The sequence below is a fragment of the Coloeus monedula genome (genome assembly GCF_965178545.1).
Source record: "Coloeus monedula genome assembly, chromosome: 1".
NCBI classification, from domain to species: domain Eukaryota; kingdom Metazoa; phylum Chordata; class Aves; order Passeriformes; family Corvidae; genus Coloeus; species Coloeus monedula.
Window position 1 is genome coordinate 117,491,055 of NC_138781.1, and position 72,089 is coordinate 117,563,143.

The 72,089-nt window shown below is 38.8% G+C and overlaps 1 protein-coding gene across 4 annotated transcripts; it reads left to right on the forward strand.

Annotated features, from left to right (window-relative positions):
- The first annotated feature begins 28,137 nt into the window (after window positions 1-28,137).
- Window positions 28,138-38,398, forward strand: PPDPFL (pancreatic progenitor cell differentiation and proliferation factor like). Of its 4 annotated transcripts, none has more exons than XM_082284112.1 (6): window positions 28,138-28,248; window positions 28,334-28,424; window positions 29,387-29,476; window positions 29,562-29,661; window positions 33,915-33,993; window positions 34,750-38,398. In XM_082284112.1, exons 2-5 carry the CDS (start codon window positions 28,370-28,372, stop codon window positions 33,952-33,954), a joined length of 285 nt encoding a protein of 94 aa, XP_082140238.1. In that variant the 5' UTR covers window positions 28,138-28,248; window positions 28,334-28,369; the 3' UTR covers window positions 33,955-33,993; window positions 34,750-38,398. The 4 variants fall into 4 exon arrangements, with proteins under 4 accessions (XP_082140238.1, XP_082140239.1, XP_082140237.1 ...); XM_082284113.1 differs by having other exon boundaries at window positions 37,972-38,398; XM_082284111.1 differs by having other exon boundaries at window positions 33,915-38,398.
- The last annotated feature ends 33,691 nt before the right edge of the window (window positions 38,399-72,089 follow it).

The following is a 72,089-nucleotide window of genomic DNA, read 5'->3' on the forward strand; positions in this document are numbered from 1 at the left end:
TGTAAACAAAGCAAAGCATTTTCTAGGCATCATCTGTCTTGTTTATTTGACTGAGGAAGTTACAGTTTCCTTTCTACCTTCATTTCAGTAAAGCTGGTTTTGTGTGTTTGTATGACATTTTCTCATGGAAGATAAACACTTTGCTCATAGTTAGAACCACTAGTAGTGACTGATCTGGAGACCTGATGCAAAACAGTGCCATCTCAATGACACACCTTATTTCAGGACAGTTCTTAGGGATGTAGTCTAACCAGATGAGACTTCTTGATGAAGGCTGTGACTCAATAATAATGCACAGAGTTATTTTTGTCTTGACTGGAATGTAATCGTTAACATAAATAATAGTGCATGGCTTGAAATTAATTCTACATTTTATCAGAATTAAAGTACTATTCAAAGGCCCCAAACTGTTCATCTCAAGAGCCAGTTGTCAATAAATCTGACAATAAATCTGCTGTGCAGGGGAACAGCTTATCTAGTTTGTACTTATGAGGGAAGATTTTCATACGCTAAATGACTTGATTTGGTTATATTTAGGATCATGTTATAGAAGAAACTGGAACAGGACATACAGGGTTCCTTACATTCCTCTAACCTTACCCTCAGTGATACATTTTCTCTCTGTTTGAAATTATACTTCTTTCAAGCTTCATCTCTGGTCCCCTGATCATCCACTCTAAATCAATTCTATTTTTTCGTCTGGGAGACTGTGGAAGAACTACGTGTGTTTCAGGAGTATGGATGCATAGTATGTGAAGTTAAAATCTGTCAGCATTTCCTGAGAAGGTCTTTTGTACAGGGCAGCCCCAAATATGCCTTGAACCACTCATGAAAGGAAGCTCAAGTCTCCCTTTTCCCAAAGCAGCTGTTTTAGCACTCGTTCATTCTCTTTATTTTGTGTTTGTCCAGTTCCCTTTAACAACAGAAGAGACTTTTACCTAAGAAAACCCAAAAACAGTCAGAAAAAACCAGCAGAGGGTTCCCTAAAAGTCTGGTGCTAAATGTGTCTGAGGATCTTGCTGTTCCTTGACATAACAGGACCATGTAGGTTCAGCGCCAAAAGAAAGAAGGTGATCCACATGAAAATCCCTGACAAAGGAAAGCAGTTATTTCTTTAACATGGCAAGTTTTGACTACAGTGACACCTTGGTATCACTCACTGTCCTAAGCTTTCTGGGCATGAGGCCAGGTGTGGTGTGGTGATGATGTCTTTATGCCCTATAGCCGTCATACCCGTTTGTGTCAAAGTTTTTTAATAACGGTGTTATAAACTTTTGTACTTTTCTCACAGAGGAGGATTTGATTAGGTTTCCTAGATGATAATGAGTACAATAAATATATGCCCGTGCTATTGCTGTGTGTATTCAAAAGCAGTAAATTGCTCATCATTATTCTATTGCAGGAATGAAATTAAAAGACTCTGCCATTAGCCAAATGATGATGGCTATAACTTTTTAATCAAAACATATAATTTTATGGCTTATAAGTTAGCTAATGCTTGTGGAGCCTGACTTGTGGTTGATATGTGATCATAACACAGGTCTCAGGGAGGATCCTGGTTGATATGAAAAAATAAAAGCAGTTCAAAAGTATGGCAAGTGTCTTGTTTTACATCAGTACTAGTCACCTTTTGCTATTTCTAGAGGCAAACATAAAGACTGTTATGTCTGGACTTGTACTGTGATGGTGATTCTCCTTAATATAACCTCTTCTGTCTGTAGCCTTCTTTGTAACAAACTGGGTGTGAGACCTTCAGCTGTCAGTGTTTTGGGAATCTACAACTCACCTCTGATATGTCTCGGCTGCATAGCCTCAACTCAGGCTCCTGAGAAAGCTGCTAAGTTGAAACAAAGTTGTCATAATGTTTTTCTAGTCTTTAAGAATTTTTGAGACACAGCTAATGAGGGGCCCAACAATTTGATTAGAAGAATACTGGCCCAACAGTGTATAAAATCTTAAAGGGAAGAAGGTGATGAGACTTCATCCAGTTGTCACTGCTATTGGTATGTGAGTATTGATGGAACTGGTGTATGACAGCAGCTCGGCATTAGTCAGCAGCTCTCTTCCAGCTCCCTGACTCTATTCCCCCATTCATTGATCCTCTCCTCACCAGCAAAGTATCTTTGAGTACCTTACTGGGGTGGAGAACATGCTTATGACTAGCCTACTAGCCTTTGAAATCCTAGCCACCTTCTGTGTGAGTTGACCAATAAATCACTGCTTTGTACTTTTAAGCATACTGTTTACAGATCACCTTTGCACAGCCCAGGATACCTAAACAAAATGGCCCTCAAACATTTAAAAATATATAGATTTGTATACCCCTTTTCAGGAACAAAACACACTGCATTTGCCTAGAAGAAAACTTAAGAATAAGTACTCTTTTGGGGACAATTTGATAAACCATGTATTTTTCTAGAGGTGCAGAACTGAGTCAGAAAAACACACCAGCTTGTAAACAGAGGGAAGTTTGCTAGCTTATGCTAAATGCACCATGTCAGCATATATATGGCACTAGAGTCTAAGGTTATCAGCACATCTTAGAATCATAGTATATCCTGAGCTGGGGGGGACCCACAAGGATCACTGAAGTCCAGCTCCTGGCCATACACAGGACAGCCCCAAGAATCACATCATTGGCTTGAGAATCTTATCCAAAATCTTAAAACTCTGGCAAGATTTGTGACATGATCACTTCCCTTGGAAACCTGTTCCAGAGCCCAGCCATGCTCCAGGGGAAGAACTTTTTCCAAATATCCAACCTAAACCTCCCCTGATATAGCTTCAGACCATTCCCTTGAGTCCTGTCTCTGGTCACCACAGAGAAGAGGTCAGTGTCTGCCCCTCCTCTTCCTCTCATGAGGAGGCTGTAGTCTGCAATGAGGTTTTCCCCTCAGTCTCCTATTCTCCAGGCTGAACTGGCCAAGTGGCCTCAACCAATCCCCTCAAGGCCCTTCACCATCTTTGTAGCCCTGCTTTGGATGCTTTCTAATAGCTTTAGATATTTCTTACATTGCGGTGACTAAAGCTTGGGTAAGCAAAAGAGCATGAGAATCCATTTGCTAGCTTGAAGGTCTAGATACGATCTAAATAAGTGAGACCGGACAATTTTAATTTCCTTCACTTGAAAATCAGAGAGAACACAAAGCTGAGAAAGTGGAAGACTGCCCTTAGTTTTCAGAAGTGGAAGTCGGAGTTAATAGGTTGATCTCCACCTTTAAATCCATCTTTTCTTTGTTTCTTCCCAAGCTTGGATTATATTTTCAGATTTGGAATGATTTTTAACTTGTTTGCAAGTTGAGTAGTGGTGTAAAAAGGACAAATTGCCTATAATACAGGATCAATACAGATACTGAATTGAAATAATGGAAAAGATTTTGCACTTTGGCAAATGTCAGATGAGTTCAAAGAGAGCTTGACCGTAAATACTCAGGACAGGATTTTACCATGTTTATAGAGGTGTGTGTGTAGCATAAGCAGTTTAACAGTTCAATGTGGTAAGTAGATAAACGGTTTCTGCTTTTTTCTACTATCTTTGTTCCTGCTTTCCAGAACTGAAAAATTTTGATTCTGTATATGTATTTTCAAGCAAGCTGTACTGTTGCTGAGGTGTATGGTCTCTTCTTGAATTTAAATCTGTTATTAAAATAGTGTTGTAGCAGTGCTCTCTCATGAGATTTCTGCTTGCCTCTCTGCCTTCTTGCTGGAAGGTGAGGGCTCTGGTCACTTGTGCTCCAGGGGACAGCGAGTGGCTGCTGAGCTGGCTGGAACACCAGATGTTACCCTGGGGGTAAATTCTCACATTCTGTAGTGTTTTCATTCTAAAGAATAAAACTTGAAGTTTCTCTCAGGAGATAAATTTGCCAGAGAATTTTGATTTGGAAATACCAAAATCATCATGGTAAAATGCTTTCCTCTCCCAAGTTACATCCAAATACTTAATCTTGGTAGTGCCGGCTGTAGCAACACTAGCTCCAAATTTCCCTCTGTGGCATACAATTTAAGATTCTAGATGGAACTGTAGAGAGGAATCAATACTAAACACTGTGTTTTGAGTTTGAATAAATCTAATAATTTCCTACCAGAAACATGCTCAAAATGAATACTTTATTTTTTGACCAAATAACATTTTGCAATAGGCAGCTGTGCTATAAAAATAAACATTTAAACAGTTATGTTTGTTATTTCTTAATTTCAGCCTCATATTGCTCAAGTCAGCACAATAAAAAGCTCTACTATTTCAGCATGTAGGGGTCAGTACTGGATGCTGGTTTTGCTTGATATTGAGCTAGCTTTTTTTTTACTAGGAAGTTCAACCCCTAATATAATCACAACTCAGTGTCCTTAAAATACTAGAGTGATTACAAATGTCCTATAAGTGATGCACTGAAACAGGATAAAGTAGGTCACACCTGCCATCAAGCATCATGATGCTTTTCTGCTCCCAAGGCTCACTTTTGTTGTAACTTTTTTTTATGTTGAGGCTGGTTCATCATAAATAGAACAGCTGCTCTTTGTCACCCTTAATCTTTCCAAGGTGATTTAGATTGTTGAGGGTTTTCTTTTTAAAAAAACAACATATAAGAGACAACTGTCATATGTACCCAGGGACCTGAGATTATTTCTGTCCCTTCTGTTCCTTTATGGATATTCTCCAAGAAACCATTCAAGTTAAACTCTTCCCTTTCAGAACTGAGCAGGTAGATCAGCCAATTACCAAAGCTCTGATGGTGTTTATAACATAGATTGTAACTGCAGGAAAATTAAATAAAAACAAAGAAGCACAAAAAAGCATAAGCACAAGTTTTATCAGATGAAGATAAGGGAGTTGGTGAAGAACATTTCCTCAATGCTAATAAAAGTGCAAATGCATTGCCATGTTGTGTTGAAAGTCTATGCTTTGGAGGCTAATAACTTTAATTTCAAAACTGATGAGCACACTGCAAGACTCAGATTGAAATAACAAAAAATTATTTAATTTCTTAAATTTTCTTGTCCCAATTATTTTGGGCTTGTTAAAAATTTGGATAGAAATTGAAAGGGAAAACCACTTTGGAGAGCCAAAATGATTAGATGAGAGAGAAGTGTAGGTTTGTTTTTTCCTTAATGAGAAGGGAATGTAGTTCAGTCTTTTTCTTACATGTTGAAATGCAAGAAATCTTAACATTACTGGCATTATGCAAATAATATCAAATGCAAACTCTTGGCGAATTTCAGCTGCAATTTCTCATGTGAAAAGACTGTAAAATCAGAATCAGTAGTACAATACAAAGTGCACAGATTATTATTATTATTATTAAATTATAATAAGCAGTACAAATGACCTTACATTGAATGATGATGGCAGTGAACAACACTTCATGCATCTGCTGGTGATGGCCCTGCCCCTCCAGAGGCAGGACAGGATGATGCCTCTGCCTGAGAGAGAGAAGCCAGTGTTTGGTAAAATTCTTTGTGGGGCACAGTGAGGACAAGACAGGAAAGACTGTGGCAGGTACAGAAGCCTTCATGAGGCATTAAATTTTTAAATAAGCATGGGCTGGTACTTAAGTGAGCAGTAACTTACCTTTGTAAGACCCACAGCCTCAGATTCTCCATGTGGATATAGTAAGGGATCAAAGCCTTTTTCTGTCAAGTTTATATACAAAGTAGATAACATGAAGCCATTGATTAATCTATTAATGAAATGTATTGATTTCCTATTTTAAACCAGTAAATCAATTTCAAAACTTTATTAATCAGTTTATCACCCAAGAGCACTTACATTAATAAAAATAGTCAGCAGTACTTAATTTTGTTAAAACATTATAAAAGAAAAAAGTATCTCTTGAAAGTACCATGCGTTCTGGAAAATGCCCAGTTGGGAAATGCAGTACTTACTTGAAGACCAGACACTCATTCACAACAACATCTAAGTAAATTGCCTGACTAGTGGGTCCTAGGAGTATGCTCGTGTCTTTCTTTGTGTTTGTACATGGACAAGTGAATGGGAAGATACAGATCTTATCAGATCTTGCAGACTGAAAGAGTTTGTGCTCCTGTTAGCCTTGTTTCTGTCCCTTAGGTATACATCCTGACATGATGTTGGTGTGGGTCCAGAGGGAACACTTTCCATGAGGGAAAATAGTAGCAGGAGGGTTGCTTTTTTACTGTGGTCGAGATACAGCCCCTCCTTTACATGCTGTGAGCATATAATTTTTTGTGACTTCTAGGATTTGTGCCTTGTGTAGAAACTGGCTCCATAACTATTAAAGTTAATTACACAAGAATAGGAAACTAGCTCAAGAATCTTCTCATAATTGCAGCATGTTGTTGAAACAAATAATAAAAAATTGTTAGCATGCTTCCTGGCATGGCTTCAGTTCAGGACAAATAATCTTCCCCACACAATTCCTGAGTGCGCGGTTGGGGCTGGCACAGACCAGGGTTTCTGTCCACAGGTCAGTAAGTGAGGCAGCCTGCTCTGGAAAGCAGAAAGTGTATCCACATGCTATGGTTAGAAAGCACACTATGACCTTTCCCAGAAACCAGGCCCTGTTCCATGTGTTTATAGATATGCAGCTGGTGATCTCACTTGCCAGCTCAGCTTAAATGACATGCCCTCTTTAACGGGTCATGCATATGAAACAGGCTCTCTCTTTTCTCCCACTGACATCAAGTATTATGAACCTTTGAGAAGAGGAGCTAAGGGCATGATACAAACTTGGGCAGGAGAAGGAGCAAGAGCAAACAGTAAAGAACATGCTCTGACTCTAATTTTCTTTGGTCTGCAGTGGCAGAAAGGTGGTAGGGGAAGATTATTCCCAGTCTCAGCAGCTCCTCTTGTTTATCAAGGACAAGAAAATGGAAAGGTCTCACTACAATCAGATGAGATAAAGGGGCAAAAGGTAAAGCAAGAGTATTTTGGTATGGACTGAAGTTAATAACTCAGCTAGTGCTGTGAGTCATTACACACCAATCATCCCAACTCTTCCCCTTTCCTGTATTTTCAAGAAAAAAAGCATAATAAAACTATTCCCTAAATTCTAAGCATATATATGCACATGCATATGCACCTATTTTAATAATATAAATACTGGGGAGATTTACACTAGGTATTTCATAAGCAGTTGGTGTTAGTGGATCACAGTTACTCTTAAAATAATATTCCTAGCATATTCTTCTATGAAAAATCTCACAGATCATCTTCATGATTTAAAAAAAACCAGTTTGGACTGGTTTATGATGAAGAATAGTTTACTTGGTTATATCTCAGTAGAAAGTATGTAAAGATAATTTAAGTGCATGGCAGTGATGAGATTTTGAGCAGAACTCACTATATTATGGTGTCATCAATTAATTTGTCATCGTGTTAGAACTCTTGCAATGGCACAGAAGAATCTGGCAGGATCTCCTGTTTACAAAATAGCACCTGCATAGCATGCAAAATCTGATTCTTACAGGTTTTGCAAAAGATGTTCTGTGAGCAACCTGCATAACATAAAGGAGAGTGTATTAAATTTCTAACACAAGCTGATTTGTGAACAACAGAGAAAAGTTGAGACTGGATTATTAATCAGTCAATAGAAAATTATAATTTCTGTTAAAAAATCCTTTGAAGAAGGTAATGAATTGGACATGGTGCCTATGCATTAATACAGTGTTTATTTTTGCTTTCAAGATATCTTTGACAACATTAGACATTACTGGCTTGAAATAGTCGGCCTTTGTCTATCTCACTGTGCAGTTAGGACAAACAATTTAAGATGACCTATTGAATCACTGGGTTCTACATAGTTACGGATGCTAAGAACAGGGTCATGGCCAAAGATGCTGCACTCCATCATGTGACAGTGATCAGCCAGCCATTACAGAAAGCTGCTTGTGCATTGCTTTTTTCTCATTTGCCTGTGCCACAGCTTTTTCTTGTATTTCAGCCCAGCTTTAATTGCCTGCTTCAAATAACAGCATGTATACAATCATCTCTGTAGATGATCAGGTCTATCCCTCACCTTTACAGTTGGACAGATCTGGGCAGAGCCCTAATCCTAGACTCTGGCAGAGCTGTAAACTTCAGATTGAAAGGAAAGCTGAGGATGACTATGTTCCAGTACTGCAGAGTTACAGATGAATTTATATATATATATATATATATATGTATATACACATATATATATATATATATATATATATATATATGAATGCTGTATATATAGGATGAAGAAATGTGCATTAAACTGTAATTACACTTAATGAAATTGAATTAGTTTCAGGAAATAGATAAATTATAAGAGGTTAGGGTTGCTCTCCCTGAGTACTAAAGAAATACAATATGTAAAATCATATCTACAGAAGCATCTTAGCACGGGGAGTAACAGAAAACTGGTCTGGAAGGGATCCAGAAAGGTCAGTTAGACTATGCCCTGCTCCAAGGCAGAATAAGCTCTATATAAATCATCTCTGACAGATGGCTGTGTTATGTCCTGCTCAAAAAAACCCCAGTGAGGCAGACACTACAGCTCCCTGGGCAGTCTTCATTACACAATGAGCTTTCCATTAGAGAGTTTATCTCTGGCTGAAGTGTAGGACCCTGCTTCTTTTCCTGTTGTTGCTCTTTAGAGATTAAAAAAAGAGGTTTATTCTCTTTCTCTTTGTAACAAGCATGTGCTGCAGAAGAGCAGAATACTCTCAGGAGAATGCTCTACATATGGAGACTGTGACAGGGGCCATACTGTTTTCCCAGTTCTAGCAACGTTAGGAGGCCTGTTCAATTAAACTCATGTAATGAGTTACCTATCTTTACAAGTTCCTGAACAGAAAACTAGAGTGTTCATTTAAACCTTGCTGGCATGTCCCCACCACCTTTCCCTGTGGGTATTTTTAGCTAAGATTACCCAACAAGAGCACACAAATACTCTGTACTCCCTCTGCCCTGGCCACAGACTGGGCACTTGCTAGCCGCGTGTGGTGGATCACATTAGCAGGACGTGGTCATTGATCCTGCTAGTCTGTGTGTCAACTCATAAAGCAACCAGAGCAAACTCACACCATTCCAGAGCTGCCTTTTTTGGTGCTAAAGGACTGCCTGTCTGGGGAGGTTAGTGTGAGTCAAGTCAGGACACAGGCATGGCAGCGATGAGCTGCTCCATAAGAAATGTCTGTGCAGGAGGCATGTGCAGAGCATCAGGAATGAAGGAACAGCAGGCTGACTAATTAAAATACTTCTCCCTGTTTTCCTGACCCAGTTACGGAGCTCTGTGTATTGGGTGACAGCATGGAAGTGAGACCACCATGTACCTTGGGTGACCTTGCAGGAGCTCAGTTGCAATGTGACACAGAAGGGACACAGCACCAGCACGAGGCTGTACACGGAGACAGCCTGGTGCCTGGAGGGGCCTGTTCACTGCAGAGCCTTGCACAGAGGTGAGGCTGATAACCCTGGCTCCTGAGAAGTTCTAGATCTTCGATATGAGGTGCTGTTAGTTAGTGAGTCCATGCTCAACTGGGTTCATAAAGGAACAGGGCCTCTGGGAGCAGAATATATGAGAGTCTCAGTGCAGAGAAGGTAATGTCCCCTGATTTCATACCCTCTCTCACTTCTCAAAAATGTAATTTCCTATGGTAGCCCCAGAAATACGCGATGTGCGCTGACAGTGCGATGCAGGTGACTTGAGTCCTTAAGTATGGGACAATTATTTCAGTCTTAATGTACAGTAAGGAGAAAGCAGAACGCAGAACATGACCTAACCTAGCACCCTGGTGTCCCCATGTAAATGTGCCTACATATGTAAAAGTAGAATTTAGTTCAAACATTTATCTTTCACCTGACATTTTATTTTTCTTTTTTTCTGCTGTTTTCACTGTTTCTAACCAATTTCAGTTTCCTCAGTGGAGGGTAGTGGTTAAATATTTTCCACATGTGATTGCAATTTGAGAGTTCACCCTTCCTTAGTATTAAAGGTAAACTAGAAAATTAGAAAAATACACAAATTTAGGTTTAATACCTTCTGTAACCTAACCTTAATCTTCATCCTTTATAGTATATATGAGTCATAAAACTATGTGCTGATACAAGATAATTTTAAGAGAAAGAAATACTGCTGAGTGGTTGAGTCAGCAGGTTTTGTCCCAACAATTAATTTTCCAGCTTTTATGTTTGCATCTGCATTAAAACAGTGAACACATTATTCTCTCAAAGAATCCCCATCCCCACCAACTGAACGAAAGAAAAATCAAATAATGAGCTAGGCAGAGCTGTGAGACATGCACAGGCATACACATTTCTTTCAGAACCCTTACAGTATCTCCTTTACTTCTATGCATACATTAATATTTTGAATACCTGACTTGATAAAGAAAACAAGACTCATGGTTTGCAGAGTATTCTAAAGCTTCTTAAAGAAATTGGAGACAACAATTGTATAGTGTGTTTAGCGTATGGGTTCTGTTCTTTTGTTCTTGAACAAGTATGAAAACAATTCTGTATTGATAGACATTTAACAGATACCAGAAAAACCCCTGCTGTCCACAGAAGCAGTTAATCTCAGTGCTTTAAACATAACCACTCAAACTTTTGCAAATTATCTTCCATCAGTCAGAGTAGATATTTTTTCCCTCAGAACATGCATATTTTATGAATGTAGAAGATTGGCATATCTCTATGCAAGAAAAACATTTCTTATGAAAGCTTGGCTTTAAATACCTCTTTCTTCTCTTTGACATCTGGGCATAAGGCTGAGGAAGAAGAGTGTGGTTTTCTTCTCATTTTCTGTAAAGTACTTTGCTTTCCTCTGGTAACTTGCTGATTTCAGTCTTATGGTAAATTTCTTAAATGTCACTTGTATTTATGAATAATTAAATTATATATATATTGTATATTTTTTACATGTGACTTTTCAGCATTTAGTTTTAAGGTGGAGTGTATGTGTTAGAATGCATAAATACAGAGAGAGTACATTAAGAGGAAAATTTTGTTGCTACAGTATGGTATTTTAAAAAGACTTACACATGCACATAGGGATAATGGAAATGGGAGAAATTTTGTACCACAGAAAATAAGTTGAGGACAGAACTCTCCTAGTGTTTCCAGCAGCAGAGATGTGCTCTTTCTCAGCTTTAAATCCATTATCAACAAACTTGGTTAAGCCGTTAAAATCCACAGAGGTTTGGTATTCTTCACATTGCTAGGAATCCCAGAATGTACATATTCTTAAAACAGTATGTTCTTGAAACATATCCCATTGGTTTCCTGTGAAAAATAGATTAAGAAGCCTAAAATAGAGAAAAAAGCCTGAACTATGGCTTCCAGCCACAAAGAGCCTTGCATGAGGCAGAATGTAATTAGGAATTTGCAATACAATGATGCTTAATGCCTTCCCAATCTGCAGGCTAATCAGGATGGTGCAGATCATTTATTCTGCAGTCTGATACAGCCTGTAATTGTTACCTTTGGGCAACCTTGTCCAGTCTGCAGTGGCTCCTTTTCTTACTGGTCTTTTGGGACATGGTTGTTGAATCAGGGAATAGTCTGAATTCTGAAATTGTGACTGTGACCTTGACTCTCCGTTTGAGGGTAAATACTCATTTTAGTCAAGACTACAATGATGTATTGCATTCTGGGCTTTAATATTTATAAAACCCTTAGACAAAAGGCACTGCATATTGCAAATTACCGTTATAAGACTTTGCCCTGAAGTCTTTTTTTTGCAGTTAACCTGATCAAGGGTATTTTAGTTGAATTAGCATTTGGTCTGTATATTATTATTAATGCATACCAACAGAAATATTCTGTCTTGTTTTGCCTGTTTTCAGGAGGATTTAAAATGTTCTAAGCTGCATTAAATAAGGCAAAATCAGAATAATTCATTTTCCTCATAGTTATGGTGAAGTTCTGAAGCATCTTCGCTTAATACAAATTAAAATTCTTTGCTTATACATTAAATCAGAATATAGAGAGTTAGTAGCAAATAAAAAAAAGAGATTGGATAAGAAATGCTTTAGATGTGACTCATGATCATGAGTGTTCAGTTAGAAATCTGAACTCGGGTTTGCCTAAATGTCAGAGGATGTTTCTTGTACGTAGGATTCAACTTTCAGTGTTTTCCTCTTGCTGTTTTCACTGTATTCCTTTGGGTTACCTTTGCCCTACAAAAGGCTCTTTGTTACTACATGCTGTAGTATACGTGAACAGCAAATTAAAAGCAGAGGAACACATCTACAGCACAACAGTCTATTTTAGTACACAGTGAAACTGGGCTAAAGGTTAGCAAATATTTTGGCAGAACATACAAAGGAGCAAAAGGAAATCCAGAGTGCTGAGCTTTCCATTATCAAAGACTTTTCAATCTGTATTAATTTTTAAACACCATAAATTGCTTGGCTTGAACATACAGGCGTAAAATAGCATTCAATAACATTTTTTAATACAAAGGCTCCTTGAAACAAGGAGCTGCTGACACAGGTCTTTTGAATACAACTCCACCATTACATACCTTAAATGAAGAAAACTTACTTTTGAGCTGTTTCCTATCAAGACAGCTGAATACCTTGGCTGGAAATATAAAATAGGATGAACCAGTTTATCCCTGTTGTTCCTCCTACATGTGGTTCAGCAGAAACAGAATAATATTCTTTTAGGGCTTGACTTTACTGACTGGTAATCTTAAATTACCCTACTTACATAATACCCACAGGGTTTAATTCACAGGAATTTAAATTAAAAAAACAGAGAGAATGGGCAGACATGGTTTGGAGTGCAGAGAATGGTAGTTCTAGCACAGGGACCACATGAGATCCCCTCTCCACACGAGCATCAACAGCATGTGAGCTGAAAAAAGTCCCCTAACCTGAGAAGGCAGGTACAACCTCATGTACAACACAGTCTGAAGTGCAAAGCTCTGCCAGTATCGATGAGTATTCAAATAGGCCTTGAGCTGGCCTTGTACTCTGGGCACTCTCCTGTCAAGGCAGGCCTTTGGCCTGTGTCCCATGGCATGGGAAGGCCATGGTGCTCGCCTTGCAAAGCCAGGCTTGAGGTAGCTCTGAGCCTGGCAGCCCGTCTCATGCTCAGTTTATGTGGTGGAGTATTTCACTGCAAGTGAATTACATAAGAATTTACAATAGCTTATGGAAGGTGTACTCATTATTAGTTTGATATTCACTGGACACTGTGTTTCAGCAAAGTTTTCCTTAAAGACTACTACATAGAGATTACTCACAGAAGGCTGAGCAGATAGTAGAACATTGTTTATGTCTCAAGAACAGGAATTTTCAGGGTAAAGTTAGTGTTGTTTCCTGTTTCTCAGAATTCCAGTGGACTTTGAGCAGCACAGTATGTAACTTGGCATGCTGCGCTTCCAGATGCTCTACTGCATATTTGCTCTGGTTCTTCAGCAACCCTCTGTATCTCACTGGCTTGATGCTGGGAAGAGAGGCAAGAGAGGTTATAGCTGAAAAGTACATGAAGTTGTTTTGAACACATTTTTGAAAGATGGAGCAATATTCTGAACTTCCTCACCAGTTCAGTCTCTCTCCAACTGAATTAACGCCAGGGACTGACGGCAGCAGTCCTTGATGCAACGGAACCAGCATTTGAGGTTTTGCCTGAAATAAAAGTACTTTCCACAAGAAGTTATAAACTATTTAAAATGTAAGTCCTTTCACCTTCCAAACAGATTTTCTCATAATTACATCATGTACTTTCCAGCCACCCCACAAAACATAAAGCAACTGCAGAAGGGATTGGAGTGAGACTCTGAATAAATAGAATCTATAGGTCAAACTACACAGATAAAAAAGATGTATGCTACAACCTGAATTCAGCAGGGATTTTCTTCCACATGTATCTTTGAAAGTTACTTCCCTAAAGAGGCTCAGCACAGAGTCCATACGTAGTTATTATCATCGCCATGTTTTTTACTTTACTTTCCTGACTTTTAAGCATGAGCAGTGAAAAATACTTCTCAACAGCACCCCAGGATAGGTTCAAAGCAAGACATGGCCACAAATGGTTTTCCCTGAAGATCTATCTGCTTGCGGCAGCAGGTCATACAATTGGTTTGGGTTTTTTTTCATCCTTTATATAGTTTTAAATTAATTTAGCAGGAAATTTATGGATTTTGACAAGTGAAACTGTTTCAGGACTTTCGTCAGAGTGGGGTGCACAGACAATAACTAAAGAAACACAAACATTGGTGTAAAAACATATTTCCCCTCAAAAGTGGTAGAAGATGCCAGTCTTTCCCTTGCATTTGTAGCAAAAATAAATATGCTTATCAGAAAAAAATGATGCATAAATAGTTGAACAAAAAATTATCTAAAATTATCTAAAAATTAAAAATTATCTAAAGCATCAGCTACTATAGGGTGGACCTAGCAAGGGATTTCAACTTTTGAGGACTACAACAAAGTCTTTCTTTTTATTTCACAGTAGGAAAACCAGTACCAAGTAGATACAAAGGATCAAATTTCAAAAGATGTAGTTTTGAGGGTTCAAAACCTTTGTGAGGACAGTGTAAGTTTAAAACTTCTGATACAGAGGCTAACTTGGAGTTACAGTGGTACAGATGGGTTGCCACACAGAAGTGCTAAGTTCACACATATCCTTTCTGAGATGAAATCAAGTGGCACAAAAGATGCCTTGCTGTGCTGAGCATTAGAGGTAGAGAAAAAATGTACAACCAAGCTCCTTCCTGTCCCCTTGGAGCCCTACATGTCCCAGCAGAGAAGTCAGTGGTGCAGCCCATGTTCCCCAGACTGTAAAGCCTGCAGTGGTACTGGGCTTACAGTAGAGGGAAGAGCACTCTGGTGGGGGTTCTGCAAAAATAGAAGAGAGATTCTGGCCCTTGGAAAGTTTCTTTCATGAAAGCTGACCATGCTTATTCTTTTGTATTAGAACTCAGCGAGAAAATTTTCCTCTTTTAAAGTAAATAAATTCTGTTAAAATCGTTGACTGCTCTAGTTGATGTGATTGCAATAATAAGGGCTCCTTTCTTGTGTATCAGCTTTACTAGAACTCTACATGTGCTTAACAAGTAACAGTGACCAAAAGTAACAAATGATATCATTCTGGATGCCATTGTCCAGAAATTGGAAAGCTGAGATTACAGGACAATGCAGGCAGGTTGGCAAAGAGTGGCAGAGTCTCCCTCTTTTGCTGCCTTCAAAGTGAGATCAGGTATTTTCTGGAAGATATTATTCAGCCAGAGGGAAGTGGCAGAGGCCAATATCCTGTGGCTGCCATTGTACAGAAGCTTGAATAAGTTTAATTATGAGTCCTTAAGCTCAATAAAACTATGAAACACCAGAGGAAGGGCTCCAGCCCAAAAGGTATGGGCTGTAAAAGCTGAAAAAAAGCAAGGGAAAGCAAAGACAGCAATGAGGAGAGGAAAGAGGTAGAGCATTTCCAGTCTTATAAATCAGAAATGAATCCCTTGTCGGCAGCAGTTTTACATCAGTGTAACAGCAGAACAAGACCTATAAGCAGCTGTGTCAAAAGAGCCTTGCAAATGAAAGTATAGTGCTTCTAAAACCTGAGACTCTCTAGAGGCTTTCAGGGGAAAAAAAAAGGAAAAAAAGTTATAATATGCAGCTATAAAGGACTTTTTAGCTTTCATAGTATGTGAGGCAACTTAGTATTTTTTTGGATGTGCACAGGTAATTGTGTTGCACTTCTATGTTCTTTCCAGTATCACATGCTTTATGAGTAAATTTTTTTCCTGCTGCTGGTAGCTTATAAAACATTGATAGTAAGATACATGAGTAGTGCTGTAAGTACTGCAAAAAGGATTATAGTGCATGTTGCAGAGAACCAATAAACAGCCAACAATGTATGGGTAAATTTGAAATGACTGGCTGCTCTTCAACAGCGCTCTAGGAAAATTGTGATTTTCAGTTATGAACTGTTCAGTCAAATTAAAGTCTGATGATTGCCTCAGGATGTTCATTTATCACCCAAAATAAATCAAACTGAGAGAACAGGCAGCAATACGTGATTGTATTCAAAGGCAACGCATCAGCACCTATGGGTAGAATTTCTAGCAGCAGTCAGATAAAAGTCGCTGGAAATAAGACTACAACAATAGATCACATCAGGACAGGATATTATAGAATCTCAGCTTGGTTCATAAATATAAAATAATGATCTACCACTTTCATAGTCTTACCTGTCAAACTGTATTAAAAAACTTGAAAAAATGTTATTGTCACCTGTTACAGCTGAAGATTTGGTCAAAAAATTTAAATAGATTGTACTGAAATGGGTACATTGGCTTTCTTTTTATGTATGCAGACCTGAAAACAAGAAAAAGAAAGAGAATATGTAACGCTCCTTTTCAGATTTTCTACCTGTAGCTGATATGTGGTGCATGGCTCAGTCTTGCGTGCATGCATTGCCTGTGGGTTCTCTGCCCACAAGAGTGCATTAAGCACTGGCCTTGAGCAGGGAACACTGAGAGGGAAAAATGCCATCATCACATCTACATAGCACAGCTGAGTGTGCTAGCCCCTCTGAATACAGCAAAGACATCCAGGATGGTGTAGACTTTTACCAGACAGGAAAATAGCAGGTGGTGGTGGCCTGCAGACTTTCATTATATCCACAGCCACAGTAGATCTACTAACACCAGACTGCTGTGCTATGGATCTAAGGGAGCCTGGCAGAAACAGCTTTCAAGAAAAAATGCCCATACATTTCTAGAAATGGAAAATGGAAAGAGAAGGAGGTGTGATGTCTGCTCTGAGATAGAACCATGAAAGCAATCTTTTTGTCCAGAAATTAGCACTGTGTGAATGTAAATCACCAGGAGGGGCTCATGATGCATATCCAGAACTATTAAGACTTGGCAAAACTGAGCTTGATGGTGGCATCTGCCATGCTTTTAGTGCATCAGAAAATCACAGAGATTCATTTGGTTCTGGCACAACTTTTGAAGAGCACAGTGAAGGAGATCCAGTAGCAGAATGGCCTCCAGAAACCATCCAGGGAGATGGGTTTTACTCTCCTTGAATCTGGAGATACCTGGAGCTTTTTGCCACCTCTGATGTCCTTTGGCAATGTCACAAGCTGTAGCTTGCTGTAATAGAGTGATCAGAGTGTAGATGCTGTAAGGTAGCAGCAGACAGTGATCTCACAGGCCCTGTAGTTCTGTGCAAGAACAGGAGACATCTTTCAAAGGAGATAGGAAAGCTTGCATGATTGCAGTCATGAGGCCTTGAGGATTTCATCCTTGCCAAAGCAGGAACATGCCTGTGGTAAACTAAGGGAACTGCAGACACAGACAAGGCACTGCAGCCTGGGGCGTCCTTACTGTGGTCCTGGGAACGATGCTGACGGAGGTTAATTCTGCCTGCTTGTCTTGCAGCACTGCAGATCCATGAAAGAAACAGCTGGACAGGCAAATATCTGCCTGTGTCAGATTTCCACGCAGGTCAGATATGTGTATATATAACAGGCCAGGGCAAATGGTGCATTTCTCAACTTTATTGCTTAATTCTTAATTATGTAATTCTTTATTACATAATTCAAATGCTTGCTTTCAGATCTTCCATTCTGGAAAAAATAATAATAAAAAAGTAAAAAATATTTAGGTGAGTATTAAGAATGTGCCTTTTTCCTCTTACAAACCAAAAATGACAAAAATTACTTTAATGATCCTTTGGCAAGATGCAAATTTACAGAAGATGGAATTTGGAGCCATAAGGCAGCCAAGAGATGCTCCTTTCCAAGCTGAGCCTGCTGCCAGTGCAAAGAACAGGGTGAGCCAGATTTCATTTACTACCTGGAATAGTACAGCAGGGAAACCACAGGGATAGGAATTTACTCACGGGGAATGCAGCTGCTTCACAGTCCCTCTTGTGCTTCTCAGGTGCTGCCAGAGCCACCCTGGTGGTTCTTGTGAGCCCTGCTCCTTGGGCAGACACCTGCACCAGTTCAATCTTCTGGGTTTGAGCTTCAGTGTTTGTTGTGAGGGGATGACAGGGCCAAATTACAATATTTACTCCTAATTTCTGAGCTTATTATGACAGAAATCAAAGTGTTGATGTGATTAAGTGCTAGAGTTTAAACAGTTCATTTGAGAAACCCTAAATAAATGAGTCAAGGAAAAGGAGAGAGTGCTTTAAAATTTACCAAACACTGTCCATTTCAGAACTATCACAGTTCCTATCAATTTCAAAACCCTAAAATCACTCACACTTCGATACAAATTTCTATTAGAACAATATTTTGCAACTATATTTTGTGAGAAAATGGAGAAATTCTGCAGTAAGATTTTCTGATCTTCCTTTTGCTCATTTTTTGCACTTCTGGCAAATTAAAGAAGTCATTATGGTGTAACAGAAAAGGAGATAATTTTGGACTGGGTTACAATTAAAATGAATGAGGTTAATGAACTGTATCTGAATCACTGCTTTTATACTCAGAAATGGTGTTTGGTTCAGATGACATTTTATGTCTCTGTTATAAGTACTACACTCTCAGACAAAAAATATAAAACTGTATCTGTGATATGCAGACAAAATCATAATAATTATGTGCAAAGTGTGAGTGTCTGAGCATAGGACTTGTTCTTACTTGTTGGCTTTTAATTTATTGCTAACTTCTCCTGCTCTATATGCCTGTTTTGATTGATGCAGAACCATCTTGTCCACATTTGCCTGAAATTCTGCATATTGCAAATTGTGCCTAGAAGAATATGCCTAAAGATTTAAACCATTGAATCTGAGCTGCACTTATTTGTGAATATTTTCTTTAATAAGCTAATTAGGAAAAGAAAACCTTTATAAAAAAGTTAGAGGTTTTAGGAAATAAAAAAAAAAGGGGGTTTTGAGAAAGAAGCTCTCCAATAGTATTCGTAAAAAAAGATTTCACTTCAGGTGTTTGGTATTCCTGGGTCGTCCAGATGAGATTACAAGGATACAGCTCTGTTTTTAAAACAAAAAGTACCTGAACCCAGATCCTGAGAAGTATTTAGAAACAGTTGTCTTGTATTCTGTTCAGGCACTGGTCCTTCCAAAGGCTGACAGCACCAAGCTGGTGAATCACAGAGCAGATGTGTGAGAGCTGAAGCCAATGCTGTGCAAAATGACTTTGTTCTGGCAGCTTGCCTGACTTTAACCTTGCTGTGCATGACCCAGCTCCAATTCCAAAGCTCTTTCAGACACACAGAACTGCTTTTTCCCAAAGGTGACTTACAAGAAAACTGTAGGTACAATGGCAAGCTGTTCTTTTTAACAATTATTTCTCAAACTGCAGGCCAGTACCTTTTTGGCAGTCCTGAAAGGGATTAAAGTGGGTTGGTCAAATATCATGTGGCAGCAGTTCTCTCTCAGGGCAGCAGCAGCTGCTGCATTAACAAGTGAGGACAGCCTAAGACTGTGGTTGCAGGATTGATAACCTCCTAAAATTGCTGACAGCAGTTCATTTTCTTCGAGGCGAAGGAATGAATATGAGCACTTGCAGCCAGCTATAAGCTCTTCTCTCTTGACTGATACGGAGGATCTAAGCTGCTGGAAAGTCTAATCGAAGGAAAGTGAGATGAACCAAGTGGAGATGGTATTTTCAGATTTGCATAAACCAGTCCTAGATATGTAAAGATCCTCTTGCTGAGTTCAAACAATCTACTCTCTGCATTTGTTCTGACAGTGATATGTGAAATTAATTCAGCACTTCTCACAGCTTCTTTTGCTCTCACAAAAGACAGACACATGTCCTGTATCATATCCTCTAGAACATTTTCAAGTATTAACCATCCAGTTAATTGTTTTTTTGGAGTAACTGTTTCACTTTCTTGCTCTGTTTCATTATAAAGCCTGATGTGTCCTACAATACCTTTTGTAGCTTTGGTCTATAAGCAGTTTTAGTGGTCTCCTATAATTTTGTGGTCTTCTATAACTTGCTTTTCTCAACAAAATTCTTCAAAGGGAGTAAATGGCGTTGTTACAGCTGGGAAATAGGAAATAGGGGGAGGAATGGAGGGAACAAATTAGCAGTAATGATAACCTGTGATCACACACATAATTATTTGGTGTACCTTTCCATTACTGCCAATTCCAGTGTTCCACCAAAAGTCAACTTTCACACAGAGTGTGAAACACTTTCCATTCAAAATTTATAAAGGATATGTTGGACTTGAATTCACTTGAGAAACTTGCGGTTAACTTAACCACAATGCAAGCATGCAAGCAAAAGGGAAGAAAAAAATGAATTTAAGCAGGGTGAGGGAAATGGGCTGTGCACTTTCTGTCTGATCAGACTCCTAATACCTGGGACTGACCCTTATGAAACCATTTTACAATTGTACTTCAGTAGTATGAAGATAAATGAAAAACTGCCTGTCACTATTTTCACTGGTAAATTGGGAAGTAGGTAAACTCAACCCTCGACAGCAGATCTAGTGATAAGAAGCAGACAGAACACTGACCAAATGAAAATAATATGAAAACTTCATTAAACTATATAGAACTTTGACTGCACTATTGATTCTAATCTTTAGACCCTTGTCTATGTTTGGTTTTTCAAACCTGTATCTCTACTGGTTCAGTATCAGTGAATATGACCTCAGATTCCTAGGTCTTGTGCCATGTAAACAGCATATCCTGACACAGACCAACCAATTGCATCCACCTTATACTTTGGTGGGATGTTTGTGGGTTTTAATTGTAGAATTTGTAATATGTTTGCTAATCTAAACCTGACTGCTTCATTCACGCTCCTGGACCATGAAGTACTTTGGGAAAAAGAGGTCCTGTCCTTTATGGTTCCTCTGGATTTTCTACCAAGAAATCTAAGACCTTCAGCTAGGAATCTTTCCTCATGCCTATCTATGCCCCCTGCCTACTCCATGACTCTGTGAAACATGACTTTTTCCCTGCCTTGAACAGAGAGTAATTTTCTGCTAGTCTGACCCAAGTTTGTGACCTCCAGATCTTGGGTTCTGGCATACCTGAACAAAATACCTGTAACTGTTAAAACTAAGTTTCCAGTTTAAAAACGGAGTCTCTATTCTGGGCTATATTGCTTTCTCCTTTTCTGAAAACCCTTCTCAGCCTTTTGGAATATTCTCTTTGTTCTTTACGTTGTCTTCTATTTTTGGACCCTGAATTCCACAGGAGATGTCTGTGCTGCCTTGCAACTGCTGGTCATGCAAGGGGATGAAGCCTTAGGAACACTAGAATACTTTGAAAACCAAGATAGATCAACAGACCTTTAAGAGTTCAAACATGTTTATCCAAACAGGACAAGGGAATTCTAGGTCAAAGTCCAAAAAAATCTTAGAAAAGCAAAACAAGATAGGAAAACAAAAGCATGCAGATAAAATACACAGTATATCACATAACAAACAAATCATGTCAAAAAGTGTTTCCAGATATAACTACGAGGATGTGTGGACAGGGGACATGAAAAAGCTTCTCACTGTCTTTTCTCTGCTCCAGGAAAAGCTGCAAACTATGCCTTCATTGCCAGTGAGATGAGTTTATAGTTGGAGCAAATTCTGCTGGGATGCTGGGCACTTTTACCTTGCGAAGTGCTCAGCTTGGCTACCTTTCCTTTTTCATAAGGGCAACTTAAAGTGCAGTGTCAGTATGTCACGCTTAGAGGCTCAGCAATGGTGTCAGTCTCAGGATTGAGACTGGGAAGAATGGTCTCCCAAAGAAGTTGCTTGTCTGGCTCTTTTCTCTCCGTTTTTGTTTTGGCTCCTAAATGGTCACAGAAGCAGAGATTGGCAGTGCCTCTTCTCTTTTTTATTGCTGGTATGTTGCATCTTTAAGGCAGGAGGCCTTCCCTGGTTGTGTGAATGGGGCTGTGCTCCAGCCCTTGCTGTGCTAAAAGACTTGGCACTGTGCATGTGGAGGCAGCTTTGCAGCAGCCTCAGAGAGAGACTTCCCACCAGCAGCATCTCTGGAGATGGAAACAGCCTCTGCATTAGATTCATTAAGATCTAAAGAAATGCAATAACTGGACCCTAATAAGCCATCTACACCCAAAAGTTAAACATGGTATGTTTTCAAATGGATGCCTAGGAGAGTTTGTTTGCCAGATTACTGGACTCCGGATTTTACATGATGTCATGTTAAATTAACTAACCCTTAAATTAATGCCAGGGAACCTTGTCAGGAGACAGAACATGATTGTTCATACTATTAAGATATTAGAAAGGTCCTGGAATGGCTTAGGCTTAGGGCTTTCCCTGGCTTCTTCCCAAAAAACTGGCAAGCAGCTTGGGTTTTAACACAAGCAAGAGACAATTCCTCACCATTTTGGTTGTAAACATCTTATTTTGCAGTGTGCCTGTTGGTCATTCCATACCAGTTGTCTTCAGGGCTGAAGAATGGTACTAAGCATATTTAAACTACAATTTCAGATGAAATTAAATGTGTGGGAGTCTAGAAAAAATGGCAGAGTCCCTGGTCAGTCCTAATGGTGTTTGCACTTCTGAGGTTTAACAATTCAATACATTTAATAATTTAATAATTTTAATAAATTGGTTACATTTTGAGAGAAGAAGGAAACAACAAACAGAATGAGCAGAGGATCTGACCTGACATCCTTGAGTGATAAGTTCTACACTCCCAGCGTTTCTCTTCTGCAGGCTGGAGGGATTTGTGAGTGAATTAAACCTTTCGTGTTTCTTCAGGTGTTGCTGTTGCAACCTCACCATGTAGGTGTAAGTCTGCCACACCTTCAGGATGTAACCTGTCTGACAGTTTGCTCTAACAGAGCTGTACAAGTACACTTTGGCTTCTTAAATTTGGAACAGTTCTGCTCTGTGATGTCCTGGGCCAGCCCTGTTGCTAGGTTAATGGGAAATTTTCCAGCTGCAAAATTATGAATATGTTCTTCTTGTTCACAAGTTCCCTGATTCCTTTTGCACCTCATGCTGCTCCATTCTGAGCATCTGGCCTGGTGACAGAACAACTAGTCAAGAAATGAGGATGCTAGCATTTCTCAGTGCTGAGGAATAGTGTCTGTGCACTGTGGGGCATGATGGGCTACTACCACCTTCTAGGATGCCTTTGCAGAGGTACCAGGTTGTGTTCAAACTGGTGAGCCTGAGTCCATTCTACCTGCAAGGACAGAGAGAGAGTAGGTACAAAACTGAATGAGAGCAGAGTCTGTGTGTGTACATCAAAATGCATAGTACTCTTTACAGCAATTTGAAAAAAGTGGATGCTATTTAATAAAATGTTTGTTTGAACCAAAATAAACAAGAATACTAAAATATGCAGTTTGGCCCTGCATCTCTGTAATGGATGTGAAATTGAATAACAAGCCAACTTTTCTCATCTCTATAGATCAATAAATTTCCAGGGACATATTGTTTATAAACATGCCTGTGTTTCAATTTTGCTTTATCCAGTTATCTTCCAATCAATTACATATTCTATTTTGTAGGAATACAATTTATAACCCCTATATCTGTTGATGCTGGAAGCTTAACTCTTCTTCTTTGGAATACTTAAGAAACAAAAGTAACAAAACGTCCAAGTATTCGTATGCCTTCTGAGAAAGATGTAAAAGATGTAACAGGTTTAGCTTGCTGGAAGAAATTTATCGAGTTTGTGAAGCTTGTTGCATATGGATCCAAAGAAAAACGGATTTCACTTAAATGCTAAGATAAAACTAAAATGACAAATGTTAAAATGTCTTTGTTTTCATATGAGTGTAGTGCTGCACTGGACATTAATTGGGCTGAATAAGGAGAAATTTGTAACTTTGAGCCATTGAAAACTGGCATTTAACTGTAAATGCACAAAGATGTTCTAACAATTTAGCAATGCACGGTATTTTTCAGTATTTTGGCCATGCAGTTTGTATGTAAAAGTGTGTGTTTTCCCTGCTTTTGCTGATGTTTCAGGCGTTGTGCATCATTCAGAGGTGTGCTCCATGCACTCTAGAGATCAGTACTTACCCTTTGCTTTTGATGTTATCTCATCCAGTATCTTAAATGTTCAGGAAAAAGTAATATTTTTCTCTTCATTAGTGTTGTTTTGTTTGTTTTTCCTGATTTTATATTCACATTTGTAGTAAAGATTTAAAATAATAGGAATGAAAGAAAGTGCCAGAGCTCCCAGTAAGCAACCACTTTATTACTGGGAGTGGTCTTTGCTACAGAGCTGATGATTTGCAGTGGTACCACACACTGCAGTGGTGAAGAAAAATGTTTCTTGTCCCTTCTGTGCTTAGGCTCTCCCCAGCAGCTCGAATGCCCTATGTATCTTTTGCAGGCTACATGCAATATGAAATTCCATTCCCCTGCCAGCTCTCATTCTGCCATTTAATTCTTCATCAATGCCTCAGCTCCTCTTGGTTTTGATAGATGAACCCTGCATTCCTGCTGAGCTGTTTGGCTTGGAGGAATATTTGAAGAGTAAAACAAATGAATGAAAAAAGCAAGTGATGGCCCTGGTCCTTGGAAGCAGCTAACAAACTAAATAGGTTTTGATAAGTAATTTTTGCATCGCAAAGTTTTTTTACTTCACATAGTGGAACTATGAAATTTCTTTAATACAAGCCTCTTCTATAAACTCCTTTCAAAATATGACAGAACAGGTATGCAAAATAATTTGTTGAGATAGACAGTGAATAATTGGAGTTACTAACAGATCCATGAAGGAAACATTTCTGAAAGTTTCTGAAAATGTTAATACATCCATTACAAAATACCACTCAGGGAAGTTTGGTCTTCTCATGGAGAGCCATGGTCAAACTGGGACATACTTCCCTTGAAAAAAAGAATGATTTGTACTTCCTCTAAGAACTTGTAATGAAATGCTAGTTGTGGATGGTAATAAGACTGATTTTGAGATTAGCTCAGTTGGTTAGAGCACAGTGATAATAATGCCAAGGTTGTGGGCTCGATCCCTATATGAGCCATTCACTTAAGAGCTGGACTCGATGATCCTTCTAGGTCCCTTTAAACTCAGACTATTCTGTCATTCTGTGATTTATGAAAAGGTGCAAAATTTGCTTTTCCAGAGGCTTGAAGGGAGAGTATACTTAACCCTCATGTGCCGAAATTGTTCCTTTCTGCATAAGCATGTGGAAAGATTCTTTCACTCAAATTGCTCACATCTGTCTAAACACTGCCAGAGTACCCATACAGTCATTCGAAGGACACAGCCATGAAGCAACACTGTACAGTTTCTAATGCCAGAATACTCTTACAGAAGGTTAAGTGGCAAGGAAAAGTAAAAAAATAATGTCATAAAAGTGCATGGAAGAAAATACCCGAAGCAAGTCCCCATAAAGACTGGCACCATGCTCACAGATATTCCAAGAAGTGAAAGAGTAGCTAAGTTTATTAGATAAACTTTGTCTAGTGAATAATTAACAGATCAGCTTGAAAGTGTAACTCAATATGGCCTGTTTGTTTGTTTTCCTTTTTGTGACAGTGATGTTTTCCTTTTAACATCTAATAAAGGGTTATATCAGGTAATCCTGGCATGTTAAGGTGGGAGATGTATCCATTTAATTGGTCATATTGATTTCATTTTTAATTTCAAGTTACTTTCTGACAAGTATCCATGTTTGATGAGATCACATATCATTCAGTACCGTGTCTATTTTAGGTTTGCATATACAAATATTCTATTAACCCCATTGTTAAGGTCACAGTATTAGTCAGCCAAAGGGCTGGAAATGTACCATCTGTAAATGCATTTTTACAAAAGTGGGGATCATGTACTATTTATTTCATAGGGCCCCTGCCTCTTTTTGCATAAAGCATGGGTATATATGAAAAAAAAGCATGAACTGATTTTGTTATATTCAAGAGACTATAGCATGCCTTTAGTAGGATTACTTCCATGTTCATGACAGAATTCGAGTAGTGATGCAGCCGAGGCTTCCAGGGAGAAAAGAACAGGTCAGTGGTCAAGGCAATTGAATGCTGTCTTGAAAGCTAAATTGTAACCTTGCCCCTGAGTTTGCAATTGATGCTGAGTTACTTAGATTAATCATAGGTGGCCACTAACCATTTTTTTCAATGTCTGATTGAGAATCTGATTTATCAACACACTGAGTACTTAAATCTGGATCTGAAGCAAATGACAGCTATAAGTGGGTAAATGAAGTATGGCATAGTGCTCAGTAGTTCTAAAAAAAATAAAGTCCTAAACTGCTCTCATATGAGACATGTAAGCTTTGTGGATATTTTTATCTTAGCTCCTTTGGATCTCAGAATACCCTCTTGTTAGCTTAAGATAATAATATACCTTGGTTTTGTAGCAATACTTTAGAATAATTGTGCCAGCATTTTAGAAACAATCTGCCAGAATGACCATGCAAGAAAAAAAACTGGTGAGACCTGCAGCTCTATATTCAGAGGATTCTGTATTCTTATTAGAGGAAAATACAACAGATAGGACATAATGATGGATTAAGTGAGAGAAATAGTGGAAAACTTCTCATTAAATAAGTACTTTCTATTCCAGTGCATTAAACAGGGCTCCAAAACAAAAGTGGTAAATGACCATATATGCTAAATGATACAGTCAAATATTACACACACAGCAGTGAAGCAACTGAAAATTTTACAGACCTAGTGTTCCACAGCTCCTGAGTATTTTGGCACAGCTCTGAAATGGATGGATATTTGTGAGGTTTGCAAGAGAGCTACTTATTTCTGTGTTCTTGCCAAATACAAAGCCTACACCATGGGCATGTTAGAGCTAAACAGCTTTTCTGATAATGTCCTTGACAAACCTATGAGTAGATTAAAACAGGATTTTAAAGCAGAAAGAGAAAAGAAGATACATTAAATGACAGTGTTATTAGCTCTGTCTAGGACACAGTGCCCTAGGACTACAGGAGGACTACACATGTCCACCCTCACAGCCCAAGACAAGCATTGCCCGTGCCTCTTTGGGGAGAAGCTTCTCTTCTTTCAGGAATGGATCTGACAATTCAGCAGAGTGCTCAGTGTGAGGGCATTTAAGGTGACAAAACCAAACGAGGTGTTGCAGAAGTTTATTGCCCTCAAATAGAACAAGACTGAAGATGGAAATTTATTATTAAGGCAGGAAAGGAGGTGACTGATACAACGAGCTAATAGCTAATAGTATTAACAAGCTAATGCATTTAGGTATCCATAAACAAGAAGCTGCAACAAAAAGAGTAGTACTATTACTCTTACGGTGCCTTTTTACATAACAAGATAAACATATGGGGTAACTGGTGCTAGTGCTTGCTACAAACTCATCTGCAAAGTATTTCGTGTGTCCATCTTGCAGATTTCTCAGTGATAAGCCTTCAGTCTTTGCTCAGGAGAGACCACCACATTGTCAAGACTCTGACAGCACATCAGCAAAAAGGCCTATGAAAATACACTCTGCTTACCTGTTACAAATGCTCTGTGTGTATAATGTTTTAGAGGCATTTTCCCTGGAGTGTGGTTTACACCCTTACAAATGTGCTGGGAGCTATTATGAGCTATGTCCTTATCATCTGAAATAGAATGCACTATTCAAGCAGACGTGTGACAGTAACATGGTGTTACACACACTACATGTCTGTGTTCTTACCCATAGTTCCTGCTAGAAAAAAAAAAAAGTATAAGAAATTTTGTCGTGGAGGCGGAGCAAATCAAATAGACAAAGCTGTTTTGTTACTTTTTCTGTTGACAGTTCTGAAAGATGAGGACACACACTGTTGGACTAGTTTTGCCATGCTATATGATTACAACAATGTAAAGGACTTTTGCATTTATCTCAGGAAGGTAAAAGTAGTTTTGTGATCTATCTTGGACTTCGTTCTAATTTTACCAAGACTACACGATCACAGGTTTTGCTCATTACCGTGAGAGTGGAGATCATTCCTTTGGCTTCACTAAAGAAATTAGTGTATATGCACAGCCACGTTCGCATTTCTGAACAAAAGTCTTTACCCAAACAGGCGCCTGTCTGCTTCACCCAGCTCTTCCCATTCCTCACAGGGAAGAGAATAACTAACGCAGCAGCCCGTAGTCCCGCCTGAGGCACTCCAGAGATGTGCTCTGAGATGACCCGCAGGGACAAGGACCGAGGGGGCCGGTGCGGGACGCGGGATCCGCCGCGAACTGTCCCGGGCGGCGCCGGGCAGGGGCTGGGCGGCTGCAGCCGAAGGCTCCATCCCCTCTTGTCCCCTCCCTCCCGTCCCTCCTGTGCCACCGCCCCCGGTCGGGGGGAGCCGCCCGCCGCGTCCCATAAAGAGCGGCCCGGGCCCCGGCGGCGCTCGCTGCGGAGCGGGGTCCCATTTCTGCCTCTCGGCCGCCGCTTTCCCTGGGACACCAGGTGAGCCGCAGGGACGGGGCAGCGGCACCGCTCCCCGCGCTGGGCGCATCCTGTTCCCCGGCACAGCGCATCCTTTCCCCCGCAGGCTTCTCCCGGAGACAGACCCCGTTGTGTCGCTGCTATGGCCTCCGTCCCCTCCGCCGGCTGCCTCCTGGCCAAGAACCAGTACTACAGAAGTGAGTGCTCGGCGCGGCCGGGAGCTGCGTGTTGACCCCAGACACACCCCCGCCCTTCTCTCCCCTCTTCCCTTCTCTCTGCCTGGGGAGCGCCTCTGGAGGGAGGCTGAGACCCCGAGCCTCTCCCGAGAAACTCCGGGTTGTTGGCACTCAGGAAAAGTGTCAGAATGTGTTTCAGGTGATGTCTGGATGAGCTGGGGGCAAAGACTTGTCTTTAGCAGTTTTTAATTTCTTGGAGAGTTTTTCCTATCATGGAACTTCACTTTTAATGAGCACCTGCTTCTGGTTATTCATCTACCTTTTCTCCTTTTTTTTTTTTTTAATTACTCTATTTAGGATTGTTTATTAGGATTATCCTATACATGCGTATACATATATGTTTGATTATAAAATGTGACCTAGAAAAAGTGCTAGCCTAGCAAGCCATGATTTCTACCTGTACTTCCTATTTATTTTGCAAGTTTAGGCACAATACAAAATCAATTCACATTTCTGTTTCTAACTATGTGAAATAATCACTGCTTTGAGAGTACATGTGGTGTATTAGGATTCCTAGCTCCAGGATGGACACTAGTGCAAGTGTAGTATTTAGTTGTGTCTCAGGGGAAAGTATTGCAATTGGGGTGTTGTGGACTTGAATGTTCAAGGATGTACTTTCTTGTCTTGATAGCAGTGTGGCCATGATCTTAAGTTTTGTCACTGATTTCAGTGAAAGTTATGCAGACGGATCTCAGTATGCTTTTAAGGGAAGAGTAAGCAGAGTGAGAGAGAAACTGATACAAAAGTTCTTATAAAAAGGACTGTAGTAGAACAGGGTATATAGTATAGAAGTTACACTCTGTAGCTCAGTGAAACTGTTTCCTCTGAGATATCAGCATGTCTGAAAATCTCCTGACATATAGTGCACTCTCTCAAAGCTTTTTTTTCTTTTCGTTATGTGTGTCTCTGTTTTCCACGAACAGCAAGACTGAACTCGGAATCCAGTGTTTCTTCCAGCTCCTCCTGCTGTTCAGATGCTGTGAACATCACAGACCAGGACAAAGCATTGCATGGTATTGTTCCCTTCTTTGAAACAGTTTTCAGTTTTTCCTGTTATTCACCCAGTGTCTAATGCTGTGGGCTTTTCTCCTTTGGCAGGGTTACCTGAGTTAGTTGATAAATATTGGTGGATAAAAAGCTTCTTCCATAGTGAACCCTCTCCACCAGCTGTTGGGAGAAAAACACTCTCAGCAAGCACGTGAGTTTTTTTACAACAGTGGGAATAACTTCCTTGCTAATTTTCCTTTTGGTAAAAGTGTTAGTAAACAAGTTATAATCAGCTAAAACCATCTGGTGGGTTGCAATGCTGTTTTGATGACTTAAGTAAAATACGTGTCAAGTGTAAGGCTATAGAACCTTTCCATGTTTTCATTTTAACAAATGAACTCATGCTACTTTGCATTATGCAGGTGTTAGTGCCTGTTGCTGTTTCAAATTTATGGTGATGTTTATTTAATAATCTACCTATAGAACTTGCACACCAAATTTATACAGTTTGGCCATTTTACATTATATTAAAAAGCTGAACAGAATGCATTCAAAAATACTTAGGCAGATAAATAAATATCTTTGAGGTAAATACAATGAAGATTTTACTTATAACCTTTTTATATATATTTCTTCAGTACCAACAGTTGAAAAGGACAGCGTGATGGCTTTTCTTACTGAGATGCTACGTACAGACTTGTTTTTCCAAGAGGCTTGGGGTCTTCCTTGTGTCTGGGTTCAGCTGCAAGAAGAAAACAAAACCTTTAGGAGAGTGGAAAAGTGTATTTTCAAAATATTTGTCAGTAGCTAAAATGATATTGCTTAATGGACATATCCATGGCCTACTGTGTTCTTTCCAGATTTGCCATAATTTGAGATGACTCTCTAATGGAAGTTTCCAGGATTAAACATCCTGATGACTTCCTTGAATAATTAGAGAAAAGTGTCAGCAAAAATAAGGCATCATAGGTTTAGGAGGAAGATGTGTATTGAATGACTTTGCAATAGGTGATTCAGTTAGGTTACCTTTAAGGTACCAGCTCTGTGGGCAGTCACAGTGATGTAAACAAGATTCAGATCTATAATCCAGAGTAGGATTGCTGTGTGGCACATGTCTTTTATCCAGTATTTGTGTACCAGTTACAGGGTGTAAGTTTACAAGAATCCTTGTCAACAGCATTGCTTTTGGAAAGCCCAATTAGATGAAGAAGCAATAATCAGTTTGGGTTCTTTGATCAAGCAGGGTGCATAGATCCCAACTTCAAATACCCAGGTACAACTTTCACTCCTACCTATGTATGCTGGTATTTGAGGACAGAATAGAGGAGATACACAAGAAACCAGTAATCCTAATGGACACTGACCTCTTTCAAGGAGAAGAGCAACCTTAATCAGAGTTGATACTTAACTGCTAGTTCTTTTTAGATTTCTTTTGCCTGCTTTGTTGTGGCTTAAAGAGCTACTTGCTCCTAAGTGACTAATTCTATCAATATTTTGCTGTCAGATTAGTTATGGGCTAGATCTGACAAAGGATTCCACTCAAAGTAATCACATTATTGTTGTTATCCTTTGTCATGCTCTTGAAAGGTACTATAACATTGCAATGCTGAAGACTAAATGAAGCTAATTAGTATATAGATTGTTTATTCTATTGGGCATGACTGAAATGCATCAGGGATTATGGAAAATAACAAGTATTTAGCTGGATGATAACGTTTTTGACAAGTATCTATGCAACTTTTTGATGTGCTGTCAATAAACGTGATGAATAATTTTCCGTCGCTGGTTGAACTAACAATAGCAAACATTAATGTAGCCAACATATTTTTATTATAGATTAATGGTTGTCATGGTTATGCATAACTCCAAGGTGTATCAAGTGGCTGCTTCAGGAAGCTTATGGTCTTGGTGGAGACAATAAATGCATAGCAGATGACAACAGAAAAGAGCATAATTCTGAAAACATGATTTCAAGGGTCTTTAAATTGACTTGTGTCTTACTTTACTGCTATTGTATAGTTTCATCTTTGTCCTTTCTCTAAGTGTACAGAATGACTCTTTTTATACTAAGATTTTTTTATTAATAAAGATTTAATCATGACTTGTTTTTGGCCTCCAAAACCAAGCTGGCGTTCCATGTTGCCTGTGGTGCAATTGGTGTGTTGGTTTGGGTTTCGTTTTTTAAATATGTATTTATTTTCCTGTTGTTTTTTTGGCGTGTGTGCATCACATTCTTCCTTTAGTGACTTCAAGGTCTGATGTGAGTTAAAAAAGGAGTGCAAGCTACGAAAAAGCCCTTAACACCTTTTTCTATAAGACCATGTTTTAAAGGAAGAGAAAAAGACAACATGATATTTGCAAGTTGTGATTGTGACTCTCTTTGAAGGTGCTTGAAATCACAGAATAAAGAGATGCTGTAGGCCTATAATTATTATACATGTGAAATACCAGATTCAGGAAACACTGTGGAAAAGAAGTGACAAGTTTCCATATTACTCATTGAGCTTAAGCTGCTTCTGTCCTTATAGAGCCAAAAAAGCGGGGTGCAGAACAGGCTTAAAGAGTTGATAAGCTTTTAAGACCCACAAAAAACCCTCCAAACCAAAACACAGTTATTTTTCAGGGAGTGGTGAGGGGACAAAGGCTGCATATTGTTTGCTTTCATCTGCTTAGGCTCTATGAATGACTTGTTTTTGCAATGGCATCAATGTGACAGAAACCTCTGCTCTAGAGAGGTGTCCTCATGCCATCCACATCCTCTTTTACTGTGATCAGCTCAGCATTTGGGCAGCACCCCTGTCAACTCATAGTGATTTGTGCCAGTTCTTCAAAGTATGCAATGAACCAGCTCCATTAATTAATATCCAGTGTCGCTATTACAGACTCCTGAGAGGATTTGGGTAAATGGGACATGAAAATGCTTGCAAATAAAGGGCTGCATTTTGTCACATCTCAGTAATAGGGAAATGTTAGTTTTCTTGATTTAAATGCCAATACAATGTACCTTTGAGAGGAGGGAAAAGCCAAAATTTCATTGATTTTAAAAGAAGCTGAGATAAATAGAAAGGGGAAGCTATATTGTATGTTTAAATGCAGCTTAGAATAAGGAAAACAGGAAAATAGTATGATTTCATATGCCAATCTCCAGCCAAGACAGGTACAAATGTTTGATCGATGACTAATTTTAATAGGAAAAAAAAGCTTTTTTGCTGTTAGAAGGTCTATAGGTAGAGATCTATTTTAAGTTAATCTGTATATTGTTATCCATAACAAAAAAAGTAAGTATTAGAAAAAAGTAAGTATTAGAAACAAGAATTGTGCCAGCATGTAAATACTAAGTTAGATCCAACTATCATGACCAAATTAGGAATGGAGAGCCAGCCTTGAGAAAGATTTTTTTTTTTCTTTACCTCAAGCACACATATAGCAATGATACTTAATAACAGACCTCCATTTCTTTCCTAAAAGGGAATTTAAGTTGTAGTGTCCTGGTCCTACTAGTACCCTATTTGAAAGGCAAAATAGAAGAAAATTCTTGTACCATTTGTTTTGGTTCAAGAAGGATGAAGTCTGCCCGTTCTGCATGTTTAGTGAGAGAAATTCATAATAATTGATTTTTTTCCCCCAGTTGTTGCTATTTGAAAGAAATACTGTAAAGTTACATTTCTTTCCTAGAGTTTTCTTTCCTATCTGTGAAATAAGCAATACTGCATATTGCGGATGGACAATAGTGAGGATTAACTCTAAAGACTGTAGCTGTCACAGTGAAATGGGATTTTTTTTTTATATACACTTGATTTTTCTGCAGAAGCAAGAATGATAAATGGACCCAGGTAAATATAACAGGTTTTCAATATAAGAATAAAGAGCAAATCTAACAGCAAGTAAAACTCATTTTGAGTTGTTAGGAGTAAGTATTATCCTTGTAATTTTTTTGTTAGGGTCAGTTCTCTTTGTGGTATTACAACATTCAGATATGTTAAAATAATTGCAAATCCCCTCTTTTTTTTTTTTTTTTCTTTCACAATCTTAACTAATAGTGCATTATTTCTTCTTGAAAGCAGACTGTTACTGTCACTTCTCAACTCTTCTATGAAGGAAAACCCAAGCAGGGTTTACTCAGACATTTCTACCAGGATTAATATGGTTTGCAAAACATTTCTCGGGTTATTGCACTTGCAGCTGGTGACTGAAAATTTTGACCATGACCGTGTTCAATGCCCTGGCTGACTCTTTATTGATGGAAGGATTCTGTCAGATTTCTTTTGTCATGCACTCTGTCATATGCCATTTTAAGCTGTTCTGGCAGTAGCAGATGTGAAATATACTGTTTGTAATCACTGGAAGATAGGTTTTTGTAATAGAAAGAGGCTGTCACTACTAAGGAAGAGAATTGGATCAGTGTTTTGGGAGGAAGATGTGGAAAAGCATATTTTTTCCTTTTTTTCTACTTCCATCCCTCAGAAACTGTGGAGAAAGAAGTTGCTGTTTCCCAGCCCTATGACAAAAGAGAAGATTCAGCTCCCACTTAGAGTACTTGATGGTATGTTCAGAGACAATCTATTGACTTTTTCTCAAAAATAAAATTATAAAAGTGCTTGTAGTCAAAATGACAGAACATGATCTGGACAGAGATATAATGTTAGAACAGCTCATAAAAGGAATAAAAAAGGGCTTGCACACTTGAAAAGTTGCTTTTCTCAGCTATGTCAACCACCGTGTCTCCTTCAAACTCAACCATCTTTGGCATCAACAAAATTAATTTTCATTTTTACCTATAATACAGAAGCCATAATCTTACTTTACTTGTTTAGTTGAGGTAACACCACTGGGTGCAAGATCAAACTGTTTTGTCAGTTTGTAGAGGAGAAGCAAGGTACAGCTTGATGTCAGTCACTCCATGGGGATCATCTCCAGGATGGACTGAAGCCTGGATATCCAGGAGAAATGCAGTGATGCTGGAAATAACCTTCTAAAAAGATATTCAGATTTTCCTTTCCCTCTCCCTCTCCCTCTCCTTCTCCCTTTCCCTTTCCCTTTCCCTTTCCCTTTCCCTTTCCCTTTCCCTTTTCCCTCAGGAAAAATCCTGACTTTGAAGTAGTCAGGGATGGAGAGTCTGTAAAATACCCTAAAAGTAAAGTAAAGTAAAATTTTCTGTGGTTAATCACCTTCACCTTTAAAGATCTTCACCTCTGGTACCAACTTGAATTTCTCTATGAACAGCAGATCAGGGGTTAGTCAGGAATGCATGACCTAAATAACAAGTAAAGTTTTAAAGTGATTCCACCTTCTCTTCAAGGATCTTTCCAAAGAGGTTGCATCATTTTGTTTAATATCCAGCTACACTGACTTCAAGAAGTATTTCAGCACAGTAGGAGTGGATCAATAGGTGGAATCAGCTGGAAATGTGCTTTTTGCTTCTGTGAGTCAAAGATAAAAGCCAGGCTCCCAGAGTAGGTTTTGGACTCTGTAGTTTACAGACTATTGCTAAGTGAGCCAAATGAGAAGGGAAAAGGTGATGGTGAAGTATTGACATGGCATCAAAACGTTGGCCAGTTTGAAATCTTGGATCCTGAAGCACCACTCAATTCACTTTTAAATGGAATTTAATGAGTAAATTCCTTAATATCTCAAATAATAATATGTTTAAAGAGTTTTACTCATTGCAACTAACTACTTGTATGAAATAACACCAGAATTCACATTTTTGAAATTTAATTTAAAAATTATTTTCAAGCTTCTCTTTGATAAAATGTATTGTGCAATTTTTTTGGTTTTAATTCCACTGTTACCTTGTATAGAGAGTATAGCTTCTTCATCTTGGGAAAAGGCCACTTTACATTTTGAATAAAGTTTTGGAACCTACGATATGTGCGTACATTAAACCTAGTTTGGATATCCTATATCTAAGAGCCTATAAAATTCATGTTTCACTGTTTCATAACAGTGCAGAAATGAAAGGAAAATACTAGAGGTAAAATACACAATGAAATAAGTTCCTTTAAATAGGTATTTTCCCAAAATATTTGAATCAAGTCAATTTAATGCTGTCATTACTCCAGCTCTGACACACCGTCTGTTTAAGTCCAGATGAAACCTAGAATCAGCGCAGCATCACACTGACAGGATGTGTCATTTCTCCATGGCAGTAGCAGATTAAGTGGAGTAGTGAATGTAAAAGGCAAGGTAACTGCATGTTGTATGTAGTAATACCTTCGTATTCTGTCGCAATAAAATGCCCGCCTGCAAAATACAAAATCAATTTGGTGAAAAAGAAAAACCAAAACAAAACACTGCACCAAAAAACCCTCCTTCTTCACATTTTGTGCTTTCCAGGAACATATTTTTCTTGATGAAGTATTATTTCCTTTGTATTTCTTTCTAATGTGATTGCAAAAGACTGACAAACTGAAATGCATTTTACAAATAGATTGTTGCTTCCACTGCTAGTTCTACTTGGTGTTATAATTATTGTCCTACTTTAATATTTTGCCATTACTGTTTGATGAATTTAGTGGGGAAGTTGTTTTTGTGTGTGTCTGTCACTGTACTGTGAATTTAACTATCTTTTGGTCTGGAAGGGGCACCTTTACAGTATAACCCCTTTTAAAACACCTACTTACCACTAAAATAGAGCTCCAGTAACTAAGCCGGGCAGCTCAGACCTTCTGAGATAAATGTGCATAGGCTGTAACTCTCTCATGTTAGGACTGACTTTTACTCTGCATTTTTACAACTTATCACTGGATATTAATAATAATGAAAGACATCAACTGCTAGGCATTATAAAATTATGTAAGGCCTTTATGGCTCATTTTGTAAATGGATGTCCCTTCACTTCTCTTTGGACATTAAAGCATCTGCAGCATTTGAAAATGCACAGAAATCAAAAGTGCTTTTTGTAATAAACAAACGTACACTCATAGATGATGGATTTGAAGTAAAAAGAACTCCAAACAACACAAAGGATCACAAGGTGGATGGCAGTGATAGTCATTCACACCTACCTAAAATCCTAATTATATGTGAGGATCATTATGGCTCAAAGACTCACAGAGTTTAAATTGTTATCAATGCTCATTCACTCTCTCGTCTCCCTGTGTTTTTCTCCGCACTAATTAAAAAAAGAATACATAACAAACAATACAAGACCAAGCATCCTTTTAGCACCTATGCAGAAATAGGAAAATGAGAGAGAAAGGACAGCCTGGGCAGACAGCAGTCCTTTTAAGCCTAGAATGGATCAGCCTATCTTTAGGACATACATCTTTCTGTTGCTGGTTAAGGAAAAAAAGAAGCCAACCCCCTCCCCTTCCCCCAAACCCAAAAGTATTTTGCTGTGGCCAAGAAATAATCTAGGCCATATTAAAAGCTCAGAAAGAGCAGGCGCTTGTATCATTTATACTGAGCCAGCTCTAAAGAAGGAAAATGGATTGAAAGAAACCACAGTGTGGCTGTAAAACAGGGGGCAGAACTGCAGCACAATCTTTTACCTCAATAAAACCTTGACTTTTAGGCTGAAAAATAGCATGCCTGAAATATGTTGACAGGATATGTTCCTGCGATGGCTAGTAAGAATTTTGTTTTAAGACTTCTTTTATGGGCTAATCTTCTCAGAAATTGCTTCCCTTGTTGGAATGTTGTCCTGTCCCTCCCTCACCCCTGCCTCCCCGGTTTTATGCACATGTTACACTGAAGTGGATGAAGTCTTTATGGGGCACATGTTGATGGGCTATAACTGAGCAAAAGCTCCTTGAGACATACCCCATGCGTGTATTTAATTCAAAATGTTGTGAACTTCAGGGCAAACATAATTTTTAAAAAATATGTAGTATTTCAGTGAAAGAACAGAAAATATATGTCAGACATTTTGACTGCTCATAACAATGACTGCTACCAGATGTAGTGTGAGGAATAACCTGAATTATTAGAAAGAACCTGTTTATCTGCAACACCAGAGAGAGCAAGAATTTTACTAATCTCTGAGAAAGCAACATTAAATGCTGTAGTAGATTGCATATGGGGGCTAAATTTTCTCTTTCTTCTGCTAAAGAACACTAACAGTGATGTCTCTAATTAGACCAGAACCATCGGATACGCAGGCTGGGAGTAGGAAAGGAGGATGAATAAACCAAACCCTAACTGGCTGCAGCAGATTGTCAGAAAGAAAATCTGCAGGTTTATCTGGGGTCCAGACCTAACATGACAAATATCTTGGCACAGAACCAGTGGGGATTTTTCATTTTTTTACAGTAAAATGGTCAGGTATATTTATTTATTTATTTTATTTTTAATTTATTTAATTATTAAGTCTGATTAACATTTTAGCTGTAGGGACTGGAATCTCTAATGAGCTGAAAATTCTTGGGCAAATGGATGCTGAGAAATTCATGTTGTTAGCTTTTAACTCCTGAGAATTTATATCTGAAACACAGTGTCCCGGGTTGCAGTGTATTCTATTACCATCCTCATGAGCTGTTGAAATCAGGTGCGGCAGTGTTTCCTTGCCTCCTCCCCCCAGACTATCTTGCTGTTAATGGCCCATCATTGTCCTGCCACATGACTCAGAGATAACTCCCTCCGGACTATCTTCTGTTAATGAGCCTAATCAGCACTTGGCCTCATGACTCATTACCCCATTGTGAGATGCTCCACCCAGAGGGAGGAACCAAGCATCCCATCGTGGATATAATCTGAGACTCTGACCACCAGAGACAACCCTTCCACTGGATATCCAGAGAACAGGAGCTACACAGCCACCACTGGACCTTCTGAGGAAGAGCAGACCCTCTTTCTACAGGATCACTGCTTCAGAGGACTGCAGTCAACATTCTACCAGACTGCTACAACAGGGAGTCAGGTTGTATCTTGACTCTGTCAGTTTGAACCAGTGTTCTCTTATTTTTTTTTCCCTTTTCTTTAATTTCCCCATTAAATTGTCATTCTGACTTGGTGCCTCCCACTGGTTTGTTTTCAAACTAGTACACACAGCTATACATATTATTATTGTTTTGATATACATTAGTTTAGAATAATCAAATTTATTAACTGAAGTTAATTTTTATTTATATAATTTTCAGTCTGAAGAATGACTATGCAGTGTATGGAAGATTATAAATACGGACATAATTTTAGTAGGCTATCAGCTATTTTGGTATCCATTTAGTTGATGAGAAGGATGCACTTTCAGCGTGAAGAGGCAAAGGACAATTTTATGGTGTCTTTTCAGGATTGAAAAGACGACACCTGAAAGTAAATTTCAGTTCATAAACCTCAGTCTCATTTCCCTGATGTGGAGGAGTGACCTAGAAAGGGCACTGCTTATGTTTTTCTGCTGAAAGAGTGTACTACAAATACAGGACAAGGAGTTCATCTTGCATAGCTCCTTATTTCCAAGAAATCCAAGCACCTCTAGTTTTACATAAGTCACCCAGGACAATACAGCTTAAGTTACTGTGGTAAGACTTGCTTAACACAGTTCTGTAATTAGTTAGAAAGTCAATTCAACATTTATTTCAAGTGTATGAGGGAGAAGCAACTTCATGAATAGGTAATAGAGAAGGCATACATTGTCTGAATGCATTAGTTTAAAAAAGTGTTCTTAAATTACTCTTTTATTGAAAGCATGCACTTGAAGATCCTAGATTATTCCATTTGCAAGTCAACACATTATGTGCATTACACTTGTATTAAATTATTATGCCTCAGCTAAATAAAGGCCTTCAGTCCTGGTGTTTCACTTTTATGAGCCTCCTACATCAATGGGAGTGAAGGAGAGAAAGAATTCCTTGTACTTTCAGTGCTTATTGAACCACAGTTTTTGGGTAATCTCAAAGAGTAGGCACAATTTGAGCAGTAAAAGCATAAACAAAATTTCTTTTGAGAATTTTCTTTTGAGACTTGCCGAGATTTTCTTTATTATTGCCTAAATATTCCTTCTTTCTGACAAAACATGAAATGATGACACAAAGAGTTCTCAACTTGAGGGGCAGTGTGGAGCTGTTTCATGAACTGTGGATTAAAAAAATCAACAGAATGAAAGACTTACAGTCAGTATTTAAAGATTTGGAAAGTCAGAAATTTTTGAGAAGGTGTCTTGGGGAACAGAGAAGGTGGGATAAAAACACTCTGCCTTTAGCTTTCTTCTTTTTACAGTTCTCTGCAAATTCAAGTGACTGTTATCAATTAATTGTTTTCCACATTTTAACTGTTATACTCTTGCCAGTCAAGCCTCTGGCTGGATAGGAATGGGAGTACTTAACATTAGTGATTTCTGACACATGGGGTCTAAAAGTTGGATTTTAAACCTAGTATCAATAGGTACAAGCTTTTTTCTTTCAGTATCAGGTAAAATGTTGTTGAAAAACCTATATAAATATAAAGCATCAATGCTATATATCTTACGAAATGCAAACCCCAGTATTTCTGGAGATGATTTAGAAATTTTGTACACATACATACTTGCCGTGGTTTAAACCCAACCAGGCCCCATGCAGACGCTTGCTCACTCCCCCAACCAGCAGGACTGGGGAGAGAATGGGAAGGGTAAAAAGTAGAAAACTCATGGATTGAGGTAAAGGAATTTTAATAGGGAAAGCAAAAGCTGTGCACAAGCAAAGTAATACAAAGGAATTAACTCACTGCTTCCCATGGGCAGGCAGGTGTTCAGCCATGTCCAGGAAATCAGGGCCCCATCACACGTAATGGGGACTTGAGAAGGCAAAACTCTTCACTCCAAACTCTCCAGCTGCATTTACTGGGCATGATGTCATATGGTCTGGAATATCCCTTTGGTAGGTTTGGGTCACCTGTCCTCTCTGTCTCTTCCCCACTTCCCATGCACACCCACTTTCCTCACCATCATGGCAGCATGAAAATCAGAGAAGGCCTTGGCTCTGTGTAAACCCTGCTGACCAATAACAAACACATCTCTGTATTATAAACCCCATGTTCAGCACAAATCCGAAACAAAGCCCCATACCAGCCACTGTGAAGAAAGTTAACTCTACCCCAGCCAAAACCAGCACAATACTCTATAATGCTCCTTAAAACTTATAGAATGTATTTGTTGAACTACAGCCCCTCCTAAAATTATCAACACAGTGTTTAGAATTTCCACAGAAACTCTTATTAGCATATACTAACTTTTTCAGCTGTGTAATCTTCAAACTGCATTAACGTTTTTTCTTTCATATAAAATGGGTGATAGAGCAATCTATTTAATTTTGTAGTTCCTCCTCTTCAGTCTCATATCACAGAATCCCAGAATATGTTGAGTTGGAACAGATCCACAAGGGTCATCGACTCCAACTCCCAGCCCTGCACAGCACCATCCCCAAGAGTTACACCATGTTCCTGAGAGTATTGTCCAAATGCTTCTTGAACTGTTCCAGGCTGGTGGTGGATATCAAACCACCAAAGTACCATTAATGATGCCTTTGTTGGGGCCTGTACTAGAAAAGTTTATCATCAAGGACTCCGTGTAACGGTGTTTGCATTTCTGCAGGGAAAATTGCTTCTGAACATAATATATTCTTATACAGCAGCTTCCTTTTTCTTAGCAGATTGCTACATTTTTGCAAAAAAAGCACTTTCATGCATATTTTGTGTGCATACATAAATTTAGATACTGTCATACATTCTCTATTTTAAAATTATTTTTATTTTTTGAAATATAGCAGTAATATTAAACCCAGTAATTTTATACTCATTATAATGCTTATGCAAGCACTAAAATATTATTTAATTGGAGCTGAGCTTCAGACTGAAATAAAACTTTACATTGTACAATTTCCCATGTGGTTTATCTTTCAGGCACCATAGTTAATGACAACTTTCACAACAGCTTCTGCTAAGCCAGCTGAAAATATACAAAATTTATCTTCTCTATTACTGATAAGGTGATATAATAAAATAATTGTGTGGGTGAAATTTCTTAGCCTGCCTTATGGTCTTCACATACCCACTGGATTCAGAATCATGAATCCAAACTCAGTTTAGGCTGCTCTTCTACCAGAGGCATGTTGCTTCAGGTTTTAATGATTGACTAAGCAGGCCTATGCATATGTCATCCTCCTTTCATATCTATCTAATCCCTTGTGGCTGAGGGATCCATCAACAAATGAAATGACGCCTCAGTAAATCAAATTAGTCAGCAAGTCCAGAGATGTTGTCAGTATTATGCATGATTGCTAAGACATGCACTGGACACTGTAGTAAAATCTGCAGTGCTACCTCCAGAAGTAGCAATGATCTTAAGTCATAAGATCATAATTTGGAAAACTGCTATCTGTGTCAGAGTAATTAACACCAGCTCTGCTGGCCCAAGATGTTTTCTAGTTCTCTTACCTGATGGTAATAGCCTGTGTCTAAAACCTCTCTGCTTTCCTCAAGATTTAATCTTATTTCCACTAAAATAATGATTATGATCATAGTAATAATGATACTACAGCCCTCACTTCTAGGCCACTTGAAGAGGCTGATCCTATAACAAATCATATTTCAGGAAAAACAAATCATCTTGGTGCAATTATGCATTTAAAGCAAGTTTTGAACTTTACATTTTTTGTCTTAAAGATACGTTTATTCTTGAGAATATAATTTGCCCTTACATTTACCAGGGACAGGTATGCCCTTCCTTCTTGTACAGTTCTCATATTTAGGACAATTCAGCAAGAAAAAAAATCAATCAAGTTGCAAACGTGCTGAATTTTGCTAGAAGTCTTTTATAATGGGAGTTACTTTTGTTGGTGGGTCTAGGACCCAAGGGTTTTATTCTGCTGGGTTTAAATGGATATTGGAAAAAGGATCAACAGGTAAAATGCACAAGTAGAATAGCAGTCCCTGGATTCACTATTTGACATAGGGTACTCATGTGTATTTATTTTTAGTGGCGTAATATGTCATTACTTTTATCTTTTTATATATAGGCCTTCTCCTTTTCCTTTTAGAATTAATGCAGTGTGGAAGTGGGCATTTTGTTTATTGAGCCCTTGTAATTCCATACATGGATTTTGGAGTGTGTATGCTTACAAATGCTGCAGGGATGACCAATTTTTATGAAAATACATCATTGAGGAGCCAGCATGCCAATTTCAAATACTGCAGGTGTTATAAATGGAAGTGAGAACAGCAGCTAATTTAAATAACTTCCCATTGCCAAGCCATCATCCACCCTAAGAGGATTCCAAAGCACATTTTGCCCTAGAAAAAATGATGTTGTTTTCTATTTTCCTATGAAGCTGAATTACAAATTACTTCTTCAGCATAGACCAGAGGGGAGAAAAGTAGATATGTGGGATATTGGTATCTAAACAATATTTTAGCAAATAGACAGACAAAAAGTGTTTTATCAACAGCTGATTATGGTCACTCATTCACATTTTTACCATACACTAGATACCAATAACATGCTCAGAGCTATGCAAAATGCAATTGCTATCTACTTCTTAAGGCTAGGAGTCAGACAGCAAAGATACTAAGAACGAAGTATGTTTCTGAAATGTCTAGAGAAAAAAAAATTGAATGGTTTTATTTTAATAGCTTATTTCTGTATTGTTTCAGTGGAAAATGCCACATAGCCTTTTAAAGCCAAAAAATGTTTTATAACATTTGCAGAAGGTGTCACTTCTAGTAATGTTATGCCCTCACTTGTCTTGATGAGCTGAATAATGTGATTTTCAGACAGCCATCTAAATTTTCCCAGATGAGATGATAGCTGTTCAAATTACTCAAGTTTCCACTCAGTATATGGTTTACAAATAATTTATCAATGATAATATAAACCAATTATATTTCTAGTTGGCCTTTAACAGATGAAAATATATACACAAATGTCTAACTTAGTCCATATTTCCTAATTATGTATGGGCTCATTCTTTTAAATGAGTGCGGTTTACGTGTCAAACTTCTGAGTTCCAGCCTGAAAGAGCATTGAATCCATTCATGGTCCATGACAGAGGAATCGTGGCTAAATAAGCAACGTACCTGATGTCCATGGTCTGAGGCATTATTTCACTATTTTTCTAGAACTTCTTTGGTTTTTTCCCTGGGATCTTCATGCCAACTTTGTATCAGGATTTATGGCAATTGATTTTTGCATCTACCACTGTCTTAAGCTATGTGAAGACATGGGAGTGAAATCTGGCCTCACTGAAATCTCTACTAAGAGCCCACGAACAGAGTTTAGGTGAGAACTAATTCTGAGTTTTCCTCAGAGTTTAGGTGAAAACTCTTCATGCAAATCAAATTACTTTTGAGACAGCAAAGTCCTCTGTCTTTGATGGGAGATAATTTTACCCCAGACTTTTTCAGCATAGTAACCACACCTAGTTCCAAAATAGTAACATGCAATGTCTGAGTTGTTGTTAAGAAATCAATAGTCAGTTTTGTAAAAGTCACTTATTAAGGTATAAAATGAAAGCCAAACAACAATAAAAAAACCACATTTCTGAAAAATGTGAAGAGCAAAACATTAGATTAGTCAAGGCACATCTGAAGGAGAAAGCTGTAGTCATGAATTATTAGTACTAGAAATGCAAAATGCTCTCCTTTTTCTCAAAAGTCAGTTCAGCTCACACACCATCACAAAGTGGCTCTCACATTTCTTCATTTTTCACAATTCCAAATCAGGTGCAACAGGACTGCTGAAACCTCTTTCAACACAAAGGGATGTTTTGTTTGTATCATAATTTCTCCATCACTTTGCTAAGTAGTAATCCACATAGGAAAAGATACTTTAAAACTCAGGCTGAAGAACTTTGTTCAAAAAATTACCTTTTGCCAAACATTGACTTGAATAGGCGTAGATGCCCTGTCTATCACTGTCGACTGTATAGGGAACCTAGGGAGACCAGCTTTGCAATTGCGACAGTGAGCTAGGTGCCCAAGGTCTGAGTAGGAACAGACTACCTATGCACAGCAGCAACAAAGCAATCAGAAGGATTCTCAAAAAGGAGACAAAATGTCCATTTTATTTTAAGTTTGTATCCGACTTCAAACTTCAGCTGCTTCTAAGTGGTTAGCTTAAACGCCTTCTTATATCACAACAGCACTGTAGAACTCTCCAGAAGTGGTTCCATGGGGTTTATTTTCCATTGTATTTATACATAAGCAGAGGGAATGTGATACCCTTAATGTTGGTTCCACCATGTTTTGCTCAAAGTTGTGCTGAGTGAGACATAGGTCTCTCCTGCAAAGCTTAGTGGAGAGAACTGGTGGTGGAGATAAAGCAAGAATAATTTGGAGATGAATCTTTTTTAACATAAACCATTTTTAGGGAAACCTATTTTTACCAGACTTGCATCAGTGGTGGTGTGTCAGGCTACAGCTTCATGTTAAACAAAGAAGGCATGTTTTAAGGGACATTAAATGCAACAGACTTCTCTGGAGTGGTTGTGAGTGAATACCAGATGACAGCACAAGAAACTAAGCAGTTGGTGAAACTACCTTCAAGTTAGTTTCAAGTAAATTAAAATGCCATGGCAGTGTATCAAAACAAATGGAGAAGGATTAAGCAATCTCTATTCATTTGGTATTTGCAAGAAACAACCGTCATAAAAAATTAGAAAATCATAGGCAGCTTTTTCAGAAAACTGTCTGAAGTAGAGACTTCACAGCTACCCAAAACAGAGAAGAGTAACTTGAAAATACATTACATACCTGTGAGCCCTCATTAAATAAGAAATATAAAAGGGACAATATTTGGTTAGAGTCAGAGAGAAAATGTCCATCTTTTGGTTAAAATTGGGACATATCATCAAGAGAATTTGGAGCAACATTAACCAAATCCTCTGAGAAGTCATTTGAGACTTTTTCCCAAGGATAAGGAAGCCCTGAGCACTAAGCATATATATGTGAAGGCTCTTACTTTCCTTCATTTTTCCTGGAAGCATTTCCTCCTTTCTAATTAAGAGCTAAAAGAGGAGTAAGTAGATTTCTTGCCATGAATGTTATTTACCAGAGAAAATGTAAGTCTCACAAGTCACAGAACAAAGGAAAACCAGTGAAGCGGCTTACCTAAGGAGACCTGAAACAGGCAGGTTACCACTTGTTCCAGCACTTGAATTTAAGAAGTACTTACTCAGGGCTGCTGGTGTTGCATCTTGGGAAACAAGAACCTCAGAGTATCTTGGAAGCCTCAGAGAAAGGTTGAAAATGCTTACTAAAGAGCAGTGTTCATATTAACTTCCTAAAGAGGTGATGGTCCAGCCTGACATCAAGAAAGGGAATTGTGCGGTCAGGACATTAAGACATGACATAGGAGCAAACACTTCACCTATCCAAGGGAGAAAGATGATCATTGTTACAGATCCAAGCCTGCTTATGAGGTTCATCTCTTAGTTACATTTATAAGGGAAGATTTTGCTGTTCTGCAGGGCAAATGTCTGAAGCAACTGCATTTGAAGCAATTCTGTGCAGTCTTGGCACACTGAAACCAAGAGTTCACTCTGTGTTGCTACTGCTCATGAGGATCAGCTCACGCTGTTTTGTGAGAATCAACTGTCTCCAATCTTAGGAGTCTAATGATAAAACCTTTGGAAGGCAAAATCTCTCATAAAACAGTTAAGAATCAATGTAATTGCTGCAGAACTATTTCCATACCCCATGCATGTTCTGCTGCAGCCTGAAAATATTATCTTCCATGAAACCTCATCTGCAAGAGGAAGTCAGCTGACCACGATGCTGTGTGACCCCCTCAGTGCACATAAAACTCATTGCACCAGAATCCAGCTACACCAGAACTGTAAAATAAAAGGAAATTTTATTTTTATGCTTTGAACTCACTTTCAACTTCAGTCCCATGGGTATAGTTTGAGTATTCAGAGAGATCATATTTTCAAAAGTGATGATAAATATTCTGCATACACTTGTGGTAAAATTGTTATTTGAATTTTTTTAGATATATTTCTACAAGTTTGACTAAGAAAAGAGAGCTAAAAGGACAGTGTCTCTTGAAAGACTTGATAGGTAGAAAGGCTGTTAATTGAAAAAGACAAATAAATATGGCATAACAGTTCCTATTTCAATAAATGGTAAATTAGTAAAAAAAAAAAACCAGCAATATTAATGCATTCAGAACATTTCAAGAGCAGGAAAAGAAGTTAGTTCAATTAAAATGTGCAACAAAAGAATATAATTTATTTAAGGAGACAAAAGAAATACAAACCCTTTTACTAATTCACAGATTGCTGCTGGAAATTAATGGCTTGCTTGCCTATAAAATAATTAGAGGTGGCACTGGGAATAAATGAGGGAAACAGCCCTGACAGGGAGGAAACCAGGGAGACAACTAACTTCCACATTTCTGGTTTATGCAAACCATCTGTCTCCAGGAAAAAGGGATTAACTGTGGACAGTAACAATAATGATTGTTATTTGCATAGGTTTCTTTTTAAGATGAGAATACAAAAATTGTTTAAACTCATTGAATATGAAAGCATGTCAACTTCTTTTAAACAGTGAAGCACCTCCTCAGGGCTACAGCAGCATTTATTCAAGAATTAAAGTGTTACAAACGTGGCAGAAGTAGAACAGCTGGTTTCCATGATGTGGCTTGGTATTAGTGTAGGCATGGACCATGTCTGAACCAGATCCAAGGTACAAATCACATTAACTTATTTGTGTAAGCTAGACTACCGTTGTTGCCTCCTGGTTCAATTTCTTTAGGAAGTACAAAAGTTGTATTGTTTTATTTGAAATATAGTTGTTTTGAATATGGTAGGGTTTTACTAGAATACTATAATTTTCAGAATGTGCAGTTCTATCATGCATTCTGAGATTAAATTCTTGACTACCTCAAAATTATCATTTACATTAAAAGTTCTGTTTTGACTTGACTAAACCTCCATGATTATGATTTGACTGATACTAGTCCATGGTAACTTGTTTTAGATCTGAAACTACTTTTGCCTCTGAAAAAGAGAGCGAAGCTGTACCCCAAAACCTCTGAAAATGAGTAGACCCGTGCTGTGTCTGTGGAAAGTAACATTCTCAGCCTTTGCTCTCATCTGTGAAGAGACTGAAGAGGATTAAACTTTAGACTTGATGCCAAATACTTGGGATCAGAGTATTTTTAAACTGTCTGCAGATGCTAAGAATAATTCTGGTTAAGGGTTATAATACCTGCTGTAAAACGGATCTTTTCTATAATTGATAGTAGAGGTATTTTTTTAAGCTAGATTTTTTAGGACTCCTTGAAAATTGTATGAGAGCTCTCATGTAAAAAACAACGTGAAATAACATGGAATTCATGCTACCCCTATATGTCCAAAAGATGCTAAAATGTTTATCTTAGTAAAATTTTGGGTGAAACAATTTTTTTTTTCTTTTTGTGAAAATTCACTCTCCTCAAGTTTTCATTGGTTAGGATTCTCAGCTCTAATCTTAACACTTTCTATCATTACTTAGCTCATCTTTTTCTGACAAAAAAGGGTACTTTAGACAAACATGACTTCTCTTTCATCCTTTCTCCCATTTCCCTTTCAACTGACTACTCAAATGATTAAAAAAATCACTCCAATAGGAGAAGTTAACTTTGTTTCAGCCTTCTTTCTTTCCCTTTCTTTAATTTTCTATTTTTGAAAACTTTTCCAGAGGTTTGTGTTGTTCCTAATGAAAAACAGATGCCCTTCTAAAGCGCCTCTTCCTCTTACTACTTTGAAAAAAATCTAGTTTGAGAAGAAAGCAAATGGGTCCATCATTGACCAGTGGCTTTCTTGTGTTCAGGATGTAAAGCCAGAAATAGCTCATCATTTTATGGAAATTTGAAAATCTGAAGACTGATAAACTGATTTTTTTTTGTAAAAAATGGTATGATGCCCTTCTGCCCTCAGAAGTAAGTTTTGATTTTTTTTTCTCCCATATATAAGGAAGCCCACTCCCCCAAATTTTTAGGACTCACAGTACTATTCCTGACAATTTTACCAGAACAAGACATGCAGGATCAGACCTTATGATTTATTCAGAAGTTGCTATTGTGTTGGGTTTTCATTCTAAAGTTAATTGGAATTAGAATCTTTACTGATAGCAAAAGAAAAAAAACTAATTTATTTTAATCTAGCTTCAAACTAAGTTTTTAATTAAATGACTGCTTTTTTTCTCACCACAATTTGCCATTGCAGGTAAGAAACTGTGGGTACCCACATTAGAGATAATGAAGCATATTTTAAAAACAAATCTGACTTTCATTTAAATTTTGCTTCAGACTTCTAGTCCAGACTCCAGGTTTCAGTATTCTATACAACCCTGAATGAAATCTCTAAATCTGAAAGTCTCCACCATCCATTCGTTGTCAGAGGCTGCTACAATCAGCTGAACCTAAAAGTAATTATTATACATAAATGAACTGAAAGAAGTTGATTTTCCACGGGCTTTAATATCACAACATTTATTAGAGTATAAAAAAAATTGCCTGTGGAGCACTGCATGGGAATTAAAAAAAAAAAAAAGAACAGAAAATCACATTCTCAGATCCAGCCAAAGCTTTGTAATTCATGCAGAACCTAAAATTACAGACACATGTATTAGAAATATGTAAAGAAGTTAACTGACTCTTGTAAGTTGTGAAGGCCATCTCCTTTGAAGCATTTGGGGCTGTTCCATAGTAGCAGCTTTAAAATCCCCCCTCCCCTCAGCGAACAACTATTTAGACTATTTGTTATCAATCATGCATGCTTGTTACTATTTTTTGCCTTCAGAAACTTCTGAGACAATAATCATCACTTAATTAAGATAGAATTTTGCTCTATCATACCCTGTGTGTGCACAATCACTGCGCAATATTCATAAGGCTTTCTGAAAAGAACCATCTCACTGGCACACGCAAGGAAAAACTTGAGAGGATTCAATAAAACAGAACTGTTGGCTTATTTTAACTCAGTGGCACCATTACTGAGCTATGAAATTACTGAATCAAAGGAAATTTAAATATACTGTGATGCCGATGCATGTCTTTATTCGTCTAGCCAATCATATGAGTAATGATCAGGAGCCATTATTAGGCATCTTCTCTCCAGATGAAGCAATCACTATTACTGGGTTTATATACAGAATAATTCCTCCACAGGTGAGTGAATTAGACATGGGAAAGTGCATGTCAGAGTGTGTATACCTAGAGTGTGAACATCTAGGTTGCTGGGTGGGAAGAAGCAAGAGAGGAAAACTGTTGTTGGGAGTGGAGAACACTCAGTCATGATTCCAAGGCATAGAAAAGGCAGATGCTTCCTATGGGACCCTGTGGGAACGTTATTTCCTGCAACCCCAAATGCCACTGGAAGTTGCTGGACAGAGATTAAGTTTGGAGCAGCCTGCAAGGTCACACTGGCTGTGAGGGATGTATGTGTTCCCAAAGCATTTTATTTTGACCTGCCAATTGATGAGAAACTTGCTGTGCTTAGAAAGCTTTTCTATCTTGTGTTCCTTTTGACATATTCTCCTTAAGAAAAATAGCAGACACATTCCTCTCAAGGCTTTGGCTGAATTTAGGTCCAGTCACAAAGCATTTCACTTTTTTTCCAGGACATTATTTACCCTAATTTCAGATATACCTCTTCTGAGAGAGCCATAAATCACAGGTCCACATTTCCAGTCCTGAATACTTAAAACCACACATCTTAAAATACATGCTGGTCATTGATTTGCCAAATTAGAGGTCTCCTGAATATTTTCTAGTGTTTTTTTCCTTCTCTCTTACAGTCTACCTTTGCAATTGAAAAGTGCAATTAAAGTACTATTGAAGATTAAATAAAAGTAATGTCAATAACATCTCCCTCTATGAATGAATGAGAAATTGTTTCTGCTGACTGCTCAGGCATTATAATGAACTGTAGGGAAGAAATGCTGAGGTCTTGAAATGAGCTTTGAGAGCACTGGAGTATCAGCTATTAGGAACTGAATTTACCTTAAATTTATCTTAACCCATCCATGTAGTTTTGTATCATGGAAGCTAAAACCCCTAGACCCCTAAGGCAGAAAATGGACACATATCTTTCTCATTATCTGCCTGTGTCTCTCTTTTCACAGGCAGACAGAACTGTTGTGAGAATCATGAGGGCCAGAACATAGAGCAGGAAGAGTTCAAATCCCTCATCTTTCATTTAGCTGTGAGATGACAGACACTGCTGTCCAACTCAGGGTGATGACTGCTCCACCCCCTCTCAGCAATTGCCAGACTTACAGGAAACGGTAATATTTTAAAGCTGGACTGTCAGAGGGATCTGTGGTTACTCCCTACACTTCAGAGGAGCATATTTTAAATGCTCAGAAGTTTGAAATTCTTTTGGCTTTTTATTGTAGAGACAGCACTCAGCTGTTCTGGATAGGTGCTACTTAGGAAGAGCTCCTGTGTTTTTCTGCTTTTTTTACCTGCGGAGAAAAAGACACAATTTACCACTAGGCACTTTAACATCCAGTCTCGATCTGTAGCCAGACTACAGATTTTTGGCTCACCTCATTAGGAGCTGCACACCCCATAGGCAAAACTGTGCTCAGTCCGCATAATGTCAAGGAAATTAAGTTTAGTCAGAACTTTCTTGTGCTGTTAGCAAGTCCTGAGTGCTTCAAAACGAAATCTTTAAGAACAGGCATAGACATAAGCATCTGATGCGTTCTCAATTGGGTTGATGGGATGTAAGATACAGCTAGTTAAAGTGGTTTCTGCTATAGATATATTTTCATATGCTCATGTTCCCTTGTAGTGTTTGTTTACAAAGAAACCAATCTTAATTCTTATTTGCTTTGTATTCCAGAACTATCCTTGGCAGCAGCAATCTTCTTGAATCTATCATTACCCAAAGCAAGGAAGATACTTCAGTTTTTTCCCTTATGAGAGCTAGAAAGATAAATACTGTCAAAAAAGAAAGTGTCCTCAAAATGAAATATTTACTAAGGGAAAAAAAAGGAAGAATTCAGTAACAAGTTAGTTCTAAACAATCATTTCATGTTCAGACTCCAAGGGCCTAAATTTAACTTTGACAATATTGACCTGCACTGGTGAAAGGCTACTTTTTGAGAGGTCATTAAAGAAAGAAAAATACCGGACCAAGCTTTCTTTATTACCAAGCTTTATATTCTAATTTTAAGCACTAACTTTGTCTTCTGTTTGAACAGTAAAACTAATGATATAGATATAATAAGATGCAAGTGCTCTTATAAGTCTTATTAAATTAAAACCCTATAAATTGCTGGGGTTTTATGTGTTTATTTTGTATGGTACCTTTTTGAAGCTGTTACTGGAATGGCGTTTTTCTAAGTAATCTAATTTTCAAGTTATTTTGCATCACTATTAAGTGCTGTTTTAAGCACAAAAACCTTGCCCCCGATTCTAAAAGAAACTATAATTGAATTGAACCTTACACATGTTTATGCAGGTGCTCAAACAGGTTGGCATATTCCTGAGAATTACCTTGATCTTGCATTCACTATTTGAACATCAGTTGACAGTATCTGCTTCCCCTCTGGTTGAAAGCATCTGCTGCTGCTGTTGCTGATGCTGCTACAGGAATGATTTAAATTTACTGTTGCTGTAACCAAACACATTTCAATATGTTAACTTAAATGTTGTGTGTGGGCGCTCTAAAAATGTCTTTATTCCTGTGTCTCTAAACTTAGAATTTGATTTATGCTAACAGTATTACTTTCATAAAGAAATTTTATGTTCCAGTTCTATGTAGGAATTTTTAATATCTAATTTAAACACTTTTTAGCCCTTAGACAACTAGAAACTTTTCTCTGAAACTGTGGCCTGCAAGAAAAATGGGTGATAACTTCGTTGTCTAATAATTCTGAATGAGCCAAATAAAGATTTTTGTCTTGAATACACATTATTATAATATGTAGTCACCACTGCAAAAGAAATTTTTGTCCATCAGAATTTGAGACTAGTACTTTTAATTTTTTGCTTTACCACAGCAAAAAATTGGATACAATAAAAATTGCCATGCCCATACATCTTTTTATTTAAATTTGTGTTTCAGATTTTCATTTCAGTATACACAGTGGCCCAAAAGAGAAATGCTTTAAAAATGCCAGTAACATAACAACCTTGCACTGCATTGTAGTTAAAAACTGATTAAAAATTGATAGGCATGGCTGCTGTTGCAATACATCTGCCTGGTTCAGCTTTACCTTCTGTTGTGAAGTCCTGTTGAAAAGCTAATCGTCCACACTAAACATTTTTAACTTGCATGTGGTGTTGACCTTTAATAAATCATTCTGTTTTCTTTAGCGTTAGCAGGAGGTACATTCCACCCTGCACAGTACAGATAAAATCTCTAATATTTGCATAAATTTGTTCCTTCTTGGGTTTGATTATGAGACAGTTCAGGTGGATATGAAAGATCAAGCCTGAAGAGAAATGGAAATAGAACATGATGTCTGAGTTACTCTGTGAAGAAGATGACTTCAGACTTTTTCTCTGCTTACTAGCCCTTCTTAAAATGCCTTGTAAAGCTTCTAAAGGACTAGTGGATTCCACAGGTGATAAGGAAAACTTCAGCTCTCTCTTTCCTTTTTCTGAGAACAAAATATTATTATTTACTGAAACTTTTAAAAGCATGTATTATCATGAAGTATCAAGACAAAACCCTCTCTTACATGAAGCAAGAAACCACAAGGAGTGGCTCCGCAAGGCTGCTTCTTCAAGCAATGGTTAGTACCTTGATTAGCAGTAACTGAAATAAATATTCTGTAGCAGAGGTGCAAGCAAAAATGTAATCTTGTATCCTGAATCTGGAGAAATTTTTATATTAGCTGGAGACTATATTAAAATACACTAGTTGTGGTTCCCATTTTGGTATTGAATGCACTTCGTCCAGTAAGTACTCAGATATTCAGGAAAAATATGTCAGAGAAAGCACTTTGCATATGCACAGATATCACTCTTGGAGAAAATGCTTTGCATCCAGAAAAACAGCTGAATTAGCATATCTGCACGACAGAGAGAAGTGACAGATTGCTTTCTCCAAAGCAGCTGCACAGCTCGCTCTGGCAACTCTTTGGTATGCTACAGAGGTATTGATCCAGGAGCCACGTCACAATCAATCAGGCTCTCAGAGAACTGTGAAAGAATTGCAAATGCTTAAGTTAAGTAAGCACACAGTAAAAAGTTTTATTGAAATAAAAAGTGACTGTTTTCAGCTGCAGATAAATACTTTTTACCTTAGCTTGCTTGAAAAAAATAATTATGAGAGCTTAATAACTCTTTCAAAACACTGAGATCAAAAACCAACTGGCTAAAGGTGCTGCTTTCTAGTAGTAATGTCAAACCACATCAGAGTAACAAAATGTGCCAAAACAAATCTCATAAACCGTTTCTTAATTCTAAATGTTCCTCGGAATAATAAAACTCTTTTCTTCACTGAAAATCAAGGTGTGAGACCATTGGCTACTAATGCAGACCATCAATAAATATGCATATGTATCTACTCCCCTGTCTCTGTACTACTATTTCTTCTGTGGGCACCACCTTTGTTATTACTGTGACTTTCTTTACACAAAGAACCCCAGGTTAAGGTTGCTGTAACTCACTAGAAATTGCTGGTATTAACCCTGCCTCTGCCTGGTGCCATCAGTGCAGACTTACTGTTCCTTTTTTTTCTTCTCTCCATTTCGCATCCTCTCCCATCTTGTTTTACTACACCGAGTAGGCTTAGGTATATTCCTCATAACTCCTGGCTCCAGATGGCATTTGGATATGGACAAGTCAGTCTTTTGTAAGTGCACATCAGTCTTTCTCTATTTTCCCCGCATATTAGGTCTGATTTTTGCCAAGTGTGGGTGAGTAGCAGATCACAGGAAGATGTTTTGCTATTTATCCTTCCACAGCTGTCTATTCACATGTGCCAGCTGTATTAGAACTTGTAATTCAGTTTTTAGTGAAAATTGGATATTTTTGTTTAATATCTTTCATCAAAGTTTTTCCTTTCAGATGCAAATATTTAAGAAAGCAAAGCTCTGCTCTAGGTGGGGTGTATTCCAGATTGTAAGGAACTAAAATTCCAACTGCTGTATCTAGAAGACAGCTCTGTATCTAATCTATAGGATACCCCTTCCCAGAAGATTATGCAAGACCCTTTCTTGGACATATTTAGAACTACACACTGCCTGACCGTGCCTTGCTGTAAGCTAGTTTTAAAAGTCCTCTAGAAAAAAACAATCTAAGATTTGATTCACCCTAGTAGGTTTGTATTATCACCTAAGGTTTCTCCATGCTTCCTCTCACGGTCTGAAGATCTAGGCGTTCTCCAATAGTATAAAATTGCTTCAGACTTACCAGAAATAATGGGAACCAAATTTCAAAGCCTCAAACACTGCTGTGTGCAGCAGTAAACTTTCATCAAATGTACATTAATAGAACAGCTTCTGTGAAGTATGATAGCATATATCCCATAACCAGGTGCAAAATGAATAGATGCAAAATGCTATGAGCATGTGTTTGAGTGCTTAAAAGCATTCATTGTTCAAAATCATCATGGCAGAATTACAGTTGCATTCGAATACATGATTGAATATAATCTAATGTGTGAGAATTGTTTGTTAAAATGCTTGTTTAACTTGTTAAGTGTTGTATGCAGAGATACATACACTACAATTCCATTGACAAGAACAATTGACAATTGCACTCCTACATGCAATTTTCCTGTGAGGTCTTAACCTAGCTCTTGTTTAAGTAACCACAATATTTTACTCTCTGAAAACTAACATAGGAGAGATGCAGAGCACTCTTTAAGAAGCTGGAAATTTCAGAACCTGAGGGCTAGAAGGCTACTCAGATAAGAAATGAAAGCTTCCTTCATGCCTGTGAGGTGTTTACTCAAATTTGGGTTTAAGTATGTGACTCCCAGGAGCTTTAGCCATATCCCCAGCATTTACTGGTCAGAGTAGCTGAGAAAGCACCTTTATCCCAGTAAAAATGGTGCTTCTGTAATAAACTGAAACTGCTAATGCTCGGCTGTGTAACTCAGCATCTGCAATAAATTTCAGCCAGTTCTACTAACGTGACAGAACTGTTATCAACCAGGATAAGTTGTATTAACTGCACAACCCAGGAAGAAAGAAGCTATGTAGTAGCCCACTACTTGGACAGCTTCTGGAATAGCTCTGGGAGACACAGAAGAGCTAGTCAGAAACTAGATAGAATCACTCAGACAGCTGGTCAAGAGAAATTAACCCAGTAATAGGGAAATGGCACTTAATGAGCCACTATCACCTTCCTGCCTATCAGACCATTTAACCTTCTCTAAAGACTTTAAGGTATAGCATGATGCATTAAGTTTCTGGAATGGGAATAATTCAGAAGACAAACCAGAAAACACTCATACTTTATTTGCTGAAAATATGGCTGGAAAGAGGGCAGCAATCACTGTGACCTTAACTGAGGTCAGTTTTTTCTCCTAGGTAACTGTAAATAAATTACATGGAAAAGAATATCAAAAATCCCTGGAAAAAGATAAAAGGATCACCTGGCAATCTCAGGACATTGGAGAAGTATTATTGATTAATAAAACAAAACAGAGCAAAATCCCAAAAAATGAAACAAAATAATTTAAATGTGCATACTCAGAGTGAAACTGTAATGAAGGTCAATCTTTTGCATGGTACAGAGATATGACAGCATGTCACTACATCTGTATCTCATTCAGCCAGAAAGTCTCGCTATGTTTTTCCTTACAAGTGCAGCTTTTCACGTTTGAAATGCAGATTTGGTGCTCAGAACCACAGAAACATTGTTTGACTGTAGCGGGTTGAGTTCGAAACCAGGCAGAAACACCAATTAAATGTAGTGGTTTTGGTTCAAAATATTCATTACTTACTTATTTTCCTTCTGTGAGATAAGAATTAGGAGAAAAGCAAAGCAGGCACAAACCTTAAACAGTTGCAGTACAATGAAAGAGTTTTATTACTAATAGAGTTGAAAGTAAAGAGAAAATAACAAAACAAAATTAAAGCAAATCCCCCCCCCCCCGCCCCAGCACTTCTCTCCTTTTACCCAGCTCACACAAGGGATAACAGAACATGGGATGTTAGTCAGTGTTCCAGTTCTTGGAAAGTCTCTCTCTTATGCTTAAGGGAAAAAAGGGTTTTTCCTTCAGTTGCACGTGGTTCCCAAACTGCCACCAACAGCAGATCCGCCCGGAAACAAACAATCTGCTGTGTGTAGAACATCTCTCCCATGAAAAATCTCACAGTTCCTTCACACTGCAAAACATGGGCCATCACATGGGGTTATTCATCTTTTTAAGGATAAGTTCTTTTGGCCTGCACACAAAGGCTTTTCTTCGCCACAAGTCTCTAACAGCCTCTTACTACTATATAGCCTGGCATTGGCATTCTTCACAATCTTCACAGGCACACGAAGATACTCCATCCCCCCATGTTCTTCAAATGGATTAAAGAGACAAACAGTTTGTGGTATTACAGTTTCTTACCACGGCATGCAAGAAGGTTTCTTTTAAGCTGCCCGCCAGAATCGCGGCACCGCCCTCTTTTCTCCCGCCGCCATTTCCAGCTCCGTCCCACGGGACTCACTTCTCTTTCTCTCTGACTCTGAAGCCGCCATGCTGAAGAGTGTTCTTGTTCAGCCTTTACGGTGGGGAAAGCCTCGCTCCCTTTGTGCTGCTGGCTGCGTGGTGTCTTCTTCAGTTCAGCACGAAGTGTGCTGGCTGCAGACAGGAGGCTCTGCCGGCTCCCGTTGACTCCGCCGGCTCCGCATGGAGAGGAGAGGGACCCGCCGGTCCCCAGAAGCCGCGCTGGATGGGTTTAGCTGTGAGCAGTCCATGGCTGGTTTTAGCTGCCTGCGGCTCTGAGGCAGTCCCCCCCAGCCACCCAGGGTCCGTGCCGCAGCGTTGGGAAAGGGGGAAAGGGGCAGTGGCCCCGGCCCGGCCCGGCGGGGCCGGGAGGCTCCGAGCTGCCCCCACCTCCCAGCAAGCGAGCTCCGACCAAAGGGGAAGTCCCGCCTTTCTGTGCGGTTTAAATATGTAAATTGTGAGAAGCGTAATTGGTCTTAAAGACTGTCCATCAACTCAGGGTCAACCCAATACATTGACCCACTGTGTAAACTAGCAAGACAAACTAAGAAATGTCCAGTGAGCCTGGGGTTAAAGGAAGTTTAAAATGGTGATCAAACTGTAGTACTTTTATGTTGTATGTCCTGTTTATTAATGCTGCTAATGTTTTCTGTGATCCTGCTAACACCAAACAGAAAGATTAAGGATAAAGCTTTGCCTGCAGATGTTCAAAACTTGGCCCTTGACTTTCCCTGAGAAAGCAGAAATGCTCAGCTTCAACTCCAATTGTATGATTTTCCCCTGTGTCAGCTGACAGACCCATTTCCTTAAGCAACTTTCCTCCACTGGTCTTATCCCTGATTCTAAGATCTCATATTCTCTGCTTTAAAAATATAGTTTTGCCTGCAAATGGCCGTGACTAACAGCTTTATTACAGGACTGAACAAAAAAGAAAAAAAAAAAAGAAAGAAAACCCTGCAGATCAAACATGTTTGTACTAAGTCTTATCAGCCTTGCCCTCAGGGCCACTTCACACATTTCCTGTGTGTCTGCAACAGAGCGAACTGCTCTTGGCAATGACCTTTTTTAATCTCTGGCATATCTGGAATGTGAAGCAGAGCATAGCATTTCTCACCAGTAATCTTTTTTTCCTAATCACAAATGGTTCCTTTCACTGCTTTAATGCTTGTGAGCTCTCTCACACACACTCTCACTATCTCTCACACAAACACCCACACACAAACACAGAGTCGTTAATAAATATAAGCGAGCTTCTACAAACTTGAAAACTATTTTATGACTTGGAATTGACAAGTAAATACTGGAAATCCTTTCCCCCTAGCAAGCTCTCGGCACTTTTGGCACCTCTCAGCACTTTTGGCACCTCTGTGTCTCTGGGAAGTTAAGACTTTCAGGAGGGTTCTTCAAGATGATGTCCTCTGATCTCTGATCTGTTTTGGTGAGATGCAGACCTCTATGGTGACAGTGGCGCTGAGTATTTTACTTGTGCTCTGTAGCACTGCCTCAAATATCGAGGAAATATGCACACTCAAGAAACAAACAGAACCTAGCTGTCTGGGTAACCGCAAATTTTTTTGTAACAGAATGATTTTAAAACAATATATTGTGACTAAAATGTCCCTGGAGTATGGACTTCTGCTTGGAAAATGTCTAGCGTGCTACTGGATTACCATTACAGTCTAAACAAGACACCACAGAAATGCTGAGATGAATCTCAAAATCTTACAACCAGAAGCTTCTCCGGTTTCATCTGAGGAAGATCATCAGAGGAGTAATTAATTGTGCTACTTTGTTATCTAGAGTTCTGTGTGAACTAATTTATTCTCCTCAAGTTTGCAGGGTAAGATCCAGGGCCAATAAAACTGATGACTGCAACACTGATATTTATAAGATATTTAATTTTAGTAGTACTTTACTTGAAGTATTCCATTACTTATTATATGGAGTCTCTCACTCTTACACTTTATACATGGAAAATAACACCAAATATTCAGTTTAGAACAAGAGTAGCAAAATATTTCAGGTCTTTTAATAGAGTGCTGATGTTTGGATGCACTTCTGTGATCTAGCTGGAAAACCAAGTGGAAGACCTGATCTTTAACCTTACCCTCCCTGCATCCATGGAGGCAGGCTGGGGCACCCTGCCTGAGGATATCTGACTGTACCTGTGTACACCCTGCAGACACTGTGCAATGTTCATTCCCCCACAGCCTCATGCCCTGCCAGGTCCTCTGGTGCCCCTCCATGCAGACATCCCTTCAAAACATGGTATACCTTTCTTTTATTTTCCTTACATCTGTTTGTGTGCAGTACCCTAATCACAGTAGCCAATAGTTTGAATTTCCATATCTTGGTGTTGATAAGGGAAGGATGAGACAAAGATGTTAGCTTGCCACCTATTTAAGAAAAATGGAGCTACTCTGACAATATTTACCCCAAATAAATTAGCATTTCTTCAAATCTGACAAGTGGGAATTAAGAATTGTATCCTTTTCATGCATCTGGACAGGGTTTTAATTTTCCACTATTGAATTAGCAAGTATTTAGCAGACACAGTCTTGAATTTCAAACTCCCCTTTGACAGCATTTTGGTCTGTGTTTGGCAGTATTTGTTTATGGAAGCTTTAGTTCCATAAGGGACTTTTTATTTCTCATCTTCCAAGTTGCAATGGCATAAACAGGAGTGACATCTGGTATGAAATCCAGCTGCTATATTTACAGAATCTAGAAATCAGTAAGATAGTCATACACCAAAGAGGACAGAGATAACAAAACCACGCAGATGATACCGCCACTTTAGCTGAGCCCAGCTGATCCCTCACACCACCAACCTTCTGGCTGGCAGCTCTGTTCCAGCTTTGAGGAAGCCAGCTGACTCTCGAGTTTAGGAAAACCAGGACAGCTCATATTCAAGTTTTGTCTCAACTGACAGTATGGTTGTAGCTGATTCTGGGCACTCAGCTCCATGACCTTGAGTCTGAAAACAAGCAGTTACCACAGAAGGTACAGATGTAGGCCAGATACATAGTAGGAGGCAAGAGATCCCTTTGCCAGTGAATGTTTTCTCCTTTCTCAAGTGAATGTGTGCACCAGCTGGTTTGTGCCCATCTCTAATACATCATTGATAAGCAGCTGCTATTTCTTCCTGCACGAGAATGTCAGACAGTGCCAGGACTGTCAGTGTTGGCCAGAGCAGTTTTGCCAACAGATCAGAGTCAAATTTTACATCTGCTTTTTATCAGTGCCCATGAAACTGTCAGATCTGTAAGGTAGGAAGGCATACACACTTCCAGCAGCACTTAGTGTGATTGCATCTACAACCTAATAATATAGAAAACTGATAAGAAAAAGGAGCAGACTGTTGCAATGAATGATTGACATTTTTGATGAATTTGGATTGTAACGCAGGCTTCAAATACATAAATACACTACTTAAGAGTTCTACAGCATCAAATGGAATACTAAAGCTGAAATTTAGGAACAGATACAAACTGCTTTAAATAAAACACACAAACTCCTACTCACATGCTCTGATTTTTTATCTTGCTAGGCAAATACAATTTATTTAACTTATCTCTAGAAATTATGTATTGATCTTACAAAAACCCCTACAGATTACTTGAAGGCTGATTGTAATGTTACTGTGTGCTCATCAGAGCTCAGACAATCACAATAACCAGTTTCTATTATGGAAAATAGAAAAGCTACAGACAAAAGTTTTTATATTATTCTTTATGAATGGAGAGCTTGTGTTCAAAAAAAGACAGAAAAATATTTTAAAAGATGGAAATAATACAACATAGATTGAAGACAGACTAAAAATGGATAAAACAGAGCATGTCATACTTTCAGGGAAGAAGAAGCACTGTAAATAACATTAATGATTTCTAAAATGGACTGGAAATTAGGCCTTTATTCAACACAGTGTTCTGGGGCTTTGGTACCTGCAGAGGACTGGAAGAACCATGGCTTGAGAGAGCAGTCTTAGCCTCTTATCTAATAAATCTTGGAAATGTGGGGTGGCTGGGTAAGAGAAAAAACACCAAAAGAGGAAAATGAAATCCCAGTTCCTCAGATCCTTGCAACATAAGGGACCTGAGAGACAGCAGTCCATGGTCTCACTTCGGCCAGGTGCTGAGTACAGCATTCTGGCCAGCTATCTGACTGGTGAGCCATGACAGGGACTGGCAGTGGACAGGAGAGTGATAGCAGAAACTGCTGGAAGGATACATCTCCGTATCTCTAGGGGCTCCTCTCACTGCTGTCTGGCACTGACAGCTGGATGTGGAAGTCCTTGGCTGATGGTGCATGTGTGTGTGCACACGTGTGTATGTGCATTTTCCCTGACACAGCCGATCCTTTGCTTGGATCAGTTTGAAAGTTGAGCTTTGTGCTGTCAACTTGTTCCATGATCCTTCCCTACCATCCCTGATACTAATCAGACTAATCTTCTGACATTTAGTACCCTGCTCACTACCTCCAGAAATAATAAAATAATTTATCAGTATCCCCATGGATTCTGGAATATCTGGACCAGGATCTAATCTCTGGTATCGAAATAGGCAGACATTGCAGTCTAGACATTCCTGCAAAATAATTACAGGGAAAAAATAGGTAGGTCTGATGGCTATGTGTTTTGGACTAAACAGTTTAAAATTAAATCCTATGTGCAAAGATACAGAAAATACACAAAAATGTCAGCCATTGCTTTAAATAATTGGTGTTTTGCCTAAGAGTTGATAGTATTTCTGCAGAGGTAAAGATGCACTAAAAGGTAACACTGTTTTGGCACAACATAGCACTATTTGCGAGTTTCCATTGTCCCATTAAGAATTAGAATTTACTATTTGTTCTGTTGAATAGCTATAAACACACAAAATTGTGTAAACATTAAACAACTGTAAATTCCACTTACCATTTCCACAGAAAATGCCTAGATGACTTCCCTTTCTTCTGTTGTGTCAACTGTGTGTCTCAGCTAGGAGCCACTTGCAAAATTACTGAGGAATTTTCACATTTAAAAATATTTGAAAATTTACTGATGGCTCAGTGGCAAAAATATAGGAAATGAGTGCAGGAGCAAACTCCTTTCAAAGAGAGCTATATAATTCTACAGTACTATCCTCAGCATTGTTTAAAACTAATATTAGCAAGGTGGAGTCCCCCCCACTGCCATCCCCCACCTCCTCCACTGGCCCACCTGCATGGCTGCTTTAGATACTCACTTTATCAGGAAAATCAGAAGAATCTGTGCATAACCCCTCTGTCTTGGTGCTGCTGTGGCTTTGATGCTAAGTCTGGCCAGATCTAGGAAGTAGATGTGATTTCACAGTTCCTTGGCAATCCTGCTGTCTCCTGGATGAAGGTTAGACTCTTTCACATCTGGTTTCACCTCAGGGTTTCTGGTCCTGGAAGGGTAAGACTCTCCTCTCCTGGGATATGTTTCCATGTCATTCCTGGTCATTCATGCTCTCCATTTCTGGGCAACAGTAAACAGAAAGATTGGTGCTGATTCTCTGTGAGTATAGGCTTGTGCTTGTCTTCCCGTAGTAATTTTGATATAATTTGAACACATGGAAATTAGAATAGGTCCACAGGAAGATATTTACTGTCATAAATGACAGTTCCATATTTGGGTTCATTTGCCATCTGTAACACAAATATTACAAGGGAAACATGGTAGTGAAAAAAGGAGATATAAAAATATATATTTTATGTCTCTTATACCGGATTCTCTATATTTCTTTCCACCACTGCGTATCTCACTCTACACACACACAGAGAATCTGGAAAACTGGAAAAAGTCTATTTCAACATGTCAATGCTAATATGTTGGTGTGCTTCTTCTCTAAAACAAATCCTATTATTCTGTTAGAATGTAGGAATTTTCACATTTATGAAATTAAGCATTTTTTCTATTGGGTTGGCTCCATCAGAAGAGAGATGGAATGCAGAGGAATACGGAAACTGAAAAACAGTTTTAATAATTTAAAGGCAGAAAATAAAAGCGAGCCTGAAAGATACCAAGGATGTTGTCACATAATCAAAAACTATTAATTATGCAAAAGGTTAATTAGGTATTTTGGTGTTACATCTAAATAGTAGCAACAAGTTAAGAATAAAAATAAGTAAGAGAAAGAAAGAAATGCAGCCATATGGGAATATTAAGCAATATACTTAAGTGGCCTTCTGTAGGACTGTTCCTACTGTAAGACTTCATGATGATCCCCATGACAGAATATGATTTGTGCTTATTTTGTGCAAGTGTGCAAAAAGAGGCAGAGAGAAACAGAACTTGTGTGGACTCCTCATTCATTATAAACAAAATTTATCACAATGTAGTTTAATTTCCTGTGTATCTGAGCCTTGATGGAGGAAGCTATACTAGATAGACTACTTAAATATATGCCCATCCTCCCACAGATTTCAGTCCACTCTGACTAACAGCTAATACTTATCTCAAGATAAAGACCTTTATTTTAGGAGACAGATGGAAGTATAGGATTAAATTTTTCCTGAATCAGAGCTAGAACTACAGAAACATAATTTAGGTTAGTATTCCAGGGTTCATCCAGTTGAATTCCCTGCTCAAAACAGGTCTCTTTAAATCAAGGCTGTCCCACACTTACAGTATAAAGCAAGCAAGCAAACAAACCTCCTAATATTTGGTATAGAATTTCCCATAATCTAACTTGTGTCAGTTGTCCTATTCCCATGCACTTCTAAGAAGACTCTGCCTTTTATCTTCTACTCTTATAAAAAAAAATATTTTATAAAGTGATAGGTTTCAAATTAGTCCTTTTATTAGTCAAATATTCCCAGATGAGAAAGCAGGCAATCTAAAACTTGAAGGAATTAAAAACTTTGATTTGCTTTGAGCAGCTAGTTGCATGTGGTAGAAGGAAATATATAAGATGGTAGTTCCTTAAAGTCCTTGTCTCTAGCAGGTGACATGGTGGTTTAAAGTATGTTCTCATCCAAAGAGCTGAAACATGCTGGAGCTTGCAATAGCTGTTCTGATAAAAGATTCTTCCTTTTGTTTTACCATTAATATAATTACTGCTTTCCATTTACCATTCCCTAACTAATGAAAGTCTTAATGATTTCACAAAAACTAATATAGCATGAATTGCAAAGCAGCCCACACAATAATGGGAAACCTAGTGCTTAACTTTAAAAGAATTTTTGCTTTTGTGGGTAATATGGAAAAAATTCTGCATGCACTATGCACACCTTCAGGATCAGAAATGCTGTTTCTTTGCAGGTCATGTTTGCCAGCTTGCAACAGGAATGTCTGGAAGGAAAAAAGAATTGCAGCATAATAAAAATTAAGCTTATGTTTATTCCAGGATTATGGTGGAGGCAGTTTTGCCTGGTTTAGATAATATTAAAAATCTTGTGGTTCCTGGCTAGTAAACCGGTTCTTGAATGTGTCCTGTCCCTGCTGCCACTTTCTCAGAAGGTTCCACACTGCTCATGTTTGTGACTTTCCTTCTCCATCCAGGGCTTTTGTTTTGCATCTGGAAGTCAAAGTCGCTGTAGAAAGCTGTCCAACATGCGGTACACAGAGCTGATGGCTGAAATGTTATTTGTACCCTCTAGATATAATTTTTTCAGAGCAGTACCATAATTTGAAAGAAAAGGTTAATTACTAATTACAGATTATTTACTGTGTACTTGTACATGACAATAACTGTCAACACAAGCTATAAAGGTCTATGACTGGTTCAAATACCAACAAAATAGTGTTTTACTATAAATATTACCTGCAACTTCTGCATCCAAAAAAGACAATGCAAGCACGGTCACCTATCCCTACAGATGAGTGTGATCCCTGCTCTAGAATGATGTACTGAAAATACAAACACTTTCTGTAGAAGAATCTGATCTGAGCCTTTTCATTTTGGATCTCTATTCTATTTGGGAAAAGTTTATAAGGCAGCAGTCTTTTGTTAGCTTTATTCCTACTTCCTAAAAGATCCATTGTAAGCTTCAAAGAATTCTCAATCTTCCTGCACATTGTAGGCATTTTTTTGTCTCTTCCTTCTACACTAGTATATACCAGCTCCTTTTCAAAACATGTATCATTATGCTTAGCTTTCAAAGTTCTAAGGTCTATTAATTGATTTCAGTTTTCTCCTCTACTTAAGTATAAAAACCCTAATAATTTTTCCCTTTATTGCAGCCTTAGAGGCTTCCTAGATCATTTGACTATTTACTTTTTCCACCATACTATATAATAAAATCTCAAATTAAGTAATTTTTTAGGATCTTCATTATGTCAGAAGCTTCCAGCAGGTCTGATATTAAATCTCTGCCTTCTATTTTGTTTTGTTTTCCAGTAGTAGGTCAACACTTCAGAGTCACTTTAATCAGTACATGATCTTACTGTGTAATTAGCCCACTAGCTATATATCCTCCACAGATCAATGCTATGGAATATATTCTTAGATAGATGGTCCTGGAAGATAATGATTGGACCTCATAGAATGCATTATGTAAAGCAAGAGTGTAGCATCTGAAAAAGCCAGTGTTTTGTGCTTTTGTCTAGTCTATTGTGCCTCTGAAAAGAGTCCCTGGAGAATCATTTGAACTATTCATTCAAGATGACAGTCTATATTGGAGGTGGAGGCTGGGATGCTCCTGTAAAGAGAACTACAGAGCAGCATATTGATCAGCTGAAGGTGCATCTGTTACCTGGTACAGCAGCATCCATAGTGTGCTGCTAATTAAAACATCTCACCCATCCTTGCTTTTCTGTCTGGAATGAAGTCAAGATGGAAATTAGTTTAACAAGTCCACTTTAAAATGAGAAAAGTATAATGGCTTGTTTTACATCTCCCTCAGTAGGCTTCCACTGTTATTGTGGACTTGATTACTTCCCAGAATGGGCAAAGGCAGTGAGAGGCTAGAATAGAGTGGAGATGTAAAAAAACGTATCCACGTTTCTTCCATGCATTCTTCCCCCAGAGACACTGAGGGTCAGTCAGTGTGGACTCTGCAGGAGGGAGCAGTTTGGAGAAGAAAGACTAGAACTATCTCACTTTCAGAGGGGCAGATGCCATTGAAATGGTGCCATACTGTCACTAACTGTAATTTCAACACTGTGAGAAGAAACGAAACAGTGAGATTCTGCAGTCTACTGCATGGCTCAACTAGATAAAAAGAATAGCAGTGGAATACCTCAGACATGAGAAAGAGGAAGAAATTCTGTAGACACAATCTAGACATCCACAATGTAGACTAAGGGATCCCCTGAATAGTCACAACAAAGATACTACAAACCAGAAGTTCATGGCTATTGCAGATGACATGGGGAGATGAACTTGGCCTTAGGTTTGGCAATTTTCCCCAATGAACTATAGATGTTTGGATGACTAGCTCTGATAAGGATGACTACACTGCAGACAACTAAAGTCACAAAAGACCAATTCCTGTTAGACTGAATGAAAACCATGTTATGATGGAGTTCAACGGGATTTTCATGGCTACCACAATATTAATACTTCCTATAGGGGTAATAGAAAATTTGCATGTGAGAAAACAAAAATTTGGATTTCTTTTAGGCAATATCATGGTTTAGAATAGTTTGGGGTTTTTGTTAAGGAGGGGCTCCATCAGCCACAGAAGTGATTCTTTGCAAAGAGGTGCTTACAGCTTCCTCTAGACCTGACAGAACCAATCACCCGGCTAGTTTGAACATTGTCAAGTTTTTTAAGCCACTTAAGAAGCTTGACACGCCTCTGTGATCCACACTTAAGAACGAACAAAGCCCAGGAAGACTCTCTTGCTTCCCTCTTTTGGACAGGTAACTTGGGGGCCCATGGCACGGCCCAGTGGGGCCAGGCCAGGCCCTGCTCAGCACAGCCTGGTCGGATTGGCTGTGGCGCGGCTTGGCTGAAGATCTCAGCTGCTTCTGCTCGCTGGACACCTGGCACAGCCCCCTCAGTGCAGGCTGGGCCCACCAGGAGACAGCCACCCCAGAGCCGTGCAGCCCTGTTCCATCCACTGCCCTGCTCCGTGCGGGCGGCCCAGTGGCGCAGGCAGGCCAGGCCAGCCCTCACCCAGTGCAGCCGAAATTCATCTGAGGCCACTGCCCGGCAAAGATGATGTGACCAACAGCGATAAGCGAATTCCAGCTGCAGGGCCCGGGTGAGATTAACCCTTTTAGTGCTATAGGATTCCTCCAGAACAGATGAAGCCTGCAGACATCAATCCTCTCCCAAGTCAAAGGAAAGGGAAAGGTGAAGGCACATGAAGAAAACACCATAAAGACACCAAATTCAGTGAAGAAGGAAGAGCTGAAACCCTGAGAGAGGAGAAAGAGGAGATGCTTCAAACCTAGAAGCTGAAATTCTGTTGTAAAACTATGGTGATGTACTATGATACATCAGAGTACCCATTGTAATTTCATGAAGCATGAAGGGGGTGGAGCATTCATACAGCAACCATCAGTAAAAGTACCTGTGCTGAAATAAGCAAATGTTGAAATAGCTGTGATTTGATGAGAAGCTTCAACAAAGAGAGATGAAAGTGATGAAGACCCTTGCTCCCAGGGAAGAAGAAGACCTCTGTTCCTAGAGATGAAGATGCTCCCAGAGATAGGTGGAGAGAACCTTTGCTTCTGAACAGCTCATCCTTAAAATGGTACCCCATTACCTCAAGATTGAACCCTCAAAAGCAGTTGTGGGGAGAGCTGTAAGTCAGGGGAAAGGACTTTCACATGTGAGCAGAGAACCAACCTGGGCGGCTGTCTCGCTGTGACATTGAAGCCATGAGAGAATTGTTTCTTGTGGAGATGTCTCCATAGCATGAGCAAGAGAGACTCCTCTGCCTAAGTGAACTGAAAAAGAGATTATTATAGAAGTGGTAAACTGAAAATCTCAAGAGTTGTCTTTTTACATTGTCAGTGGGAGAAGGGAGAAAGGTGGGGGGAGGAGAAGCGTTCTGAAGGTTTAGTCTGACTCTTACTTTTTTTCTTTCTTTTAGTTCTATTAATAAACTTCTTTATATTCTTTTAAGTTTTGTGCCTGCTTTGCTGTCTCTTAATTCTTATCTCACAGAAAGAAAATAAGTAAGTAATGGATATTTCGATCCAAACCACTACACTTAATTGGTGTTTCTGCCCAGTTTATGAACTGAACCTGCTACAGCAACTACTCTGTGTAGATGACATAATAAAATGATACTGAAGAACTTGTCAAACGGTGCTTCATTACAATCTTGCAGATAAATCCTAAGTCAAAGAAAACCAAACACCTTATGAGAATTTACAGTATGAGTTGGTACTAGAACAGGCTGCAAGAAAGGAAAAAACAAATTGAATTTTCATATGTACAGAATTTGTCATATTTCTCAGAAGTACAGAGGATGAACCAGGGTAAAAATATTTCAATATGTGAGTAGTTTATTCTGACACTAGTCAAATAAAATAGAAATTGGAAAAGAAGCTGGCATTGTAGGCTTTATGTTTTTAATGAAACAGAAACTTTAAAAATCAAAGTATGTCTGTAACAATGTCAACTGATAAAGGGAAATCAACTAGCAAAGCAGAATACTCTAACAGCAAAACAAACGTGCTCATGAATTTGAAAAAAAAGTGAAATATTTAAATGAACATAAAATTGTATTAGAGAAATAAAAGGCAGTATAAATATATATAAAAAATATAAAAGTAAGAAATCTGCCTCTTTGAGATATGCCTCAGTTTGTCCTGGATGCTCAGCAGATACTTAGCATTTTATTCATGCATAAGAGAGGGTGGAGTTCTATCTACCAAGAATTATCTTAGTATTCTCTTTATGTCATGTTCTTTGGTGATTCCAGGCTAAGAAAACAATTACATGTAAATTAATTAGCATAATATATCAACCTGAGGTTCTAATAGAGGAGAGGGAATACAGGGTTGAAGAAAGCAATGAAGCTAATTATATTTTGTATTAGTGTAGACAGGAAATATCTGGAGAGGGGATGTTAATGGTAAAGATTTAGATACTTTGTTGTTGAGTAAGACTAGTGGCAGTGAAGTCAGTAGCCTGGTTTTATTCTGATGAGATTGAGATGGTTTTACAGGATTCAGAGTTGAGTTTAACATTGCACTATGCATTGGGTTTCCCTGGCCAGGTTTCCATAGTGGGGGATACCAGAAGCTTCCCCCCTGTCCGACAGAGCCAATGCCAGCTGGCTTCAAGATGGACTTGCCACTGGCCAAGGACAAGCCCCTCAGCGGCAGTTGTAGTGCCTCTGGGATAACAGATGTAAGGAGGGGAAAAAGCCTGCAAACCCACAGGGGAGAGGAGTGAGAACATGTGAGATAACCAGCCCTACAGACACCAAGGGTAGTGAAGGAGAAATGGCAGGAGGTCCTCCAGACTCTGGAGCTGAGCTTCTCCTGCAGCCCATGGTGAAGAACATTTTGAGGCAGCTGTCCCCTAGCAGTCCACAGAAAGTCCGTGGGGTAGCAGAGATCCACTGGCAGTCCATGGAGGACCCCACGCTGGAGCAGGTGAATGCCTGAAGGAAGATGTGACCCCAGGGGAAGCCTACACTAGAACAGAGTTCTGGCAGTACCTGTGGACCCATGGAGAGAGCCCATGCTGAGACTGGTTTGATGGCAGGACTTGTGACCCCACAGGAGACCCACATTGGAGCAGTTTGTTCCTGAAGGACTGTACCTCATGGAAATGACCCACCTTGGACTAGTTACTGAGGAACTGCAGCCGATGGGAGAGCTCACACTGGAGAAGTTCATGGAGAATTGTCTCCTGTGGGAGGGATCCCATGCTGGAGCAAGGCAAGAGTGTGAGGAGTCCTTCCCCGAGGAAAGAAGAAGCAGCAGAAATTACCTGTGTGAGTAACTGACCTCAGCCTCCATTCCCCATCCCCCTGTAGCCCCAGAAGAGAGAAGGTAGAGAAAATCAGGAGTGAAGTTAAGCCTGGGAAGAAGGTAGGGGTGGGGAGAATGTGTTTTAAGATTTGGTTTTATTTCTCATTACCCTACTCTAATTTGATTGCAATAAATCAAACTAATTTCTATGTGTCGAGTCTGCTTTTTCCATGATGGTAATTGGCGAGTGATCTCTCCCTGCCCTTATCTCAACCCACGAGCCTTTCATTGTATTTTTCACTGTCCAGCTGAGAAGGGGGGTGATAGAGCAGTTTTGGTGGGCACCTGGTGTTCAGCCAGAGTCAATCCACCACAGCTGGATTTAGATACACTACATAAAATCAGGATGGCTTTACAGAAAGTACTACAGTTCATGCATTGAAAACTGCACAAGTCTTAGGCTGTGCTCAGTAGCTGTAAGAATTCCATCCTTCCCTCTGAGAGGAAAAAATAACACAGTTTTTCATAACTGTGGCAGAACTGTAGATATTTTCAGAAATTTATTCAAATGGTCACAACAAAAAGTTCTCTCCAGATTGATTATCATTTCAGTTTAAACCTGTTCTGCTGTGTTCCACTTTGGCCAAATTTAGAAATATATCCTCTGAGGGAAGGCACAACCACCCCTCCCCCACGAGGTTCGGGAAAAAGAAATTTTCCTCGAAGGAAAGTGAAGGAGATAAAACTATTTATTTAACAAACACACAGGAAAAGGAAAATAATGCTTAATAATAAAATCTTTCGCTGTGGAGGAAAAACCTGGGAAAGTGTTAAGAGTCCTCCCTTTGGTCTCCTCGGAGCTGGGGCTTGGCCCAGAGCCCAGCCCTCTGTGCCTGGTGGAAAGTCCTCCCAATGTGCTCTGGTGTTGAAGCAGTCCAGTAGAAAAGGGAGAAAATCCAAAATTCCAGGGAAGGAAAAACAAAGTTCAACTCTCAGTCTCTCTCCGGAGAAAAAGAACCTGAACAACCAGCCAAAAGCTGACTGGAAAGCAGCAAGCTGGGTGCTTCCTCGCTTCCCTGCGGCAGCTGGGAAAAAAAGTCCCTTTCTCTATGTGACCTTGAACAAGCTGCAAACTGCTTTGAGAAAGTTTTGCTCAGTTTCTCCTTCCCCCTCTCAGGCTCAGTTTAAAGGCATAGAAAGGCACAAGAATTAATTTCTGGGCGTAGGGCAGCGATATGGGATACACATCACAAAGTCACCCCAAGATATGCTGTTATCTGGACATTAGGTATAGGACTACCAATTAAATCTGAGAACAAATAAAATCCTTATTTCAAGATTTTCATGACATGTATTTGATTCAGGTTCATTGTAGCTACATTTTCTTACAAGTTTATAAGTATTTACGTGATTCCAAGATAAAACTGAATATTCAACTGAAATTATATTAGTTTAAAAATTCTACTCTTTGAACCTCTCGCATCATTTGTAAGTGTTATAATCAAGAGACAGCTCTTTTTAGAGAGTGTGACCTAACTAGTGTGAATAGCTGTAATTTCTTTTAAAATGAGTAATGTGTCAAACTCACCAATGGATCACTTTTGTTTGCACAAGAGGAAATGAAGGAGGACATTTCCATTAGCAAAAACCTATTAGATTGTCCAGGCTCCAAAATGCTACTCTTAGTCAATGGCTGTAAATAAATTCATCAAAAATAATGAAAAAGAAAGCCTATATGGGTCAAATAAGAAGTCTGGCTGTCCTTCAGCTACGTTTTCCCAAGGACATAATAGAAACAAATCCCATTTTTGAAGTCTCAATGAGAAGCAGCAGCAGAATACCAAGTGTTCATGACAGGAGGAAAATACCTCCTATGAGATGAGTAATGTTGCTGGCAGAAGAGTATGTGTTTGCTGAATTAGCTTCAATAAAGGAACATTTACATAAAATTGTATTAATTTCAGGAGGGTGTATAAAATTTCTGCTTCTGCTGGATCCATCTGACAAAAAAAATGGTTTGTGTAATGAAAATGTCTGTTGAAGTTGTTACTCAATTTTGGAATCAGAGTAATATTAACCAAGTTTAACTCAAATGTTTCAGTTTATACAAAGGACTTTGATGGAATTACAGTCTTGCTGTGAACCATTAAGGGCACATTATTCCATATTTTTAATTGAAATGGCAAAAAGCTTACAGCTTGTCAGCATAAGAAAAACTAAACCTTACTTTTCTAATGCTTACAGAGAGCTATATTTCACTATCTTTCCTACTCCCTGGGTACTGCTGTT

Bases quoted from the DNA above. Each gene is read 5' to 3' on its own strand.
- PPDPFL (XM_082284111.1), top strand. From the start codon at position 28,370: ATGGCCTCCGTCCCCTCCGCCGGCTGCCTCCTGGCCAAGAACCAGTAC. The intron at 28,425-29,386 runs GTGAGTGCTCGG...TTCCACGAACAG, and splicing joins CAAGAACCAGTACTACAGAA to CAAGACTGAACTCGGAATCC. The intron at 29,477-29,561 runs GTATTGTTCCCT...CTCCTTTGGCAG, and splicing joins CCAGGACAAAGCATTGCATG to GGTTACCTGAGTTAGTTGAT.